The sequence below is a fragment of the Lathyrus oleraceus genome, chromosome 5, assembly GCF_024323335.1.
Source record: "Lathyrus oleraceus cultivar Zhongwan6 chromosome 5, CAAS_Psat_ZW6_1.0, whole genome shotgun sequence".
Taxonomy (NCBI): domain Eukaryota; kingdom Viridiplantae; phylum Streptophyta; class Magnoliopsida; order Fabales; family Fabaceae; genus Lathyrus; species Lathyrus oleraceus.
The window spans coordinates 279,284,297-279,356,385 of record NC_066583.1 but is presented as its reverse complement, the minus strand read 5'-3'; positions in this window follow the sequence as shown (position 1 = coordinate 279,356,385).

The window sequence follows — 72,089 nt, the reverse complement described above, 5'->3', positions numbered from 1 at the left end:
GACTCGGTATTCTATGCTTAAGAAGACTTGTTGCGCATTGGCTTGGGCTGATAAGCATCTGCGTCAGTATATGTTGAATCATACCACTTGGTTGATATCCAAAATTGATCCAATCAAGTATATATTTGAGAAGCCTGCTTTAACTGGGAGGATTGCCCATTGGCAGATGTTATTATCAGAGTATGATATCGAATACCGATCTCAGAAAGCAATCAAAGGTAGTATCTTGGCTGACCATTTGGCTCACCAACCAATTGAAGATTACCAGTTAGTGCAATACGATTTTCCCGATGAAGAGATTTTGTACTTGAAAATGAAAGATTGTGATGAACCTTTGCTTGAAGAAGGGTCAGACCCTGGTTCCCGTTGAGGCATGGTATTTGATGGAGCTGTTAATTAATATGGAAAAGGCATTGGGGCAGTGATCATTACTCCTCAAGGCATGCATCTACCATTTACAACTAGATTGACTTTCATGTGTACAAACAACATGGCGTTATATGAAGCTTGCATTATGGGGCTTGAAGAGGCCATGAATCTCAGAATCAAGTATTTGGATGTCTTTGGAGATTCAACTTTGATTGTGAATCAGATCAAAGGTGAAGGGGAGACGAATCAACCCGGTTTAATACCATAAAGAGATTATGCGAGGAGGATTTCAACTTTCTTTACAAAGGTTAAGTTTCATCATATCCCTCGAGATGAAAACCGGATGGCAGATGCTCTTGCAACATTGGCGTTAATGATTGTAGTGAATTATTGGAATGAAGTTCCCAATTTGTCTATGATGCGTCTTGAAAGGCCAGCTCATGTGTTTGATGTTGAAGAAGTTAAAGACGAGAAGCCTTGGTATTATGACATCAAATGTTTCCTTCAAAGCCAGATTTACCCGCGTGGGGCATCTTTGAAAGATAAGAAGACTTTGAGAAGATTAGCCGATAATATCTACTTGAATGGTGATATACTGTACAAGAGAAACTTCGACATGGTTTTGCTCAGATGCGTGGATAGACATGAAGCAGACTTGTTGATGACTGAAGTGCATGAAGATTCCTTTGGTACTCATTCCAATGGACATGCGATGGCAAAGAAGATGTTACAAGCAGGTTACTATTGGCTGACAATGGAATCTGACTGTTGCAAATTTGTGAATAAATGCCACAAGTGTCAAATTTATGCTGATAAGAGTCATGTTCCTCCGTCACTATTGAATGTTATCTCTTCCCCGTGGCCCTTCTCTATGTGGGGAATTGATATGATTGAGTCGAAAGCTTCGAATGGACATCGTTTCATTTTGGTGGAAATTGACTACTTCACAAAATGGGTTGAAGTGGCATCGTATGCAAATGTAACCAAGAAAGTTGTTATGAGGTTTATCAAGAATCAGATCATATGTCGGTATGGTGTGCCAAGTAAGATCATTACTAATAATGGATCGAACTTGAATAACAATATGGGGGAAGCTCTTTATAAAGACTTCAAGATTGCACATCATAATTCTTCTCCCTACAGACCTAAGATGAATGGGGTTGTTGAAGTTACGAACAAGAACATTAAGAAGATTATTCAGAAGATGGTCGTCACATATAAGGATTGGCATGAGATGCTCCTGTTTTCTTTGCATGGGTATCGTACATCCGTCCATACTTCAATAGGGGTAACCCCTTTCTCTCTTGTATATGGTATGGAAGCAGTGCTCCCCGTAGAGGTTGAGATTCCTTCATTACGCGTGCTCATGGAAGCCAAGTTGACTGAGGCTAAATGGTGCCAGACTAGGTTTGACCAGTTAAATTTGATCAAAGAGAAGAGATTGACTGTCATGTGTCATGGTTAGTTATATCAGTAGAGAATGAAGAAAGCTTTTGATAAGAAGGTCAGACCTCGTGTGTTCAGAGAAGGTGACCTTGTGCTCAAAAAGATCCTGTCGTTCAAACCAGATTCTATGATAAAATGGACTCCTAATTATGAAGGCCCATATGTTGTTAAGAGAGCCTTTTCAGGTGGTGCTTTGATTCTTACAACTATGGACGGTGAAGAGTTCACTCGTCATGTGAATGCAGATGCAGTCAAGAAATACTTCGCCTAAAAAAGAGAACAACTCGCTAAGTTGAAAACTCGAAAGGGAGGCTTAGGCAAAAATGAGCGTCTCGGTGGATTGAAAACCCGAAAGGGCGATCCAGGCAAAAATTAGAGGCATAAAAACAGAAAAGAATTTCCCGATAAGTTGAGTACCCCACCTTGGGGCACTTTATGCAAAAATTTGGGATTATGCCAAGTAACTGCATTTTGTTGATCTTCAAATTTTGGAGAACTTTGAGCACAAGGGTTGATGTCAATTCATCATCCCAGAAGCACTCAAGAGCACAGTGGATATCAAGAGTTGGTAGAACGATTAAGGATCATTTATATTCAATGTAACCCTTTTCCATGTAAATTACCATTTTCAACTTTGTAAAAATCTATGGAGTCTAGTCATTTACAGACTACCATCCCATTAAATAAAGTTTAACTTTTTATCCAATTGTTTCTGCTCTTATTTACTTCAGCCAATAGTTTAAATTTTATTATGATCATTTTCGAAAAATTTAAAACTTTTAATCAAAATCTCTTTTTTTTAAAACATATAAAAACAAGATTTTTTCAAAGAAAAAGATAAGGAAGTATCAGCAGCACTTCAAGAGCAGCAAGTCCTTAAGTGCGAAACATCAGAGGTTCCCCAAGCAGTTAACCCTTTGGGTGTTCCTAGTTGTTTGTGTTGTTCCGGTTACCCTGCGAAGTGTTTATCCCCTAGCAGAACGCCGATTTCCTTTCCCCAACTGAGTTGGTTGATTCAGTACCTTGCGACATGTTATTTCTCCAGCAGTGTTTCTGTATTCCCCAACAGGGTGGATCTTCAGTAGAGTAAGATCTTTTCCCCAATAGATCACATTGGTTTCCCCACCAGTCGACATCCGCTCGCTCCCAGTCAGAGTTCCCTCCTGGTTTCTGAGCAGCTATTTGTGTTTATCTCCTCTATAGTTGTCTCCCATTGAATATGGTGTTGACCTAAAATTCCTTGCAGACTCGATAACTTCTCCTCTCCTAAGCAGATCTTCTTTCCCCAGCTAGGGTTGAGCTTTCGGTTTGTGATTTCGCTGTTCTCCAACAGTTGTCTCTCTCTCTTTTTATGGATTGACCAGGGATTGTACCGATGATTCGAATTCTTTGCGACACCTTTGTATCCTTTGTGATCGTTTTGTCAGCATAATCATCATATATGTATATATACATATACATTCATATAACTTCATAATTGCATATTGGCATCATCATATTTGTTTGATATGTCAATTTGAGATTAACATTCTTTTTATGGAAGTACTTTATCCCCATACAAATTTCGGTGTCTGTCCTCCCTCAATTGTAGAGCGTCAGCCCCTTAGGCAGAAAGAATTTAACCTTTCTCCTTTTCCCCACTAAGTTGTTTCCTCGTGGATGATTATTACTTCAGTTTCCTCCCCAGTTGTTTATCTGGATGGAATCACTCCCCTTGAGTTATATCCTCAATGGGTTGAGTCTTGATTGATTGTTTGTTTCTAGATCATGCCTAGAAAGATGCCTTGAATCTCCTAAGAGTTTATTGCCCAGTAACTGGTAATATTCTTCTTAGTTTGTAGTTTGTTACTTCTTGCCCAATACCTGGCAAAAGTATCCCAGTTTTCCCAGCAGTAGAGTCCTTAGTGGATCTATCCCCCGGAAAGTGTATCCTTGATATGATCACCCTAACCAGTGATGTATATCTTTCTCTCCCCTGCCTAAGTCTATCCTTGGATGGATTCGGGTTTTCACCATATCAACACCCAAGATCCGTTGAGTTTGATGAGACCTATGATCAAATCAACCAAGGTCCAAGGCCAACAGAAGTCAACAAAGGTCAAATAAGTATAAAATGCAAGAAAATAAAATAAAATGCATTAAATATTTTTTTAAAATGAATTTTAAAAGGGAAATAAAAGAGAAAATCCATAAAGCCCTTTAAAACACCAAGTAATTGGCCAAGAAAATTATGGAAGGTTGGAAATACAATAAGAAGCATAAAATAAAATTTTCAGAATTTTCAAATGCATAAAAGTATTTTTAAGCCACTTAGAATAGAGAAAAGATAAAATCCATAAAATATAGAAAATCAATAAAATAAAATATGGAAAAATAAAAATCATATGAACAAAAATAAAAGAGAATTTTAGAAATTTTTTTTGTACTTTTTGGATGTAAAATGAATTTCCTATGAATTTTAAAAGAAAATGCAATTTAAAATGAAAAAAGAAAAAGAAATAAAATCAGAAGGCTAGGGCGCACGATGGAAATTAGCAAAAACGAAACACGGGATTATATTTAAAATGGACCAATCAGAACATTTCAAATTGCCAACGTGTGCAGCCAAACTCAGATGACCTGAAACATTTCAGTCATCTTCCCCGATGATCCTTCACCGGATTTTCATTGTTTGGTAAATTCAGAACACGAGACCTCCACCAATGTAATCGCCTCCTCATCTCAAATTCGGTCTCGTGCTCCAAATTCATTTATATAAACTTGTAAGATCCCAATTTTGACCCTAAGATCCCTCACGTAATTCCATCATAAGCATTAGTATTGGGATCATGTCTTGGCATCCTCCTTATCCCTATTTCATTGGGTTTGTTTTGGGAGAGATCACCAAGCACTTTATGATTATATCATACTTGTATTTTATCATTTCACTAACCAAAATACCAAAAATATATCTTTGCATTTGTCTAACTCTTTTGTAGGTAAGGCATTGATCTCATTTGATTCATCAAGTTCACATCTAGGGTTTGAGACCCTCATGAACAAAGAGCACAACCAATAATTGGTTCAAGAATGGTTATAAGCATCATATATGAGTCCCAATGTTCTCTACATGATATATTGATCAAGTTTTCTTCAAGAGTTTGAGGGTGATTTGCCTTGGAAACCCTAGTTTTACTGGGTATCTTGAGTAACTTCTCCAACAAGCTATCTCACCAATTGATCAAATTTCTCAAGGGACACTTCAAATTCATCATATTATGCATATATGATCTACCATCAACCAATAAAGTCAAAAGAATTGGAAATTAGCAAGTTGGTTGATGGTGGTTGGCCAAATGGATTCATCTGATCAAAACTGGGTCTCCCTAGACCCTATCTCCGAGAATTTGCACCATATGAAAATGATTCCAAGGGAATACTTACTATAAATGACATTCCAAACAACTTTCATGTTCAGTCCTAGAGCTAGTTTTGCTTGTAAAATCATTTTCTATGTTGAAACATTATAGGTAATTTTGTCTAAACCCTAATTTGAAAGTCAACTTCCCAAGGCCATAACTTGTTCAATTTTAATGAGATGAAAGATTTCCAAGTTGAAAAATCAAATTCAATGTGTTTACTTCAACTTTTATGTTTGGAGTTGGAGCTAATTCAACTTTTTTGAGCATGTGATATGAGGCTACGTTATAGGTCACTTTTGACCTATACCATTGATCACGTGATTTTTCCAAACTTCAAAAATGCATAACACTATCATTTAAAATCCAAATCACATAAAATTTGTGACTATTTTGAAGGTATTTGAGATAGGTACAACTTTGATAAAGACACGTTTCTCATTTAAAGCTCATATAAAAAGTTAAGCAAGGTGGAATATTGAGACATATGGCTTGACACTTAGAAAATTTTTGATATGTCAAATATTTCCAAACTTCCACCTCAAATTCATCCAAGTTTCAAGCTCCAAATGAAAAAGTTTTAAACATGAACATTGTTCCGCTTGAGCTTACCTTTCCAAAGAGCTCAAATTCATTCATTTTGGATAAGAAATGCATAGGATGCGCATGGCTTAAACAGGGTGATATCACTTGGCAAGGATCAAACTTCAAACATCAATGTGCATTTGCCTTGCAATCCAAGCTTACTTCAGAGCATCTGATGTTCATTTTTGGACCTCTAGCAATCATTTCATGGGCCTATGCACTCTCATGCACCATTACATCACCATTTGCCAAAATTGGAAAGTGAATTAGAGTGTGCAATTATCAACCATTTCAGCTATAAATAGAGCTTCAATTGCTTTGAAATTGACAATGGCGCCAACTTTGATCCCCCATTTCAAACCCTCACTTCTCAAAGGATAAGCCTGAAAAATTCTCTTGAATTTGAGCTTGAATCTCCACTGTTTTGGAATTCAATTCTCCCGGAATCCGTAGCTTCTAAACCATTCAATCCTTCTCCTGCAAGCAAGTGGAGTGAGACTAAGCACAAGCAAGATCAAGATCCATCAAATCCATACCTACATTGAAGGTATTTTTCAGAAATTTTGAACTCTTCGATTCTCTCAAATTCTTGCTCAATCCTATTGATTATTTGGTTGTCTTAAGTCCTACCAATGTAGGCAAGAAGATTGAGTTGCTTTGAGGTTAAATCGAAGCAACTCAGTTCATGTACCTCAAATTTTAACTCCACATATCTCTCAATATATTTGGAGTTGGAGTGAATGGAGGTCAGATTCGAGCTCAGTGCCATTTTTTCTTCAAGATCATGTCCTTATTTTTCATTATGGTGATGGTTCATGGTAGACTAGTCCGGTGAGGTCCACCGGAGAAGATGACCGGAGCTCTGGCTCCGGCGATGAGTTGGCTAGCATCTGAACCACAGGATCCATGTATTTTGTTTTAATCTCGTGCGACCCTTTTGATTACCCAAGTTGCAACGCGCTGACTAAGTTCCATGGTGGATAGCGCGCTAGGGACCATCTGATCTGTCACCTCAATTAATGAAGGAGATCTGATGGTCCACGTATTTTTGATTTTCTGAATTTTTATTTTAATTGCATTATTTTCAATAATTCATGGGACTTTCACAAAAAATTTCCAACTATTTTTCTCTTTCATATTCTGAATTAAAATTATTTTTTGGATCATTATTAATATTTTTCATGAAATAATTGATTTTGAATTTGTTTTTAATTGTTTCAAAATATTTTTAAATGTCCAAAAATTATGAAATTTTTTCTCCAAGGTCCTTTGACCTTGTTTGACCTATGATAAATCTCATGGCCATTTCTTTGGTGCTTTGATGAGATTTTAGGGATTGGACAAACCATATTTGATTTAAATTCTTTATTTTATTATTCTTAATTTAATAAATTCCAATTAAATTTTGTTGACCATTTGTATTGACTTGTATGAGTTTGCTTATTGTTGTTGGGCCTTGGTCAAGGTTGATTTGACTTTGTCAAATTAATATCATTGGATTTAGGGGATTGATGGAATGTACATTCTATCTCCCAAAATGAATGAATGATATTAATTTGGTAAAAGTCCTCCTTTGACCAATTTGTGATCTTATTCATCCCCTTCCCACTTCATCTCATTCCTCTTCTTAATTCATTCATTCCATTTGGCCTATGACATCTCAAAGTCCTAATGCTAGTTGATTAAAAAATTGACATGAGTATGGATGAGATTAGGCCACACCTTTTGCATATTCTTTTTCGTGTGTGGTATGTTTTATGAGCATAATTCATTATACTATGTCTCTAACATGCATTAACACCAAATTTATTGCCCGACCTCAAATAGTTGTGACTTCTACATAAGTCCAATTACGATTGCTTAACATAGCGCTAAATTTGTGACATAAAAGGCATAAGCATTCTAGTTAGTGAGATTGTAAGTCTCCCCTCTTTCATGGTATTGTGTGGAAACTTGGCCTTCTTTCCTTCCTTTGGAAGATGTTTTGGTTCAAGGATTCATGCTTGTGATAAGTGGGTTGAGTGTTCTCCAAAGAATGTCTTGAAATGAAAGGCAAAACAAAACTAACTTCTAACCTACTAACTACTAACTTTTAATTTCAAGCTTTTTACTTTAATGCAATTTACTTTTAGTACTTTATTTCATTTGCCATTGTATATATCATTCTAATTGTTTATGTTAATGTAATTTTCACTTTGTCCATTTGGACCATATTGTGTGATATATTTTATTTGTGTATACCGTGCTTGTTTGTGTGATCTTTGACCATTAATGTACATAATAATAACAAAAACCCTAAAAAACATTTGTCTGGATTGTTGGCTTGATCTTGGACAAATGGACTTAGAATCTAGGCAACCTCCCTAAGCTAAAGGACTTGGCAAATGCCAACTTGTTGAAGAACTAAGTGCTTGCAATTTTAAATTCATCTGATACATCTTTGAAAATCTCTCTAAGATTCATCTACAACATGATCATGGTGTAGCTGTTATTTTGAACATTTGACTTGTGGAATTCATCTGTTGCATGGCCTATTTTGAAGAAGATCATGGAATGGATAAGGTTGGATGAGGCCATCTTTATTTGATGCCTTTGCTCTTCAAGATAATATAATTGTGCATTTGTGTGTTGTTTGATTCTAAAAGTCGAAGCGAATTCTAGGTTTCTATTGACATAGTTGTCTATTAGATTGCTACCCATTTGGTCAGATCTTTTCAACTCTATACTTTTAAATTTTATGCATAGGGAAGTCTCTTCATCTTCTCCCCATTTCTTTAATTTCAAAATCTCTCCCTCCATTTTCAAAATCTTCTTTGTGTGAACTATTTTTGTTCTAAACTTTGACCACTTTTGCAAAAAGATAGGAACTTTGGCCTTATGCCATTACATTTTCAAATTTATTTTCTTAAACTAAACTTGTAAATAAATTTAACTATACTTGACTTAAACATTCAAAAAGCCAAAAAAGAACTAACTCATTCAAATCATTTTAGGCCTTTGTGCCTTTCAAACTTAAATTTTGTTAAAATCAATGCATCCACTTTGAAATTTGTATCACGAACTACGAGGTTTGAATCCCTCATTTTTATGTTGGTACGTAGGCACAAGGCCGGAGGTCTTGTCAAACACAAAAATATAATTAATAAATTCTTTTCTCATCCCCCCATTCTATTTGTTTGTAAACATCACTTTGTACAAAATACAGATGCACACAAAAAGGGATCCCTAGGACTACCTAGTGAAATTCTGGTATTAGATATGAGATGTCGAATGTAATGTCACGACACTAATATCTGAGTAACACAAACAGAAGAAAGATATAGAATGGTAATTTGAAAGACACAAGCAATTGTTAACCCAGTTCGGTGCAACTCACCTACGTCTGGGGGTTACCAAGCCAGGAAGGAAATTCACTAAAATAGAATCAGTTCATAGACTCTTCGTACACTTCAACAAATTACAGTCTTTCTCACCTAATCTCTACCCGTGAAATTTCTACCTAAGCACTCTTAGATATGAGAACCCACTCACTTCCCTACAATCACACCTGTGATTTTAAACAACAATCCCTTGAGAAAAGAAAACACTTTTTAATAACACACACTTGATTTTACTTCACAGTTTCAATCAAGTAGACACACTCTTGATCTTGCTTAACAGCTTTTGATCAAGAAGACACACACTTGATCTTGCTTCACAACTTTGATCAAGTAGGCACACCCTTTTGCTTAACATCTTTAGAGTGACAAATTACAACCACAAATCAGACCAATTCAATCATCAATGGATGACTTGAATGACTTACAAGTCTCACGACTAAACAAGACACAAACCCTAGCTCTCTCTCTATATTTCGCTCAGTCTTTGTTGTCTGTTCAAACAGGTTTTCCAAGTCCCTTTTTATAGAAGCTTTGAGTTGGGCTTGGACATCTTGAAAACCCTAAATTTATTTTCCAATCAAATCTTCTCATGACAGCTGGTTAGATCTACTTGGAAAATAAGTAAATCAGGTTGTAATCCATGATTGAATGCGCCTGAAAATCAGATCTTCAATCATACATAGATTTCCATTAATTGCGCAATCACAAAACACCAAACATTCACACTGAATGTTCTGTGTATAGGATGTCATGACATCGTGTCTGACATCCTGGAACAATCCGACATAATTCCATAAATCCTTTTATAATTTCCAGCAGGTACAAACATATCAAATGTCATGACATCGTGTATGACATTTTGAAACAATCCTGCATGATCATGTTTTCCATTTGAACTCCAGCAGGTACACATCATCAGATGCCATGTCATTATGACATTCTGAAACAATCCTGCATGATCATGTTCTTGAACTCCAGTAGGTACATAGGATCTCTTATGTTAAAACATCACACATAACATCTTGTGAACACTCTTTGTTTTATTAAAATTGTTGCCAACACTTAGAACCAACAAACTCCCTTTTGGCAAATTTTGGCTAAAACATATATCTGTCCTTTTTGTTCACAAGAGAAACTATCAGCAGTTAAACATTAGTTTAAACAGTAGCAGAAGCAACCACAATTACTAGCTATAGCTACTGGTAATACACACATGCACAAGGGTACTTCTCCTCCCCCTAAATCTGTACAACACAAACAAAATTACTAGTTATAGATGCAACTAGTAAGACACACAAATGCACAAGGGTACTCCTTCTCCCCCTAAATCTGTGCACCACATACAACTGCTTTGATAATAACACAACCTGTAACCATAACACCTGTAACAGTCAGAACAACATTCTAACATCAGCTTCAACATTAAAACCTATGCACCACCACATCAGACATCCCATTTGACATCTGTAAACAGAACAGTATTCTGTTTTACAACAAGCACATCTCCTTCAATAATAGATGTCCATTTATTCAGCTACATACATCTCCTCACAGCTCCACATCTTTAACTGCCTCCACATCAACACTTCTCCCCCTTTTTAGTCAAAATTGACCAAAGGTGACCAATTAGACAAAATAAATGTCAATTAGCCTAGCAGAGAATGTCACCACAGATGTCATAACATATAACATGTTAAAACATAATTGTTCAGGAGATACATACCAATATTATACACAGTTGTGATAGCTGAGATAATGAACAAATCCTTGGATCTCATTAAGAGCCCAAAATATTACAAAAAGGCATCAATAAGGACTGCCACAAATTACACATATTTTAAAAACACAATAAAAACTTCAGCATCCAAACAGCAGGGGGGGAACAACTTCCAAAACAACAACACTAGTACAGTCTTTAAACACAACACACCTCACACACTCTTCAACTTCAGTCTTCAACACAAAGGGGGGAAACCATAAATCAGAAGAAGAAGTATCATCTTCACCTTCAGATCCTTCAGAGTTGCCACTAGATTGAGCACTTAAGGTATTGGCATCTGAATCTTTGGTATCACCAGCCTTCTCAATTTCTTCCTTTTCTAGGCTACTAATAAGAACCTCCAAAGCCTATTTTCTTGCCTTGGCCACCCTTATACCATTATCCAGTTCCTTGCAGGTATCTTTTAATTGATCAATTAAACTCCCTTGAGATGCAGACTCCTTTCTGGCAGATGTCATGACAACATCATTGACATGACTTCCCTCAAACAGTTTGTAAAGAATGGATAGTGGGGGCTTTCTTCTGCTTGAATGTCACTTGTATTAAGAATGCCTGGTTGTGGAGGCATGTCTGACAATTTGATCAAACATAAACCTTCCAAAGTCATAGTTTATCCTGGTTCCAATTGCATGAATGATTCTTCCAAGACCAATGGAGATGGTAGAGATATGATTAGTAGGCACCCAGTTGGCTGAACCAATCTTGTGCAAGATGGCATATTTGACAGTTAGCTTGCCAGCTGATAGGTGATTCCTACTAGGACATTCCTTAACTTGGCCAGTTGTAATAGTCCTACAGACCTCGTTGTCTGTAGTCTCCAAATCCACTCCTCCATCAGTTGCTCTTCCTAGGAACTTGTTGATAATGGTTGGTGAGAATCTCACACATTTACCCCTTACAAAAACCTTGCAGAACTCCCTGCTGCTCTTTTCATAAATATCCTCAGGGATATTCACAATAAACTCTTTTACTAACCCCTCATAACATTGGGGTAGACCAACCACAATCTTCATCAGTCCAACATTTTTGATCAAATCCATCACTTCCTTTATCTCAATAGCCTCTTTTCCAAGCTCTCTTTCAACAACTACCCTCCTCTGAATGACAAACTTCCATTTTGCAGCACCATCTTCTAAATGAAAGGAGATATTGTCTAATGCGCAGCTGCAACTTTGCCTGGAAACTTCTTAACAACCTGCCTTTTTGCCGGGGAGATTTCTGGGACATCGTCTTTGACATCCTCTTCAGAGTGAGAACTCTCTTTTTATTTCCTCTTCCCAACCTCAGCTTTACTCCAAGATTTGGAGGGTCCTACACCAGCAACCTTTTTCTCTCTCTTCTTGCTGTCCTCATTTCAGCCACAGTCTTCCTTTTTCTAGTCCTCATATTCTTAGCTACACTTGGTTTTACAAGATGGACCAAAGTTTCATCCTCTTCTTCATAACTTTCTTCCTCCAGGTCAATAATATTCTCAGCAGTTTCATGAGACATGTTTGCTGGTTTCTTGCTAGGTAGGGTTTTACCTAGAGAACATAATCCCTCAGCAGCCGCTTCCTTTTCTGATCTAGATGAGTCATCATCTTTCTCAGCTTGGGGTTCCTCCTCAGGTGAGGGGTCCCTTTTGGACAGAGGGGTAGAAACCCCCTCGACTGCATGCCCTTCACTTAGAATCCTAGTAACTAGGTTCTTAATGGCACGATCAACATAATGCATGTCATTTGGATGAGGAGATTTATCAGGGATATTACCTTGCTTACTTCCAGCCATGGAAGAGGGGCCTGGGGCGTCACCTAGTATCACATAAAGAGGGGTAACGTCCATCACGTCTTCATATAGAAACTCCATGGAGGGAGTCTTTGCATGATGAGAGGGTTTAGACCCAGATGATGAAGGATGTTGAGACATGTTGTTGAACTTTTGAAATAAATTTATTTGCCCTAGCAGAGGTTTTTTGAATAGTTTGATGAAGATGGAAAGAGTTGTGTTCAGGTAGCGTGTGCAAATGGCATAGATACTATTTCCAATGCTAGGGAATGATTCATCATTAATGTGGCTCTTTCTTTTAATTGGGCAGACAATATTTTTGTTACCTTTTCCACTCTATATTAATTGCCATAATTTCTCAAGAATCCAAATCCCTAATTTCCCTCTTACATATTCAAATTGATTATCACTCAAATCCCTTGCAAACATGTCAGTTGATTGCATTTCATGCTTTAGAGCTATGAATTTGTCTTTCACAAATTTTCTAATGGAGTGATGACAACAAATAATGTGCTTGGTCCAACTATGCTAAATAGAATTTTTGGACATAGTTGTAGCATTCAGGTTGTCATAATACAATGTCATGACATCGTGTGTGACATTGTATGCAATCATCAGTAGTTTCAACCAACCTTGTTGAGAACAGCTGCTACCATCTGCTATATCTTCAGCATAAACACCATTTTCATTTCTCAAATGTGTAGGAGCAAGTGTCCTTTCACTCTCCATCTCAATCTTCTCAACATTGCTCTTGGCACTTTTGCTTTGAGATAGATACATAGGCCCTTCTATTTGCTTGACTTGTAGCCTAAGTCCAACAAAGCTCTTTCCAACTTCAGACTGCATATAACTAGTAACATGTTCACCCATCTAATCCAACCTCCTATCTATTTGAGCCATCATGACCTTTTCTCCTTTGAAGGTGAGGTTAAGTCTGAGCTTCTAGTGTGACATCCTTATCTGACATTTCCCATAGACTTGTCTTTCATCACTCTTGAGAGTTCCTCTAGCAGTTATACTCATCTTCATACCTTTTTCTTTGACATAGGTACACTTTGAGGAATAATTAATTTGAGAGCTCCACATGTAACAGTTGTCTTTGGTCCTGATTCCTTTCATAATCACTTCAGTGTCTTTGTTAGTAATCAGATATTCAGTTTTGGTGAAGTTAACATTCAGACCTTGATCACATAGTTGACTGATGCTTATTAGATTTGCAGTCAAGCCCTTAACCAGTAGGACCTTGTCAAGTTCAGGAACCCCAAGACAATCAAGCTTACCTGTTCCCTTGATTTCACCCTTTGCTCCATCACCAAAGGTTACATAGCTTATGGCATGATGATAAAGGCCAGTTAGCAGGTCTTTGTTTCAAGTCATGTGTCTGGAACATCCACTATCAAATTACCACTCTTCTTTGGCTGAGACTCTGAGGGGAATGTGAGCTATTAGACTTGTAACATTAGTCTTAGGAACCCATTGCTTCTTGTTGATAGGCTTGTGCTGTTTGGGTCTGGGTTGATAGTGAGTCTGATGATGAACAGGGCTAGGATAACCATACAGCTTATAGCAGAAGGGCTTCAGGTGACCAAATTTCCCACAGTAATGGCATCTCCACCTTCTGTGTTTCCCTTTCTGCTGTCTTCTCCTCTAATGTTGTGACATATGATATGACATTACAGGTTTACTTTTTCTATGGCTGCACTTAGGTTTGGCTTGAGGTTTGCAACCAGTGTAACTGCTCTCAGGCTTAGAATCATTATACCCAATGCGAGATTTGTCTCCTGTTATTTGTCCAGTTTGGAGAATCTTGTCTAAGGAGTCAGATCCATTGCTTAACATCCTTACATACTTGGTTATCTCTTCTAGTTTAGAATTTAAGAACATAGCTTCAGTTTTTAACTTGGAGATGGTTTCCACATGGTCCACCTTCTCATTCTCCAACTGTACTATCTTCTGGCTTTCAGCTTGTTGACTTTCATCTAGCTTGGCATTCAGAACCACTGCTTCTGTTTTTAATTTGGACATGGTATCCAAGTGTTCTACCTTCTCATTCTCAAGTTGAATTATTTCCTTCTTCTGGCTTTCAACCTGTTTACATAACTCTACACTTTTGTGACACAGTTTTCTGTAGGTAGAGGCCAACTCTTCAAAGGTTACTTCATCATCACTTGAGTCTTCATCAGAACCCCATCTTCCTGTCAATGCAGTCACAAGATTTGCAGCTTCCTCTGTTTCACTCTCATCAGACCAAGTGGCAGCAAGACTTATCTTCTGCTTCTTGATATAGATTCCACATTCAGTTCTAATGTGTCCATACCCATCATATTCATAGCATTGTACTTCTTTTCCTTCTTTGGGGTTGTCATCTGACCTTGCTCTTCTTCCAGCATTGTTGGATTTACTGATGTCAGATGAGATGTTCTTGACATTTGCCTTAGATCTTACATCCATCTTTTTCAATGGTCTGTTGAATTGTCTTCCCAGCATTTCCACTTCATTGGCCAAATCTTCATCACCATCCTGACTATTCTCCTCTTTTGTGTTTGACATGAAGGGCATGCTTTTGGTTTTCTTTTCAGAACCATCGTTCAACCCCATCTCAAATGTTTGGAGGGAACCAATTAGCTCATCAACTCTCATGTTGGAGATGTCTTGAGACTCTTCTATGGCAGTCACCTTCATAGCAAATCTCTTAGGGAGTGACCTGAGTATTTTTCTTACCAGTTTTTCATCTGACATCTTTTCTCCCAGGGCTCCTGAAGCATTAGCTATTTTAAGGATACTCATATGAAATTCATGAATATTTTCATCTTCTTCCATCATTAAATTTTCAAACTTGGAGGTGAGCAGCTGTAGTCTAGACATTTTTACTCTAGAGGTGCCTTCATGAGTGGTCTTGAGAATGTCCCAAGCATCTTTGGCCACTTCACAGTTTTTTACCAACCTGAAAATATTCTTGTCTACCCCATTCAATATTGCATTTAATGCTTTAGAATTTCCAAGGGCTAGATCATCCTCCTCCTTGGAGCATTGTTCTTCAGGTTTCTTATCAGTTGTGGCTTCTCCTTCTTTAGTAATTACAGGATGTACCCAGCCTGTTAACACAGCCTTCCAAGCCTTGTTATCAAGAGATTTTAGGAAAGCTACCATTCGAGGTTTCCAATAGTCATAGTTAGAACCATCCAAAATTGGTGGCCTGTGAACAGATCCTCCATCTCTCTCCATTGTACCAGAAAGTATAGTCCCTAGATCTCACCCAGAACCAGAGCAGGATGCCTACTTTGATACCAATTGAAATTCTGGTATCAGATATGAGATGTCGAATGTAATGTCACGACACTAATATCTGAGTAACACAAACAAAAGAAAGATATTGAATGGTAATGCAAAAGACACAAGCAATTGTTAACCCAGTTCGGTGCAACTCACCTACGTCTGGGGGCTACCAAGCCAAGAAGGAAATTCACTAAAATAGAATCAGTTCAAAGACTCTCCGTACACTTCAACAAGTTACAGTCTTTCTCACCTAATCTCTACCCGTGCAATTTCTACCTAAGCACTCTTAGATATGAGAATCCACTCACTTCCCTACAATCACACCTGTGATTTTAAACAACAATCCCTTGAGAAAAGAAAACACTTTTCAATAACACACACTTGATTTTACTTCACAGTTTCAATCAAGTAGACACACTCTTGATCTTGCTTAACAGCTTTTGATCAAGCAGACACACACTTGGTCTTGCTTCACAGCTTTGATCAAGTAGACACACACTCTTGCTTAACAGCTTTAGAGTGACAAATTACAACCATAAATTAGACCAATTCAATCATCAATGGATGACTTGAATGGCTTACAAGTCTCACGACTAAATAAGACACAAACCCTAGCTCTCTGTCTATATTTCGCTCAGTCTTGGTTGTGTGTTCAAACAGGTTTTCCAAGTCCCTTTTTATAAAAGCTTCCAGCTGGGCTTGGACATCTTGAAAACCCTAAATCTATTTTCCAATCAAATCTTCTCATGATAGCTGGTTAGATCTCCTTGGAAAATAAGTAAATCAGGTTGTAATCCATGATTGAATGCGCCTATAAATCAGATCTTCAATCATACATAGATTGACCAAATGGATATTAGAAGTTGATGAAGCTCGATCTGGTCAGAGCACTTCAGATGGTCCTAGAGCTTGGGAATTATTGCAAATCTTCAGAGAAGACCGAAGATGCTAATGGAATTAAGAAATTGGATTGAAACAAACTAGAGTTCAAAACATGAGAGCTCAATTTTCTTGAAAAATTTCAGAGTGAAGCCAGGGTTTCTTGGCTCTCCAAATATTGGGAATGAAGCAACCATGTTGCTCTATTTATAGGGAAGAGATTAGTGATCTCAAACGTGCCAAATGATGCTCAATTCGTGCAAAACGAATTTGATCAGATCGTGTGGAAAATCTGACTTGCAATCCATCAAAACTTAGTGAAATCATGCGTTTCAAGAGTTAATTAACTTGTGGAGACTTTATTAAACATGTTTATGTCCAAAATGCATCCTAATTTGGCTTGGAATTGAGATTAGTAAAGTTTAAAATTCTGATCATGGTGATTTCTTGAGCTTCAAGTCACTATCTTCAACTCAATGGGTCATATTGCTTAGGAGGATTTTTGATCCCATTCTTCTTGCAATTGGATGAAATCATATCAAAGATAACAATATGCCAAGAAAGGATTTTTGATCCCATTCTTCTTGCAATTGGATGAAATCATATCAAAGATAACAATATGCCAAGAAAGGATTTTTGATCCCATTCTTCTTGCAATTGGATTATCATATGAACTCAAAATAAGGTATCCTTGAATGTCTTATGATTGAAGTGCTCAAAATTTGAGGTAACTTGTTGAAGAAGGCATGGAAATAAACACATGAACCTTTGGCTTCTCTTAAGCAGTAAGCAACAAAACTTTGAGATACTCTTGACAAAAATGAGATTGAAAGATGCTTGAGGACCTTAGAGATCATGCTTTGAGAAATAGCCCCTTGAGAATCAATTGTTGAACACACTTTTACTTGAGGAGTCAACACAAACCCTAGCTGAGGAACCATGCTTGATGCTCTTGATTAAAATCCCTACCTTATACAATGAACTCAAAGAAAACAAGACATATTTTTCCAATTTTAATTAGTGGTTAGATAATCAATGAACATTTAATCATAAAGGTAAAACACCAACAAAGAGGTGCTTGATGATCCCTGCAAGAGGCAAACCCAAAAATGAGAGAGAGAGGACCAATATGTGACATTTTTTGTATGTAAGGATGCAAATGATATATGGGATCCTAGGGTTAAAAATTAGGTTATGAAAGATGCCCCTATTTAAGTTTATTCAGTTCAGAGATATGAAGCTTGAGATCTTTGTCTCGACGAGATTGAAGAGACTTAAATACAGAATACCTAATTTTTTGGCTCTAAGATACTGTAAAAATGCTTATGATATGAATGCAGACAAGGATCTCTGTGGGGAATATAGCGCCACGATAGACACAAAACTGTTGGAGAAACAAGGAGACTAAAATTATGTAGGGGAATAACATATTTCAAAGGGGGCCCAAGTGGGGACAAATAAAATTCCACAGGGGAAACGACCCAACTCAGGAATAACTATTGTATTGGAAAGAAACCAATGCACAGTTAGAAAAAAACAAGCCAAAGGCCCAAAGGGTAAGACTTATCAAGGCAAGACTCCGTCGGGGAAAAGATCAATCAAAGGGGATGCCCAGATCCACTAGGGGAGGAATATTACCTAACTATCAACCAAGTGATAGATTAACAAGGGTAATAAGATATTGGAAAGATTACCAACTACCAGCCACGTGATAGCTTAACAAAGGTAACCAACCAAAGGAAAGAAGAAATATTACCTAACTATCATCCAAGTGATAACTTAACAAAGGTAATAAGCCCAAAAGGAAATATTACAAACTACCAGCCAAGTGATAGCTTAACAAAGGTAATAAGCTCGAAAGGAAAGATTACCAACAACCAGCCAAGTGATAGCTTAACAAAGGTAAGCAACCAAAGGTAAGAGGAGATATTACTTAACTATCAACCAATTGATAGCTTAACAAAGGTAATACGCTCGGAAGGAAAGATTACTAACTACTAGTCAAGTGATAACTTAACAAAGGTAACCAACCAAAGGTAAGAAGAGATATTAAAAAAGGTAAACAACCAAAGGTAATAAGAGACATTACCTAATAAAAAATAGAGACTCCTCAAGAGTTAATAAAGCAAGGTCTTAAATGATTACATAACAACCGAGAGATGCTCTGAGAGTTGACAAAGAACAACACTCCATGATTCTCGTGATACAATTGAAACTCTCCAAGAATGGATCAATACTTCAAACTATTCAATTGATACTCTCTAGGATTTGACAGAAAAGACATTCAACATAATGCATTTGAGACTCTGAGAATTGATGGAGCAACATATCAAATAAATAATTGAGAGTCCCTGAGAATCAGTAGAGCAAAATCTCACGTAATATAATTGAAACTCTCTAAGAATGGAAAAACATTTATAATTATACAACTAAGACTCTATGAGGATTGAAAGAGCAGGATCTCACATGTTCATCCATTGACAGAGCAGGATTTCATATTACTGGGCAAAGCATTACAAGGGGAAAAGCTCATATGAGACTTTTTAGGGTAAACACTTCTTACGGGGTAAAATAGTGAGCACACTAGGGAAATATCATCATCAACACATAGTTGAAGAATGACTTGTTGGAGGGAAAATCCCAACAGCACGCGGGGTAGGAACTCACTCAGAGAAATAACACTGATTGGTTTGAGGACTGACTTGGACTCCCATGATTAATCCTGAATCATAACTTATGTTGAATTTTTAATGGCGTAATTCTCTACCTCGGTGAAAATTCTATGAAAGATGCATAAAGTGTCATGTTTAATGCATGTATGAATACAAACAAATGGTTGGTTTTTTGGGGCTTGATTTTCTTGGTTGTCAAGATAATTGGACTTTGATTTTGGAGATGCCAATAAATATTGGACTTTAAAGGTGAACTGCCATACGGGAATTGGATTTGAAGGATAGAATACCAGACAAAAGTTGGTGAAAAAGACTAAGCTGCTATTAGGGAACTGGATTTAGAGGATAGGTTACCATACGGGAACTAGTATGTTGTTTTTTAAATATGGGAACTGACTTTAAAATAGACTACCAGACAGGAACTGGTGTTTTTTTCTTTCCCAGACATGAACTGACTTTAAAAAACTAACTACCAGACGAGAACTGGATTTGAAAGATTGACTACCAGACATGAACTGGGTTTTTTCTTTGTTCAATGTACGCGAACTAACTTTACAATAGTCTACCATACGAGAACTGGTTTTTTTATTTAACATCATATGGGAACTGACTTGAGAATTAGTATAACAAATGAGAACTAGTTTTTGTTTTAACGTCTGACGAGATTTGACTTTCAAATATGCTACCATGCAAGAACTTGTGAAAGAGATTAGGTTACTGTAAGACCCCAATTTTGACCCTAAAATCCCTCATGCTATCTCATCATATGCATTAGCATTGAGATCACACCTTGGCATCCTCCTTACCCCTCATTCATTGGGTTTGCATTGGGAGAGGTAACCAAGCACTTTTGATTGTATCATACTTTGTTTTTCATTTATTTACTAACCAAAATACCAAAAATATGTCAATGTATAGTTTATTACTCTTGTAGGTAGTGTGTATGCTCACCTATGCTATATCAAGCTCACATCTAGGGTTTGAGACCCTCAATGCAAGAAGTTCAATCAAAAATGGTTCAAATTGGCTCTAGGAATCAGATATGGATCCCCGTCATCTTCACATATCATTTTTAAGGGTGAAAGATTTTAGGTCATTTTGTCTGAACCCTAGTTAGGAGGTCAACTTCCCAAGACGATAACTTGCTCAATTTGTATGATATGAAAGCCATTCAAATTACATGATCAACTTCAAGATATCTATTTAAACTTTAATGTTTGGAGGAATTTCAAACTCAACATGCAAATGCATGTGCCAAGAGGAAACATTATAGGTCATTTTGGGCCAATACCATTGAACAAGTGATTTTCGTCAACTTCTAAAATGCATAACTACTTCATGCCAAATCCAAGTGAGGTTAAATTTGCTACCAAATTGAATAGGTTTTAAAGGGATACAACTTTTATGAAGGAAATGTTTCCATTTGAAGTCCATATCAAAAGTTATTCAAGGTGGAAGAAGTGAACATTTGACTTGGTACTTAGAAAATTTTCAAATATGTTTGCCTACCCAAACTTCGACCTCAAAATTCATCATCATCCAATCTTCAAATGAAAACATGTTCAACGTCAAAGTTGTTCCCTTTGATCTCGCCTTTCTAAAAAGTCCAAGATCATCTCATTTGACCAAAGAATGGAGAACTTTCGCATGGGTGTAATGTGAGGTACCATTTGGAAGAATTTCATGATCCAATTCAATTAAACAATGCATGGCTTAATGCAACACTTCCAGCATGGCCTATGCATGATTTTGGACCTTTGCAAATGATTGTTTGGGCTTTGCCCATGCCCTTGCTAGCTCCAGAAGAAACTTGCTATTTTTGAACTTTTGAATGGAATTGTGTGAACAGCACATGCATTTCCTATAAATAGAGAAGCAATGTGATCAGAACTTCATCAATACCTTACCCAAGCTCTGCCAGGCCAATCCATACCCTCCATTGCATAGAATTTCTGAAGATTTCTTTTGAAATCAAGCTTGAACTTCATCTTCTGTTTTTAAGTTCAAACTTCAGAAATTCACTTCCCTTTTGATCTCAATTGGCTTCTGTAAGCAAGAGGAAGAGAAAGCAAGCAAATCTAGATCAAGATCAAGTGAATTTGAATCAACTCGAAGGTGATTTTTTCAGAAACTTCATCTCTTCAATTCTCTCTCAAATCTTCACCATTCTTTGTGATTTTTAGTTGGCTGAAATCCTACCAATGTAGGCAACAAGATTGAGTTGCTTTAAGGTTAAATCAAAGTAACTCAGTTCATGATCCTCAAAATTCAAATCCATGTGTCTTTTTATATACTTGGAATTGGAGAAAATTGAGGATAGATTCGTACTCCTGGGCATTTTTCCTTCAAATTAGTGTATTCAATTTTCATTTTTCATAAAGTTGAGCTTGAACCAGACCGATGGTGATCACCGGAGAAGATGACTAGAGATAGGGCTCTAGTGGTGCGTTGGCATAGCCCAAGCCATCTGATCTGATTCAAATGTTTTAATCTTAATAGTTCATTGTGATTACCACGCGTACAACACATTGACGAAGGGTCATGGTGGAACGTGCGTGTGTGGCCATCAGATATGCCACCTCAATTAATGAGGGAAATTTCTTGGCCATTTCTAATTTTATGTTTAATCCATTTTTTTTATTAATTCATATTAATTTCATTTTTAATCCAAAAAATATGGGACTTTCACCAAAACTCTTTAAATATTTTCCTCTTTCATTTTCTGAATTAAAATTATTTTTTGAATTAATTTTTATATTTTTCATGAATTAATTCTTTATGTGCATTTTTAATTGTTTAAAAATACTTCTGACTTTTCAAAAATCATGACATTTTTTGTCTAAGGTTCTTTGACCTTGTTTTACCAAGGATAAATCTCTTGGCATATTATTTGGTGTTTTGAAGAGGTTTTAGGTTTTGACCAAACTAAATTTAATTTCAATGCATTTTTAATTTGATTTTTAATTGATTAATTGTATAGAAATAATGTTGAGCCATTTTTATTGACTTGTGAAGTTTGACTATGTGTTTGGGCCTTGGTCAAGGTTGATTTGACTTTTTTTGGATTAAAATCAATGGATTTAGAGGATTGATGAAATATACATTTCATCTCCCAAAATGAATGAATGATTTTAATTTGATAAAATTCCTCCCATGCCCAATTTGTGTTTCTCTCATCTTCCCTCCTTATTCATATTCAATCCCATTCTTTCCCATCCCTTTCATTGACCAATGAAATCTCAACATCCTAAGGCTAATTAGTTCATCAATAACCTTGTGTTAGATGAACCAATACAAGTATGGATGAGATAGGTTAATCCTTTGATCTTTTTCTTTTAGTGTGTGGTATGTTTTAGGAGTTTGGTTCATTATACCAAATCTTTAACATGCATTAACACCTCAATTTCTATTGCCCGACCTTAGATAGTTGTGACTTCTACATAAGTCCAATTACGATTGCTTAACATAGAGATAAATTTGACCCTAGTAAGTGAGATTGTAAGTCTCCCATCTTTCATGGTATTATATGGAAACTTGGCCTTTTTTCCTTACTTTGGAAGATGTCTTTGTTCAAGGATCCATGCTTGTGAATAAATGGTCGAGTGTTCTCCAAAGAATGATTTATCAATTAAAAATTAAAACATCACTAACATCTAATCCACTAACATTTGATTAACTTGTATTAATATTACTTAACTTTCAAGTCATTTACTTTATGAAATTTAATTTCAAGTCATTTACCATTCATTGTCATTTACATAGCATTTAATTTGTGTATCCTTATGTCATTTTCACTTTGCTCATTTGAGCCATATATTGTGGCTGTATATATTTATTTGTGTATTTTGTTTGTTTTTATGGTCTTAGGACCTTAAAATACTTAATAAATAACAAAAAACCTAAAAAATGCTTGTGTGGACTGTTGGGTTTGATCTGAACTTTTGGACATAGGATAAGGCAACATTCCACATGCAAAAGGACTTGGCCAACATTTCTGAGACCGAATTATTGTGATTTGAGTTTTCATCTGATACAAGTATTGAGATCCACTTGAATTGATCTGCTACATGGTCTTGATGCAACTGTTATTTTGATCTTGTGCCTAATGTCTTATTCTTGGCAAAAATCAAGAAGTATTTCATCTAATACATGAGGAGACAAAAAATATTGTTAGATATGAATTTGTTTGCTTGGATGTGGCCATATGTATTTGATGTCTTTCTCTTCATATTGCTAATTGCTTGCTGATTATTGCTTGATTCAGAGTCCAAGGGGAAAGTTGGCTTTCTATATGACATTCTTGTCTGTCAGATTTCATCCCATTGGTCAGATCTTTTCAACTCTTAACTTTTACTTTTCTTCTTAGGATTAGTCTCTTCATCTCCTCCCACTTCTTAAATTTAAAAATATCTCCCACTTTTCAAAAACTTTCTTTGCTTGTGATTTCAAAACTTAGACTTTATTGCAAATTAGAAACTTTGGCCTTATGCCATTGCATTTTAAAACTCTTAATAAAACTTGTAAATGAACTTAACCATATTGACTTAAAATTTAAAAAGAAAAAAAGACGTAACACTCATTCAAACTTTTGGGCCCTTTTGTGCCTCTTTTAAATTTAAATTTTGATTAAAAGCAGTCCATTAATTTTGAAATTGATACCACAAACAATGAGGTTTTGATCCCTCATTTTTATGTTGGTACGTAGGCATAAGTCTGAAGGTCTTATCAAACACAAAAATATAATCAATGAATTCTTTTCTCATTCCCACACTCTATTTTTCTCAAACATCTTTTATACAAAAACACATACACACATAAAAAAGGGCTCCCTAGGAGTACCTACGACACTTTGGGTGCTAACACCTTCCCTTTGTGTAACCAACCCCCTTACCTGTAATCTCTGGCATTTTATTAGTTTTGATTTGAAAACTTCTTATCTTTGGGTTTCGTTAGTACTTTTCCCTTTTCCTTTGGAAACAATAAAAGCGCAGTGGCGACTCTTGTTTTATTTACGTTAAGTTTATCCATAGCTTAATGGTCATGAATATACCACTATAGAAATTAAGTGGCGACTTTGCTAGGGAGTAGTCCTCAGCGGGTTTAGCCTAATTTTTTATGTGCACATATTTGTATTTTGATGTTTATATATTTGTTTGTATGATATAATATGCTTTTTATGCTTGGTGATCTCTGAAAGGTGAGATAAGTTCTAACCTGAACTTGAGTGCAATTAAGATAGGAGGATGGTATAGTCATGTTCATCTTGTGTGGAGTAGTCCTTAACAAGTTGGCTTGAAACCCATCTACTTAGTGGATACCTTTTTGGAGATATTGATGTCACACAAGTTATTTGTGGTTAGGCATCACTTTCTCTTATTTGGGGTCTGAGAAGCTGAGGACCGTAGAACATTTAACCCAACTTAGCCTATTTAGGACGTAGTGCAGAGACTGTTCTAGTGTAAACCTGATAACGGTTGTTATGCGATACTACACTCAGACGAGTTTCTCTTGAGAATATTGTGGGTTGATGAGTCATTCATCTTAATCGGTCACCATTTTCACTATGTTTTCGTTGCTTATCCGACAAGAAACCAAGGATTTTGAGACACTGTTTATGCATTATGGTACCTTTAAAGTTAATTTTCATTCCTGTAAGTTATTTAAGCAATTTTATTCATTGCCATGTTTTACTTTATATTTCCTTGATTTTGCGCAAGGGATGTTTGTGTTTTTGTCCAACAAGTCCAGGTGGAAGAACTCAGAAACTCGGAACGAGACAATGCGGAATTCCGGCAAGCAAAGGAATGGAAAAACCCGGGTACAGTAGGCCTGACACGGCCACCCGTGTCATCTGACAGGGGCCGTTTCAGGTAGAATGAGAATGAAAGAAAAAAACAGTAGCCTGACATGGCCCGTGTGTCGCTCCCCGGATTTCCCGAATCCAAGTACAAACGCGAAAAGAGGTGGCGCAGAAGAAGAGTAGAGTCGCCAGCTATGTACTTTTATCCCAAGAGGGAACGGATAAAACAAAGTCTCGAACCAAAGAAAACTAAGTAAGGGGGCCGGTTATGTGAAGGGAAGGTTATCGCACCCCTTCACGTCTGTGGTAGTCCACAGGATCCACGCTTGCTATTTATGTATAAAGTGTGTGTATAAAAATTCCTATATGCGATGCGAAAGAGAGAAAAAAAAATGTAGGGAAAAGAAAGAGTTATTGCTCGCATAGGCCCTTGTTTTGTGTTTTTTAGATGAATGACGTTACTACACAATCTACCGGATGCTCGACCTTTGGAGACTTACTCACCTGTAGTAGAGGGAGTTAACGTGTTCTTAAGAAAAGAAAATCAAAGAGTTTGTTTGTGTTTTAGGAATGCTCATGCAAAAAGGAAGTCCTAGACGAAGGAACCGTGCTACCTAAATTGACATGCAAACGAGAGACTATACGAAGCCTAGCAGTCATATGGGGAGACGATCACACCATACAAAAACATATAGCATAAAATAAACGCACCAACAAGGAGGCTCAAACATACATGGGTAGGGCTTTAGTCAAGAGGGGTCATATCAACCTCGACAAACAAGCCATGGAAAGGTAATCAAATGGGCTCTTAACCATTGACATTGAACGTCAGGATGAGCAGATCAAAAGGGTAATGAGGATAAGACCTCATAGCTCTTAACCCTGGACAGGGTGAGCTCATGACAAAAAGTGGGGATTCAGGAATATGGAACCCTCTCCACTGACGACCGGACAAAAGATCTTGGGCTTTTGTTCTGAAGCATCGACACGTAGTGTGAACATAGAGAACGACACACTGAATAACGGGGGATTGACTACTAATCCCTTTTATCCGTCAATTTCCCCTTCATGGAGGTCTTTAGCACTGGTGCCTGTTTTTGGAGGTCATTGGGCACAAAAGTAAACATACAAAAACATTGCCTCCTATCGAGGTCTTCCAGCTAAGAAAGTGGTAAAATGCGGGAAAGATGTAAAAGGGATCAAAAGATCTACCAGACGGATAAAGATCCGAAGTAACTGCAACTAAGGAAACAAGAAACCCAGAGATCTCTCAGGCTGGCACCATCAAAGAAAACAGGTGAGCAAAGCAATCAGAATAAATCTCCCATATGGTATCCCACAAATAAAGTGGAAAACCAATAAAGCCATCTTTTCCGGAGTCATGTGAGCCCTCACAAAAACTCAACAAACAAGTTAGAATAACAAGATGGGGTGCAATCAAGAGTTGCACCAAACAAAAGTATCATAGCAACCACATGAATCATGCTATTAAAGTTCACAAAAAGCTCACAAAAAACAACCAAGGATAGGAGGCCTAAACCTCTTGTCAAACAAATGCATCAAAAGGGTATCAAAACTCAAAGTCAGGGGGCAAGGATCCACACATCAAGACATGACATACATACTAAAACATGTGCCCGGATGCAATAGAGAACATGTCATAACAAACACCAAATAGATTAGAGAGCAAATAGAAAAAAAAAACAGCTACTGTCATCATCGCTACTGCTTCGCTTAGCGAGATGCTAGCGAAGCTTCGCTACATGTTCGCTTAGCGAGGTGCTAGCGAATGCCTGCGGGTTCTAGGTTCTTCCTTGATAACAGTCCGATTTCAGGAACGCCAAACCCTATGGTATCCATCTCAGAAGCGAAGTGATTAAACATTCAAGGCATTGTTTTACACATTCATACACATCTAAACCTACATGCAAAACCTAACTATACCCACTCTCCCGGATACAACCATAATACCTCATGCTTCAGGAATTTCAGATTGAAAGCGTAAAGTAATGGGAATAAGGCAAACCTGATTGGAGAGATCGAATGAAATTGTATTGCACGGTTGGGTTTGCAGAACAATCTTAGGGTTTATATGAGATGGAATTGGTTCTTTGCAAATGAGTTCCCTTCAGTCTCTGGAGGCTGCTCTGAATTAGTTAGAATAGGGTTTTGTTCCAATGAAATTAGAATTTATACTCTGATTTTTGTGGCTTTGTGGGCTCAAAATGAGGGCAACTCAAGCCCATAACTTTCTGTTATATATATATATTTTTTCTTAAAACGCGTGGGCTTCGCCTAGCGAAGAATTTGCTCGCCTAGCGAGCATGACAGTTCAGACTCTGGTGGCTCGCTAGGCGAACCCTTCTGCTTGCCTAGCGAGCATGACAGTTCAAGTCATCTTTCCAAATTTGTAACCTGTGTGCTGGACCTTTGTTCCTTCAAGAGTAATATGTCGAATGATGAATAGGCCTTATTTGAACATGTTGGAAGTAACTCAAGTTATTCCCTAGCCATTTGACCTTCAGTAGACCAAAGTTGACCAGAGGTAATTCAGATGAACTTTGCAGAAATGCAATATGAAATGTTAAATGACCTAAAATGAATGCATGAATGAGGGGGGCAAATTTGTGGTGCTACAGCTGCCCCTATTCAATCAACTGTGAACTTGAAGGGATGAAAGCAGCGGCTATCCCAAAATAACCGGAGAATTTGCACTTTGTAAGTGACGATATCAAGGAAAGCGGGGCCACTTACCGATGGCGGCTTCAAAACAGATTTGATATTTATCGATATCAAAGAAAGCGAGGCCATTTACCGATGGCGGCTTCAAAATAGATTTGATATTTACCGATATCATGGAAAGCGAGGCCATTTACTGATGGCGGCTTCAAAACAAACTTGATATTTACCGATATCAAATAAAGCGAGGCCATTTACCGATGGCGGCTTCAAAACAGATTTGATATTTACTGATATCGAAGAAAGCGAGGCCATTTACTGATGGCAGCTTCAATGGGGAGAAAAATGATGTTTACAAGTGAAACAAGACCAGACATTTACCGATGACTGGGAAGGAACTCGATGTTTACCGACATCGACCATGATGTTTACAAGTGAAACAAGACCAGACATTTACCGATGACTGGGAAGGAACTCGATGTTTACCGACATCGAACAATGATGTTTACCGACACCAAAGAAAGAATACACTTATGAAACGAAACCATTTATCGATGGCGAAAATGAAACACTCGATATTTACAGATAGCGAATATACTGGGGAATCTTAAACGACAAAACCATTTATCGATAGTTAACAAGCAGCTTATGTTTACCAACATCGAACAAATATGTTTACAGGCACCAAAAAAGGAAAGGATACACACGGGTGTTGACATAACGGTTTTTGTAGACACCATGAGAGACATGCCATTTACTGATGGCCAATGATTGGAATTCGACGCTTACCAACATCGAACAATGATGTTCGCCGACATCAAAGAAAAGCACAGACAGTTACGGGGATTGACACGACACTTACTGGTATCGCAAGGATGACATTTACATATGTCAAAATAAGGCAGACATTTACTGGTGACTAACTCGTAAGGGAATCAAGGTTTCCTTTCACGGACTGGTGAGAAAATAAATCTCATTGGGATTATCGATTCTGAATGTTTCCAAGAGCAACTGCTGCAAATATGCTATACTGATGTGAAAAAATGATCTGTCTCTGTTGGGGATACGAGCCAATCTGGTTTAACACATGTATGCATATGTTTGAATTTTCCATGGCGTAATGCTCCATACTGAATGGAAATGCTACGCGATTTGAGACTGCGGATGCAAATGATGATTACTACATGCAAGATGCAAAGGGAGGAAAACTCCTGCTGAGAAAGCAGATGATCACTTTACTGAGCACACAATTTCTGATTCGATATTCCAACTCGGTGGGGACGTACAACACTTCTGCTGAGGATACTTACTGGTCTGACATTCTCGGAACGGTAGAGAAACAACTCAACTGGGGAGTCACTTGGTGGGAAAACACCAACCTCTCGACCATGCTAGGGAAACAAATTCTGAATTCGACTTAGACGACCCAATTTCGTACACGACTGGACAGTGTTGAAACAACAGGATCTTCCTTCGAACAAACTTTGGCTCATCTGCTTTAGCCATCAATCAAAGATAGTAACCTGCAAAACGGCAAGACATACATGCCCCAAGGGATTGTATGGACAAAATATACTCAAGTGTACTCAACATTCAAAATGATTTTCAGATGTTTTATCTTTTCGCACGTCATTGTCTAGCCTTCATGTTTTTTAGATGCAATGTTTATCAAAAATTCGGACGTTTTTTCTTTTGCAAACAAAACAGTAAAATAAAAAATAAGAGAGCAATTTGACTGAATAACGACTTTTATTGATTGAAAATGGTCTATAAAGGCAAATACATCAGGAAGCAATTCCTAGGAAGAGGTAATTGCGCCAAAAGAGAAAGTAAACTATCCTATTGGCAATATGAACACGACATTCCACTATTTTCCAATTCTGTTAAGACTCATAGATCTTCACTTTCCCCCAAATTCTTTGCTTTCTGAGAAGAGTGATTGGACCGATCATATCTATCAAGATGGTAGACGCTGAAACGCGATGAAGTACAGATAACTCAGACTGTAGTCTTCGCTTTAATCCCTCTTTTTCCTGGACCGCCTTTTCAGGTTTTCAATCCTCCGGGATACCCATATTTTCCTAAGCCGCCTTTGCAGGTTTTCGACTTACCGGGTGTACATATTATTTTTTATTCTTTATCCTTAATTTTTGCCCGAAGTATTTTTTGACTACATCTGAATTCAAAGGAGACGGAGAATCTTCACCATCCATAGTTGTAAGCATCAAGGCTCCACTAGAAAAGACCTTTTTAACAACATATGGACCTTCATAATTCGGAGTCCACTTCCCCCTGTTATCCGTACCGGGAGGAAGGTTCCTCTTCAAAACTAAGTCGCCTATCTAATAGCTTCGAGGACGCACTTTCTGATCAAAGGCCTTCTTCATCCTTCTCCGATATAGTTGTCCATGGCACACAGCTGCTAATCTCTTTTCCTCAATTAAATTTAACTCATCAAACCTGGCTTGAACCCACTCAGCCTCGTCAAGTTTTACATCCATCATCACCCTCAAAGAAGGGATTTCAACTTCTACTTGCAAGACGGCCTCCATGCCATACACAAGTGAAAACGGAGTTTCCCCGGTTGACGTACACACTGAGGTACGATACCCATGCAAAGCGAAAGGCAACATCTCATGCCAATCCTTGTGCGTCACAACCATCTTTTGCACAATCTTCTTAATGTTCTTGTTTGCCGCCTCTACAACACTATTCATCTTTGGTCTGTAAGGAGAAGAATTGTGGTGTTCGATCTTAAAGTCTTTGCAAAGCTCTTTCATGATCTTGTTATTGAGATTCGAACCATTAGCAGTGATGATTCTCTCAGGAACCCCATAACGACAGATAATTTCTTTCTTAATGAATCGAGCAACCACTTGTCTGGTGACATTGGCATAAGAAGCTGCTTCCACCCACTTGGTAAAGTAATCAATCGCGACTAGGATGAAGCGATGTCCATTAGAAGCAGTAGGTTCAATCTTTCCAATCATATCGATGCCCCACATCGCGAATGGCCAAGGAGAATTCATAATATTCAGAGGGTTTGGTGGTACATGCACTTTATCTGCATAGATCTGACATTTGTGGCACTTCCGAGCGTATTTGAAACAATCATATTTCATGGTTATCCAGTAATAACCAGCTCTTAACAACTTCTTGGCCATTGCATGACCACCAGCACGGGTACCGAAAGATCCCTCGTGTACTTCCTGCATTAACATGTCTGCTTCGTGTCTAACCACGCATCTGAGCAGAACCATGTCAAAGTTCCTCTTGTACAACACATCATCCTTGTTCAAGTAAAAGCTTCCAGCTAGCCTTCTCAGTGTATTCTTGTCATTCTTTGACGCTCCTTCAGGATACTCTTGGCTTTTGAGGAAATTCTTAATATCATAAAACCACAGCTTCTCATCAATAACAGACTCGGCTACAAACACATACGCAGGACTCTCAAGTCGATTCACAGCAACGTGTGGCACATGATTCTGCCAATGAACTTTAATCATGGAAGACAATGTGGCTAGGGCATCAACCATTTGATTTTCATCTCGGGGTACATGATACAACTTTACTGTCTTGAAGAAAGTCAGGATCCTTCTAGTGTAATCTCTATAAGGAATTAAATGCGGCTGATGAGTATTCCAGTCTCCATTGACTTGGTTAATCACTAGAGCAGAATCTCCATAAATGTCCATAGTTTTAATCCTTAGATCGATGGCTTCCTCAATCCCCATGATACAGGCCTCGTACTCAACTTCGTTGTTGGTTACTTCAAAAGTCAATCTGGCGGAAAAAGGTATGTGTGCACCTTTAGGATTAATGAGTATTGCCCCAACACCACTTCCATTCACATTTACCGCCCCATCAAACATCAGTGTCCACTTTTCATCGGGATCCGGTCCTTCCTCGACAAGAGGCTCTTCACAATCTTTCATCTTTAAGTACATGATATCTTCATCGGGGAATTCAAACATCATCGACTGATAATCATCAATTGGTTGCTCGGCAAGGTAATCAGACAAAATACTACCCTTGATGGCCTTTTGCGACGTGTACTGGATATCATACTCTGTCAAAATCATCTGCCAACGAGCCATTCGTCCGGTAAGAGCCGGCTTTCCAAAGATATACTTTACTGGGTCCATCTTAGAAATCAACAAGGTAGTATGGTTCAACATATACTGTCTTAGTCGGCGAGCAGCCCATGCCAAAGCGTAACAAGTTTTCTCGAGCAGTGAATATCTTGTTTCACAGTCTGTAAACGTTTTGCTAAGGTAGTATATTGCATGCTCTTTTTGACCAGACTCGTCATGCTGTCCCAATACACACCCCATCGAATTCTCTGTTACTGAAAGGTACATTATCAGAGGCCTCCCAGGAACTGGAGGTATAAGAATTGGAGGTTTCTATAAATATTCTTTTATCTTGTCAAAAGCTTTTTGACAATCATTGCTCCACCTGACTGCTTGATCTTTTCTTAGCAATTTAAATATCGGTTCGCACGTAGCTGTTAGGTGAGATATGAACCGTGCAATGTAGTTCAGCCTCCCTAAAAACCCACGAACCTGCTTTTCCGTTCTTGGTTCAGGCATTTCTTGAATAACTTTTACTTTCGCTGGATCAACCTCAATCCCTTTCTTACTGACAATGAAACCTAATAGCTTTCCCGATCTCACTCCAAATGTACACTTGTTTGGATTCAGCCTCAGTTTGAACTTTCTCAATCTTTCAAACAACTTATGCAAGTTTACCAAGTGCTCTTCTTCTGTCTCAGACTTCGCAATCATATCATCCACGTACACTTCAATTTCTTTGTGCATCATGTCATGAAAGAGAGTCGTCATAGCTCTTTGGTAAGTAGCACCGGCGTTCTTCAACCCAAACGGCATCACCTTATAACAGAACGTGCCCCATGGTGTAATGAGTGTCGTCTTCTCCATGTCTTCTGGCGCCATCTTGATCTGATTATAGCCAGAAAATCCATCCATGAAAGAGAAAACCGAGGACTAAGCAGTGTTATCGACCAATACATCAATGTGAGGTAATGGGAAGTCATCTTTCAGACTGGCTCTGTTTAAATCTCTGTAATCGACACACATCCTGACTTTACCATCCTTCTTCGGCACGGGTACGATGTTGGCCACCCAAGGGGGATAACTGGTAACTGCTAGAAAACCTGCATCCAACTGTTTCTGAACCTCCTCTTTGATCTTGATAGCCATATCAGGACTAGTTCTGCGAAGCTTCTGCTTACCAAAGGACAATCTTCTCTGAGAGGTAGCCTGTGCACCACAATATCTGTATCCAAACCAGGCATATCTTGATACGACCATGCGCATACATCCACATATTCTTGCAGCATTTCAATCAGCCCTCTCTTGACCTTTTCCTCTAAAGCAGCCCCTATCTTGATCTCCTTTTTGGCGTCCTCAGTACCAAGGTTAATGACTTCCAACTCTTCCTGATGAGGTTGAATGACCCTTTCCTCCTGTTTCAATAGTCTGGCCAATTCTTTGGGGAGTTCACAATCTTCTTCACTCTCCTCTTCGGCTTGGTAAATGGGATTATCAAAATCATACTGAGCCATAACATAATTGTTTTTAATGGAATCCGCAAGATCAATTCTGCACGAACGATGTTTCATGCTTTATTTTAGAAAAGAGTTTAAGGAAGTCACAAAAACAGAAAAAACATTGCCATTTATTGTTTTGAAAATGAAAGTAATAAAAACAGAAAGACTGTGAGCACAAATTTGATTGCAAAACGTTCTTTATTGATGATAATCATTGAAAATTCAAAACATGATGTGGCCCTACAATGAACCACTACGCCTTGGGCAAAGCGTAGGGCTTTCATGCAAAATGAAAAAAACAGAAGAAAATTACTCTGTCTGAAGAGTAACTTGGACTATTTCTTCAGCAGTCCAGTTGTTGATCTTCTCCTCTGGAGCACACGGGCGCACCCAATTATCCATATCACAATCATTTTCACCATCTTCATTCTCTGTTGCGAAGACATCCCCGTGATTCATCAATCCAACACTAGTGAAAGTACACGGCCCTTTCTGATTCTAGACACCCTGCTCTGATGATTGAAAAGGCTGATAACCAATGCCAAACATGTCTTCTTTTGCGGGCACATCAATGACCTTTCCCCAACCTTCCACGTTACCTGAATGAATAACTTCCAGAGCTTATTTATAGGACGCTATCGAGGTACCCGGTTTCTTCTGTTCAACAAAAGCCACCTTCTCAATACTGACGGTCTCAAAAGCTTGACATAGAGTTTCATGAATTTCGCCATCCATCTCCACATATTTGAAGGAGGATAAATGGCTCACAAAGATGTCCTCTTCGCCACACACGATCACAACTTGACCATCCCACACATATTTTATCTTTTGGTGGAGAGTCGAAGAAACTGCTCCGGCTCCATGTATCCAGGGACGCCCCAACAGACAACTATATGCTGGTTGAATATCCATCACATAGAAGACAATATTAAACACTTTCGGGCCGATCTTCACAGGCAACGTGACTTCACCACAAACTGATCGTTTGGATCCATCAAAAGCACGGACAACAAGATCGCTTGGTGTGAGAACAACCCCCTCGACATCAAGCTTACTCAGAGCCTTTTTGGGCAGCACATTCAAAGAAGAACCGGTATCAACCAAAACATGCGACAAAATGACGCCTTTGCATTCCATCATGATATGCAGAGCTCTATTGTGATTGCGACCCTCAGGTGTCAAGGAGGAGAAATCCTCTTCAAGAACACCTGTAATGATGCAAGAATCATATGTGTATGATGCGTATGCTATGTTTTATCATGGATAAACCTGAAAAATGATATGCATATGCGGGTTAACTTTTTTTCTTTTTTTTTTATGCATTATTTTTTTTGAAAATAAACATGCTATGATGCAAAATGATGAAACAATGGCTGGTTGGTTGTGTATCACAAGGCGCATGATCAGAACTTCAGCATGAATTCGGAACCGGGAACCATAGAACACAGTCATCAACTTAGAACCCATACTTCAGGACCAACGGTCACCAACAAGAACCAAACAAAAGTCACCAACAGAACACGGTCGCCAACAGAACAAGTCACCATCAGTACCTGTAAATGATTCATTCCCGCCCCACTCACGGGTGTAATCTAGGCCAGGGTAAGGTCAAGAGAAATGCAGGATAAACAATCCTTTCAATAATATCATCATATGCACACCAGGTGTATGCAACGATAATACCCCATCAAAATCTGAATTGCTCGTGATACCATGTTCCGCTAAGTGGCGCCACACCACCCGCTTCCCATGAATCACTCTATTCCTAGGTGTCCTAGAGTTCACTCATAGCCTGTGTATTGGGCCTTTTACCTCTTGTGACTCCCACCCAACAGCGAAACAGATACACAACCAGCACAATATGCATGAAACAGTAAAGCGCACATAGGATGCAATGCAAGCAGATAAGTATGCAAAGCAATAAATAAATAACATACGATAGACAATAAACAAACAGACGCTAGGAAAGGCCCGCTAGGGAAAATAAATCCCCAGCAGAGTCGCCAACTGTCGCTCCCCGGATTTCCCGAATCCAAGTACAAACGCGAAAAGAGGTGGCGCGGAAGAAGAGTAGAGTCGCCAGCTATGTACTTTTATCCCAAGAAAAGGGAAAGGTAGTACTGCATAACCAAGAGGGAACGGATAAAACAAAGTCTCGAACCAAAGAAAACTGAGTAAGGGGGCCGGTTACGTGAAGGGAAGGTTATCGCACCCTTTCACGTCTGTGGTACTCCACAGGATCCACGCTTGCTATTTATGTCTAAAGTGTGTGTATAAAAAGTCCTATATGCGATGTGAAAGAGAGAAAATCAAAGTAGGGAAAACAAAGAGTTATTGCTCGCACAGGCCCTACCCTGCTGCATACGTATCTCAAGAAGGATTGAGAATCAGAGCACCGTAGCTCGGCTAACCTATTTTTGTTTGTTTTGTGTTTTTTAGATGAATGACGTTACTACGCAATCTACCGGATGCTCGACCTTTGGAGACTTACTCACCTGTAGTAGAGGGAGTTAACGTGTTCTTAAGAAAAGAAAATCAAAGAGTTTGTTTGTGTTTTAGGAATGCTCATGCAAAAAGGAAGTCCTAGACGAAGGAACCGTGCTACCTTAATTGACATGCAAACGAGAGACTATACGAAGCCTAGCAGTTCTATGGGGAGACGATCACACCACACAAAAACATATAGCATAAAATAAACTCACCAACAAGGAGCCTCAAACATACATGGTTAGGGCTTTAGTCAAGAGGGGTCATATCAACCACGACAAACAAGCCATGCAAAGGTAATCAAATGGGCTCTTAACCACTAACATTGAACGTCAGGATGAGCAAATCAAAAGGGTAATGAGGATAAGACCTCATAGCTCTTAACCCTGGACAGGGTGAGCTCATGACAAAAAGTGGGGATTCAGGAAGATGGAACCCTCTCCACTGACGACCGGACAAAAGATCTTGGGCGTTTGTTCTGAAGCATCGACACGTAGTGTGAGCATAGAGAATGACACACTGAATAACGGGGGATTGACTACTAATCCCTTTTACCCGTCAATTTCCCCTTCATGGAGGTCTTTAGCACTGGTGCCTCTTTTTGGAGGTCTTTGGGCACAAAAGTAAACATACAAAAACATTGACTCCTATCCAGGTCTTCCAGCTAAGAAAGCGGTAAAATGCGGGAAAGATGTAAAATGGATCAAAGGATCTACCACACGGATAAAGATCCGAAGTAACAACAACTAAGGAAACAAGAAACCCAGAGATCTCTCAGGCTGGCACCATCAAAGAAAACAGGTCAGCAAAGCAATCAGAATAAATCTCCCAAATGGTATCCCACAAATAAAGTGGAATACCAAGCAAGCTTAATTTTCGGAGTCATGTGAGCCCTCACAAAAACTCAACAAACAAGTTAGAATAGCAAGATGGGGTGCAATCAAGAGTTGCACCAAACAAAAGAATCATAGCAACCACATGAATCATGCTATTAAAGTTCACAAAAAGATCACAAAAAACAACCAAGGATAGGAGGCCTAACCTCTTGTCCGACAAATGCATCAAAAGGGTATCAAAACTCAAAGTCAGGGGGCAAGGATCCACACATCAAGACATGACATACATACTAAAACATGTGCCCGGATGCAATAGAGAACATGTCATAACAAACACTAAACAGATTAGAGAGCAAATAGAAGAAAAAAAAAACAGTTACTGTCATCATCGCTATTGCTTCGCTTAGCGAGATGCTAGCGAAGCTTCGCTACATGTTCGCTTAGCGAGGTGCTAGCGAATGCCTGCGGGTTCTAGGTTCTTCCTTGATAACAGTCCGATTTCAGGAACCCCAAACCCTATGGTATCCATCTCAGAAGTGAAGTGAATAAACATTTAAGGCGTTGTTTTACACATTCATACACATCTAAACCCACATGCAAAACCTAACTATACCCACTCTCCCGGATACAACCATAATACCTCATGCTTCAGGAATTTCAGATTGAAAGCGTAAAGTAATGGGAATAAGGCAAACCTGATTGGAGAGATCGAATGAAATTGTATTGCACGGTTGGGTTTGCAGAATAATCTTAGGGTTTATATGAGATGGAATTGGTTCTTTGCAGATGAGTTCCCTTCAGTCTCTGGAGGCTGCTCTAAATTAGTTAGAATTGGGTTTTGTTCCAATGAAATTAGAATTTATACTCTGAATTTTGTGGCCTTGTGGGCTCAAAATGAGGGCAACTCAAGCCCATGACTTTCTGTTATATATATTTATTTTTTTTAAAACGCGTGGGCTTCTCCTAGCGAAGAATTTGCTCGCCTAGCGAGCATGACAGTTCAGACTCTGGTGGCTCGCTAAGCGAACCATTCTGCTCGCCTAACAAGCATGATAGTTCAAGTCATCTTTCCAAATTTGTAACCTGTGCGCTGGACCTTTGTTCCTTCAAGAGTAATATATCAAATGATGAATAGGCCTCACTTGAACATGTTGGAAGTACCTCAAGTTATTCCCTAGCCATTTGACCTTCAGTAGACCAAAGTTGACCAGAGGTAATTCAGATGAACTTTGCAGAAATGCAATATGAAATGTTAAATGACCTAAAATGAATGCATGAATGAGGGGGGCAAATTTGAGGTGCTACACCGTGTCAGGCCTTATCCTCAACCGTGTTAAGCCCCATGGTCATGTCAAGTGAAGGAGTAAGCTGACACTGCCACCCTAGTCAGCTGACAGGGGCCGTGCTAGCCCAAGCCCAAAATTTTCCTTTTTCATCGGGCTTTTGATTTTCGGGCTTGCGGAGATATTTTTGGACATGTCCACCTGTTGCTTGTATTTTAACTATATAAGAGAACCTTCTACCTAAGAAAAGATCATCGTGGAACGAGGCGAACACAATATTGTCAAACAAGCAAGGATTACAGAGATCAAGGAATTCAGAGAGTAGAAGGTTTTCATGAGCAGAAGCAATTGAAGATCCACGTCATCCAATTACTTGTAATGTGTATTTTTTTATCTTGAATTTGTTTTGAACAATATGAGTAGCTAAACCCCCCAATGCTAGGGGGTGTCCCTGATTTAGAATTGTAATGACTATGAGTTTACGATTGCATTTATAATATTATTTTTACGATAACCTTTTGATGTGTTTAATGCTTTCTCTTTCGGACCAATCGAGATTGTTTTTTGGTTATCAATTAGGTTGGACCGTCATTGGTAAGGTTTTCATAAGGTTACTCTACTGTAGATATCAACTAGGACTAGGGATACCCTGTATGAATTAGAGCCTTCTTGATATAATAAAGCTTAACCTAACCCTAATTGCCTTTGGACATATAAAATAGGGTAGATTGATTAAAGGTTTTAACACCAAGAAATTGGGAGAAAATACCCTTGAGAACTGGTAGTAATTGATATTCATTGATGCAGTAGTGACTCAGAGTTGTTACAGGGATAAATCATATGTCTTCCCTGACATTGTTCCTCATACCTTGCAAGCCCTTATTTTTTATTATTATTTTCATTTGCCTTTATTTTTATAATTTTGAATTTAAAAAACTCCAATTATAATTTTTTTTAATTGAACGATGAATTGAACTCAATATTAACTTGCAGTCGTTGAGATCGATATTCGGGAAATTTCCCCTTTATTACTATAACAGGCAAAATAGTACACTTGCTATTTTTCCGATCAAGTTTTTGGCGCCGTTGCCGGGGACTTCCAAAATATAAAGTTTAATTTTTAGTTCAATTAAAATTTTTTTGCTTTGCAATAAAATAATTTTTCTATCATTTATATAATTTAATTCACTAATCTGTGTATGCGAGGAGAGCCCTCAGCAGAATTTTTTTTTTGACGCAGAAATCGAGAGAACCCTTCATCGGAAACGCAAAAATGCTAGATTGGATTCCAAAAAAGAAGTTCCCACTGATCACTCAGATTCAGAAAAAGAAACTATGGCTTAAATTCCTCTAGTTCCACCGCTTCCACCTCCGGAAAGACTCCTACGTGACTATGGAGGTGCAAATGCGTCGGGTGGTAGATTGACCATTGTCAACCAACCGGTGAATGTGACGAACTTTCAACTGCATCCTAGCACAATCAATCAACTTAAGAGAAAATCTTTCACCGAAAAGGTTAATGAAGATGCCAACAAGCACCTGCAGAGATTCCTGACCATTAGTACTACTTTGAAAATTGATGGTCATACTGATGAAGCAAAGAAGTTAAGAATGTTTCTGTTAACTTTATCTGAAGAGACGGAAAAGTGGTTCTACTCTCTTCCAGCTGGCAGTATTACATCATGGGAATAGATGGAAACCACTTTCTTAAATGAGTATTTACTCGCATCAGTATTTATGAGAAAAAGGTATGAAATCTTGAACTTCAAGCAGAAAGATTGTGAGTCTTTGGGAGATACCTACAAAATATTCAAAAGGGCTAAAACTCATAATATGGATCACACTGAAAAAATGCAGATGTTTTTGAATGGGCTAAAAATAAAGACAAAACAATTAATTGATACAACAGCAAATGGCTCAACAAATTTCTCAACAGCCATCGGTATTAAAAGGGTCATTGAAGCTATAGCCGCAAATGAGCATATGGAATTGTATGATAGGTGTACAAGAAAACTTGAAGGAGTCATTGACTTGAAAGTAGAAGAAAATAAAATTCGTTTGGAAGATACAGTCGCTGCTGTAGTGGAGAAGAATTTAAAAGCGATGAATATAGGTACTCAACAGGTGGCTCAAATTCAACCTGCTCAGAGTATCACTTGTGAAATCTATAATGGACCTCACCACACTGTGTATTTCTTTGCAACTCCTCAACAAATTGAAGAGATAAAATTCTTAAAGCAGAATAACCCCTACTCTAACACTTACAATCCAGGTTGTAAGAATCATCCAAACTTCTCTTGGAAAGATCAGAAAGGGAATGTTCCACAACAGGGTCAAGGTCAATATCAGGCTCAATATCAACAACAACAAGCTCCAAGGAAAGCAGGCTGGGAGATTTCATTGAAAACATGGCAGCTCAAAATAGGCAATTTGAAGAAGAGACCAGAAACAATCAGAAAAACACAACCGCCTATCTAAAGGATCTTGAAGTTCAACTGGGGCAAATAGCACAACAACTACCAAGTTCTTGAACACCAGGTTCCTTACCAAGTGAAACAGTTCAAAATTTGAGGAGTCAAGAGAATATTAGTATTGCCACGATGAAAAAGAAAAAGGCTGCTAAAAAGAAAAAAATTATATCACTGGGCGAGCCTAATGAAGAGGAAAGTACAAAGGAGACTAAATTGATGATTAAGTTGCCCTGCCCTCAGAGAGTGACAAAGAAGGAACCAAGCGAGTAAGACTTGGAGAAATTCATGACAATGTTTAAAATGGTTAAGGGTCATATGTCATTGTTTGAAGCACTCTAAAGAATGCCCATGTACAAGAAATTCATGGAAGAGGTAGTGACTGAAAAGAAACCAGCAGCAGAAGAACAGGTAGCCTAGAAGGAAAAGTATAGTGCAAACTCACTGGGGCATAAAATTCCTAACAAACAAAAGGATCCAGGAATGGTAACCGTACCATGCACAATTAAAGAAAGAACCTTCAAAAAGGTACTAATAGATTTTGGATCTAGTGTGAGTATGGTGCCATTATTAATCTATCACAGGTTGGTATTAAAAACTTAAGTGATACAAAGACCAATCTGAAGTTTGCGGATCACTCAAGAAAGGATGCATATGATATAGCAGAAGACGTACTGGTGACAATAGAGGACTTGATTTTTCCTGTTGATTTTGTAATCCTAGACATACCTGAAGATGATGAGGCACCCATCATTCTGAGCCGACCTTTCATATAGACAATTCGATACAATCTCGACATGGATCAGGGAGTGTTAACCTTGAAAGTTCATGACAAGGAGATAAAATTGAATGCTATTGAAGACCAGGAGCTAGAGGAAGATACATAATCTCACTATCAAGTAGGCTTAATCAGGACAAAGGCGAGAAGGCAAAGTAACATACCAACATCAGAGAAAGATACAAGAAGTCCCTCTCGACTCTCACCACTGCCATTAGCCACCCTAAATGGAAAGGCTCCCATCTCTATTCCCAAAACTAAGAAAAAGAAAAGAAAATTAAAACAAGGTAAGGAGATAAAGGTTAAAAAGGACTTGTGGCACAAAGGAATCCATACTGATGAAAGAGACAACTTCCTAATTTTGGACAAGAGATGCAACAAGGTTTGGAGGCTGAAGTACCCCCCATAACAAGGGGAATGAACCATCGAGCCAGGCGATGTTAAATGAAGCGCTTCGTGGGAGACAAGCCGCGCGTTACTATTTCTAATTATTGTTTTGGTTTGTTTGTTATTTTAGGTTTGTACAGTGCCTTGCATAAAAGGGAAAAGGTACTCACATGGAAAAAGTTGAAAAAATGAGCAAAACAGCAGCCAAACATGGCTCGTGTCAGGCCTGTAGATTTCAAATTTGTTTGGAAAATTTGAATTTCGTGTGGGCATGTTTCACTTTCCGCCCTAGCCCCCTCAGTGGGGCACTGTGAGTCACCCTCCTTCTATCCTATTCTAAAACATTAAGGTCAATATTTCGTTCAAGTGTGGGGGAGGTTTTCCTATGCTTTTTGCCTTTATTTTTGTTTTTTTTTTATGTTTTATTTGATTAGTTCCCAATTTTTACCGTTCACATTTGGTTTATTTTTACTATCGGGTATCATGTGTTGCATGTATTTCAGGTTCTTGGTATTATAGTTGGATGAGGTAATGATAAATAGCGGTAGTCGATAAAATGATCACTCCACTTACTATTGCTTGTTGCGAAGGATATTCCCAGAAAGTCGATACTGCTGAAGAAAAGATCGGACGCAATTTCTAAAGCTCAACTAACGTAGGTTCCCTATGCATTCCAAGTTGAGTAAGAAGCCGCACCTAACATGGTGAGTGCATAAAAAGCAAAACACATTTTTCATCATGAGTGATATTCAAGTATGTCTTATCACTCTGACTTTGCGTAGGTTCTCTGGGAGTTTCACTTCATGTATATACACACTAAGGCACGTTGTTTGATTATAGCCCTGACCCTTTCTAGCCATCTCGTTAATGTTATCCTTTGTTAACCCCATTTGAGCCTGTACCCTTTATTTGTCTAACCACATAAATGTAACCCGTGACCCAAAACACTTCCTTACCCTGTTCAGAGTCAATGTGATGTCATTAAGCTGTGTTAAATTCTAAGTTTGGGGTAAACCCCATAAGTATCAAAAACCAAGGTGAGTACGAAAAAAAATAATAAGAAGAAAAACGACCATAAAAAATTTGAGAAAACAAAATATAGTCGATGGTTCGAAAGAAGCACTCACGGAAGGAAAAGCACTCAGTCGAAAAAAAAGAGAGAATATCAAAGATAATTTGAGCAATTGAAAAACAAAAGAATAAAACACAGTGAAAAGAATATGAACATTGGCTTTGAACCCAAAACCACTTGTTTTCCTTTTTGTTTGTATTTAACACACCATAACCCAAGCCCCGTTACAACCCAAAAGACCTCAAAAAGTGTGTGTTATGTGTAGTTGATATGAAAGGAGAGACTATTCAAACTTATAAGTTGATATTGCATATTCTGAATTAGGAGTGAAAACACTTTAACCCCGAGAGACATGGTGAGAGTGTGATGTAAGCTGACAGATGAAGTGGTACCTCGATGAGTAAGTGCAGCAGAAAACTCATTAGGAAAAGTAGGAACTATAAAAGGGAGTGTGAAGGCGTTGGCGAAAGATCTCAGCAGTATCATGGTAAGAATACAAATTTTGGGAAGTGACACTTTATAGTATAGGATATTACTTGAGGACAAGCAATGAGCTAAGTTTGGGGTTGTGATTGGTCACCATTTTCACTAAGTTTTTGTTACTTATCCGACAAGAAACCAAGGATTTTGAGACACTGTGTACGCATTATGGTACCTTTAAAGTTAATTTTCATTCCCGTAAGTTATTTAAGCAATTTTATTCATTGTCATGTTTTACTTTATATTTTCGTGATTTTACGCATGGGATGTCTGTGTTTTTGTCCGATAGGTCCAGGTGGAAGAACCGAGGAACTCGGAGCGAGACATTGTGGAATTCCAGAAAGAAAAGGAATGGAAAAACCCCGGTATAGGAGGCCTGACACGACCACCCGTGTCACCTGACACGGGCCGTGTCAGGAAGAAGGAAAATGAAAGCAAAAAAACAGTAGCCTGACACGGCCCGTGTCAGCTTACACAGCCCGTGTCAGGCCTTATCCTCAACCGTGTTAAGCCCCATGGGCCTGTCAAGTGAAGTAGTGAGCTGACACGACCATCCGTGTTAGCTGACACGGGTCGTGTCAGCCCAAGCCCAAAATTTTCCTTTTTCATCGGGATTTTGATTTTCGGGTTTGTGAAGATATATTTGGACATGTCCACCTGCTGCTTGGAATTTTCAGTATATAAGAGAACCTTCTACCAAATAAAATATCATCTTGGAACGAGGCGAACACAGTATTGTCAAATAAGCAAGGATTACAGAGTTCAAGGAATTCGGAGAGCGGAAGGTTTTCATGAGTGAAAGCGATTGAAGATCCACGCCATCCAATCACTTGGAATGTGTATTTTTTATCTTGAGTTTATTTTGAACAATATGAGTAGCTAAGCACCCCAATGCTAGGGGGTGTCCCTGATTTAGAATTGTAATGACTATGAGTTTACGATTGCATTTATAGTATTATTCTTACAGTAACCTTTTGATGTGTTTAATGCTTTCTCTTTCAGACCAATCGAGATTGTTTTGTAGTTATCAATTAGGCTGGACTGTCATTGGTAAGGTTTTCATAAGGTTATTCTACAATAGACATCACCTAGGACTAGGGATACCCTGTATGAATTAGAGCATTCTTGATATAATAAAGCTTAACTTCACCCTAATTTCCTATGGACATAGAAATTAGGGTAGATTGATTAAAGGTTTTCTCACCAAGGACTTAGGAGAAAATACCCTTGGGAACTGGTAGTAATTGATATTCGTTGATGCATTAGTGACTCAGAGTTGTTACAGGGATAAATCATACACCTTCCCTGGCATTTTTCCTCATACCTTGCAAACGCTTATTTTTTATTATTATTTTAATTTTCCTTGATTTTTATAATTTTGAATTTAAAAAACACCAACTATAATTTTTGTTTAATTGAACAATGAATTGAACTCAATATTAACTTGCAGTCCTTGAGATCGATATTCGGGAAATTTCCCCTTTATTACTATAACAGGCATAATAATACACTTTCTATTTTTCCGATCACATCCTAACTTGTAATAGTAAGTGTACTATTTTTCCTTAAGACTCTAGGAACTTTTTAGAACATGATCTACAGGTTTTATCCATAGTACACTCCTTTGGGTTGGTTCTTAACCCGACTCCATGCTCATGACTCACAACAAACCCTTTGATTCTTGGGTGATCCAATCAAGTCTTGTCAATATCAATGGAACTTAGGTGTTGATAAGGTGAAAAATGTTATCCACCAAAATGGATGATTGATCTTGACAATGACTTGATTCATTCCTTGACCTTTGCTCGTGTTTGCCTTGTGTGTGATCCATTTCTTGTGATTGTTGCATTCATGCATTCATGCATTCATGAGCATCATGACATTCATCATTCAAAAATAACTTCAAGGAACTAAGGTCTTATTTGCAAATATTTTCAGACCATGGATTATGGATGAAGGAACACTAAGAAGTATAGTTTTAGATGTCCTGGTTTGAAAGAGCTAAGGAAGTTGTCATCCTTTGTATTAGATCCCTTGGACTTCAAGCAACATAATGGGAAGCTTCTATCTGTGTTATCTACTGATATGGTTGAAGGACTCTTGAGCGTGTTGATTCAGTTTTATGACCCTCTTTATTGTTGCATCACTTTTCCTTATTATCAGCTTATGCCTATGATAGAGGAGTATGCCCATCTATTGGGAATACCTGTTTCTGACAAGGTACCTTTTAGTGGATTAGAGGAGATTCCCAGATCTCATATCATAGTTGATGCTCTTCATCTTAAGAAGTCTAAGATTGAGGCTCATTGGGTAAAGAAATTAGGAATGTTTGGGTTGACTTCTGAGTTTCTCATAGGGAAAGCTAATGTCTTTGCTCAACCCGGTTGTGTGGATGCTTTTGAAGCCATCTTTGTGTTGCTCATTTATGGTTTGCCTTTGTTCCCTAACATTGACGGTTTTATTAATGTCAATGCCATTAGAATCTTCTTAATTGGGAATCTTGTGCCTACTCTGTTAGGTGATGTGTACTTCTCTCTGCACTTGAGGAATTATAAAGGTGGTGGGACTATTGTGTGTTATGTTTCTCTTTTGTACAAGTGGTTTATTTCTCACTTGCCTCACACGCCTGCTTTTATGGAGAACAAACAATGTCTACGGTGGTCTCAGAGACTTATGTCTCTCACTAATGATAATATTGTTTAGTATGATTCTACATTGAGTAGCTTGGATATTATTGATAGTTTCTGGTGAATTCTCTAATGTTCCCCTCATTTGTACACAAGAAGGAATCAACTACAACCTTGCTTTGGCTCATCGTCAACTTGGGTTCCCCTTTAGAGACAAACCTAATAACACTCAGTTAGAAGGTCTTCTCTATCAAAAGGGTAAAGATTCCCAAGGTTTGAAGCAGAAGATAGTACATGCTTGGCATAATATGCATAGGAAAGGAAGATCTGAGCTTGGTCTGTGCAACTGTGTAGGTTTGGAAGCTTATACTATTTGGGTGAAGAAGAGAGCTTTGGAATTGAAGCTGTCGTACACTTGTGAAAGACTTATGTATTTGGATGTGGCTGAGCCATTAACTCTCCCTAACCAAGATGTAGAGGAGTAGGAAGATGCACTCGCCAAGATGAAGAAAGAAAGATATATGTGGGAAGAGCGGTTCCATTCTTTGAGCCGAAAGCATGAGGAGTTGCAGCTTGAGTCAAAGGACAAAGACACGTTTATTGAAATTCTTGAAGACCGAGCAATGAAGAGACAAAGAGAGACAGAGGGTCCATCTTCCTCTAGTATGCCTCAGCCTTCCGGTGTCTGGATGAAGATTGTTGACCAGCTTGTCCTTGAGAAAGCTCAAATGAAAACATCTTCTAAGACCGAGAACCGATGCATTCGAAGGAAGTACGCTCCCGCAGCCAAATGATCTGATACTGTTGCTAGGGAATCCTTAGGATGATTAGTTTCCTTTTCTCTTGTATTTGTATTTTGGCTTCTGAAATTGTACTCAGTGTAATCCTTCCAAATTTTATGAATAAAAGAGATATTATGATGAAATTGTTATTATTATATGTTTGAAAATGAAACAACATGTTCCTTGAAATTAAAACAAACAAAAACATTGCATTTCATGCATCATATGCATAGAAGGTTTGCTTCCACCAAATTGTCTTATCGGTTATTCTTCTATGCTTCATCCAAGCCTACTCACCGATACAATACTCGTGCCAATCAACCCAGAATTATGGAACATTGGGAACAAGAGAACAAAGAGCTGAAGGATGAGATTTCTCGGTTGAATGTCATGATGGAGTTTGTTATTGCTACGAAGAATAAGTCTTCACCAACTCCGGAAACTCCTCCCTAGAGGATTGTCATCTCCGAGTTTGCTACCTCGACCATTCCTGTTGCTGCTACTCAATCCGGTTTGTCTATGCCTGCTGGATTCCCGTGGGGGATGCCACCAAATCTCATGTCTGAAGGGTTTGCACCTACCTTTGCTTTTATGTCGGCATCTAGCCCGGTCATGTCAGTGCCACCTCGAGTTGTTCATACCTTGCCTCATGTTGAGGACACCATCTACCATTCTAAGCCATCTGAGGGCCCAAATGTTTATGAGAAGATGGATGAAATGAAATATCAGTTCCTTGAGTTGCGCAAGAAGTTGAAAACGTTGAGAGGAAAGGACATGTTTGGTAAGAGTGTTGCTGAACTCTACTTAGTACCCAATGTAAAGATCCTAATGAAGTTCAAAGTCCCTGACTTTGAAAAGTATAAGTTAAATACCTGTCCACTTAGCCATCTTGTTATGTACGCCAGAAAAATGTCAACTAAAATTGATAATGATCAGTTACTGATTCACTACTTTCAAGACAGTTTGACTGGTGCTGCTCTGAGATGGTATATGGGGCTAGATAGTTCAAGTGTTCGTACTTTCAACGATTTGGGTGAAGCTTTTGTTAAGCAGTACAAGTATAATGTGGATATGGCGCCTGATAGAGACCAACTGAGGTTTGTGTCTCAGAAGGATAAGGAGACATTTAAAGAGTATGATCAAAGGTGGAGGGAACTTGCTGCCCAGATTAATCCTCCATTGGAAGAGAAAGAGATGAGGAAGATTTTATTGAAGACCCTGAGTTCGTTTTATTATGAAGGAATGATTTCCAGTTCCCCCAGTGACTTTACCAAGATGGTAAACATGTAGATGAGGTTAGAAGAGGGAGTCCGTGAAGGACGTCTATCTAAGGAAGGAGTGTCGTCCAGTAAGAAATATGGAAGTGGTTTTGCCAAAAGGAAGGAAGGGGAGACCAATTCAGTATCTGTAGGGAGGCGGAGAAGGCCTCATGTCAGAAGGAATCCTTAACCGCGTCAGCATGAACATCAAGTTTCATCAGTAATCCCAGTGTTTCCCAACAATTCCAACAATCAATCTACTCCAATTCAGTAACAACAATGTCAACAACAACCTCTACAAAGAACCACCAACAACAACAAAAATAATAAACAACCAAACTTCAAGAGGAAGAAGGTCTCTTTTGACCCTATTCCTATGTCATATGCAAAACTGTATCCATCTTTGGTTCTCAAGAACCTACTCCAACCAAGAAATCCACCTCAAATTCCTGAGCCATTTCCATGGTGGTTCAAGCAGGAACTCCGTTGCGACTTTCACCAGGGAGCCCCTATCCATGAAATTGATAAATGATACCCATTGAAATATGAGGTACAAAAGCTCGTGAAAAGTGGAATGGTGTCCTTTGAGGATCGTGCGCCGAATGTGAAAGTCAATTTGTTGCCCGCTCATGGTAATGCTTCAGCCAACATGGTAAATGGTTGCCATGGAGAGTATAAGGTTTATAATGTTCTCCATATCATACAGTCTCTGGTTGCAATTCATAGAGATATTTTCTTCGTTAGTGATTGTGAACATGACCATGATGGTTGTGTGATATGCAACGTGAACCCTCGCGGATGTGTCATTGTCAAAAGGGATGTTCATAGATTGATGGATGAAGGGCTTATCCCAATTTGTCAGTCAAGGGATATAGATGATATAAATGTAATTATTCCTGTGTTCAAGAACCCGGAGCGGGTAGTAATTCAGTTGAACAGCAACATCAACAACGACGTCAATAGATCGGTATTGCCGTTGGTAATACAGTTAGCGGGCTCTACCCCGTATGCATCGAATAAAGTTGGGCCTTATTAGTATAATGCCACAATGGTGGAGAATGGTCAAGAGTTCCATTTCCTATGGCAAATTCTGTGGTGAATATAGTTGATATCGCAAAGGTGACCCGTAGCAGTCATGTCTTTAGTCCGATCTTTCCGAAGGCGGTAAAGGATGTTTCAATCAGTAAGAAAATGGATGCGCCCGTGGTAAACCCAGTTAGTGCTCCAGTGTGCCAGTATGGTGATTCCAGCAAACTGAAGCCTAACGATGATGATGAAGTTTTAAGATTAATCAATAAGAGTGAGTTTAATGTGGTGGAGCAGCTGCTCCAAACTCCGTCAAAGATTTCAGTGATGTCTCTGTTAATGAATTCTAAAGCACACAGAGAAGCATCGCAGAAGGTGCTAGAGCAAGCTTATGTTGAATATGATGTTAAGGTAGATCAGTTTGACCACATTGTGGCTAACATCACTTCTTGCAATAATCTGAGTTTTTGTGATGAAGAGCTTCCCGAGGAAGGTAGAAATCACAATCTAGCACTACATATTTCTATGAACTGAAAGGAGGATGTGTTGTCTAGTGTGTTGGTTGACACCGATTTTTCTTTGAATGTACTCCCAAAATCAACTCTGCCCAGACTCTCTTATCAAGGCGCCCCAATGAGGTATAATGGCATGATTGTCAAAGCGTTTGACGTTTCTCGTAAAATCGTCATTGGTGAAATGGACCTTCCAGTCAAGATAGGTCCGAGTGATTTCCAAATTACTTTTCAAGGGATGTATATCCACTTGGCCTATAGCTATTTATTTGGAAGGCCATGGATTAATGAAGCAGGAGCTGTGACATCTACTCTGCACCAAAAGCTTAAATTTGTGAAGAACGAGAAGCTTCTCATTGTTGGTGGAGAGAAGGCGCTTTTAGTGACCATCTGTCATCCTTTTCTTATGTTGAAGCTGAGGAGGATGTTGGAAGTCCGTTCCAAGGCTTGTCTATTGTTGAAGTAAAGAAAGTTGGGGCACCCATGTCTTCTTTCAAGGATGCTCAGAAAGTTATTGAGGCTGGTTGCACCAATCAGTGGGGCTGCATGGTAGAGGTTACCGAGAACAAGAATAAGGCCGGATTGGGATTTCAAAAAGGGATGTTCAACGTCAAAACTGAAAAAGTACAACCGAGTTTCCGCAGTGGAGGGTTCATTCATGGTAATGAGCAACACTCATCTGTTGTGATCGAGAATGATTGAAACGAAGATTGCACCAACTTTGTTAAGCATGGCGATACTTGCAACAATTGGGTTGTTGTTGATATTCCCGTTATTGTTCACTGCTTTAAGTAATTTGTTTTAATTTTTTTAAAGAAAAATCATTCTCTTATGCCTAAGGGAGAAGTGAACATTGTTAGGCATTTTGATTATCATTAATAAAATGCAATTCTGTTCATCCACATCTATGATGTTTTCTTTTTACTTTTGACTTTTCTTAAAATGGTAATCATAAAAAACATAAATAAATAATAATTTTCCATCTGCTAAATATTTGGTCACAATTAAATTCTCTAAAATCAAAATATCAAATCGTTATGCAGGTTGGTTCCCAAACCCATTGAATACAATGATCATACTCTCTCTCCAAACTTTGATTTCCCTGTGTTTGAGGCTGAGGAAGTGACTGGTCATGAAGAAGTATCTGATGAATTATCTTGTCTACTTGAGCATGAGCAAAAACCCATTCAGTAATTTGAGGAACAGATTGAGCTAGTCGACTTGGGTTCCGAAGATGATGTGAAGGAAGTCAAGATCGGGTCTCAACTATGTCCAGAGGCTAAGAAGGGGTTGATTGATCTTCTTCGAGAGTATTCAGATGTGTTTGCTTGGTCCTATCAAGACATGATCGGGTTAGATTCTAAAATTGTGGAGTATAGATTGTCGTTGAAGCCAGAAAGCCCTCCAGTCAAGCAGAAGTTGATGAGGACTCATCCTGATATGGCAGTGAAGATCAAAGAAGAGGTGTAGAAACAAATCGATGTTGGTTTTCTTGTTACCTCTGAATATCCGTAGTGGGTGGCCAACATTGTGCCGGTTCCTAAGAAAGATGGAAAAGTCCGCATCTGTGTTGATTATAGAGATTTAAACAAAGCTAGTCTAAAAGATGATTTCCCTCTACCACACATTGATATGTTGGTAGACAATACAACTAAGTTCAAAGTCTTTTCGTTTATGGACGGATTTTCCGGTTATAATAAAATAAGGATGGAACACGAAGATATGGAGAAGACCATATTCATTACGCCCTGGGGAACATTCTGTTATACAGTGATGCCTTTCGGTTTAAAGAATGCTGGTGCAACATACCAGAGAGCTATGACCACTTTTTTCATGATATGATGCATAAAGAGATTGAAGTCTATGTTGATGATATGATTGCCAAATCAAGTGATGAAGGAGAACATGTTGAGCATTTGTTGAAGTTATTCCAGCGTTTGAGGAAGTACAAACTCCGCTTGAATCCCAATAAATGTATGTTTGGTGTTCGTTCTTGTAAGTTATTGGGATTTATTGTCTGTGAGAAGGGTATTGTAGTTGATCCTGCCAAGGTCAAAGCAATACAAGAAATGTATGCGCCCAAAATTTAAAAGCAGGTCAGAGGTTTTCTCTGCCGCTAGAACTATATCTCAAGATTTATATCGCATATGACTACCACGTGTGCGCCTATATTCAAGCTTCTTCAGAAAGATTATTCTTGTTATTGGACCGAAGATTGCCAGAATGATTTTGATAGTATCAAAGAGTATCTGCTTGAGCCTCTGATTCTGTCTCCACCTGTTGAAGGAAGACCATTGAGCATGTATTTGACTGTACTTGATGATAGTATGGGTCAAAAAGATGAATCTGGAAAGAAATAGTATGCAATTTACTACCTCAGTAAGAAATTCACCAACTGTGAGACTTGGTATTCTGTGCTAGAAAATACCTATTGCGCATTGGCTTGGGCTGCTAAGCGTGTGCGCAGTATATGTTGAATCATACCACTCGATTGATATCCAAAATGGATCCAGTCAAGTACATTTTTGAAAACCCCGCTTTAACTGGAAGGATTTCCTGTTGGTAGATGTTATTATCAGAGTATGATATTGAATACCAATATCAAAAAGTGATTAAAGGTAGTGTCATGGATTACCACTTGGCTCACCAACCGATTGAAGATTATCAGTCAGTGTAGTATGATTTTCCTGATGAAGAGATCTTGTACTTGAAAATGAAAGATTATGATGAACCATTACTTGAAGAATGGCCAGAACCTGGTTCCCGTTGGGGCATGGTATTTAATGGAGTTTTTAATCAGTATGGTAATGGCATTGGGGAAGTGATTATTAATCCTCAAGGCACTCATTTTCCATTTATAGCTAGATTAACTTTCAAGTGTACAAACAACATGATTGAGTATGAAGCTTGCATTATGGGGATTGAAGAGGCCATTGATCTCATTATCAAGTATCTTGACATCTATGGAGATTCAACTTTTGTTGTAAATCAGATCGAAGGTGAATGGGACGAGAATCAACCCGGTTTCATACCATATAGAGATTATGCGAGCAGGATATCAACTTTCTTTACAAACGTTGAGTTTCATCATATCCCTCAAGATGAAAACCGGATGGCAGATGCTCTTACAATGTTGGCCTCAATGATCGTGGTGAAATTTTGGAATGAAGTTCCCAATTTGATTGTAATGCATCTTGATAGGCCAGCTCATGTGTTTATTGTTGAAGAGGTCAAAGATGAAAAGCCATGGTATTTTGATATCAAGTGTTTCCTCCAAAGTCAGATTTACCCGCCTAGGGCATCTTTGAAAGATAAGAAGACTTTGAGGAGATTAGTAGGAAACTTCTACCTGAACGGTGATGTGCTTTACAAGAGAAACTTCAATATGGTTTTGCTCAGATGTATGGATAGACACGAAGAAGACTTATTGATGACTGAAGTTCATGAAGGTTCCTTTGGTACTCATTCCAATGGACATGCAATGTCTAAGAAGATGTTAATAGCATGTTACTATTGGCTGACAATAGAATCTGATTGTTGCAAGTTTATGAAGAAATGTCACAAATGTCAAATCTATGCAGATAAAATTCATGTCCCTCTGACACTGTTAAATCTCATTTCCACTCCATGACCCTTATCCATGTGGGGAATTGATATGATTGGCATGATTGAGCCTAAAGCTTCGACGGACATCGTTTCATTCTGGTGGCTATTGACTATTTCACAAAGTAGGTTGAAGCGGCATCGAATGCGAATGTAACCAAGCAAGTTATTGTGAGTTTTATCAAGAATTGGATTATATGTCGTTATGGTGTGCCGAGTAGATCATTACTGATAATGGGTCTAATTTGAACAATAATATGGTGGAAGGTTTTTGCAAAGACTTCAAGATTGCACATCATGATTCTTCTCCCTATAGATCTAAGATGAATGGGGCTTTTGAAGCTGCGAATAAGAACATTAAGAAGATCATTCAGAAAATGGTTGTAACATATAAAGATTGCCATGAGATGCTCTCATTTGCTTTCAACGAGTATCGTACATCCATCCGCACTTCAACAAGGGCAACCCCTTTCTCACTTGTTTATGGTATGGAAGTTGTGCTTCCAGTAGAGGTTGAGATCCCATTATTGCGCGTTTTAATGGAAGCCAAGTTGACTGAGACTGAATGGTGTCATACCAGATATGATCAGCTGAACTTGATTGAAGAAAAGAGGTTGACTTCCATGTGCCATGGTCAGTTATATCAGCAAATAATGAAGAAGGTTAAACCTCGTGTATTCAGAGAAGGTGACCTTGTGCTCAAGAAGATTTTATATTTCAAACCAGATGCTAGGGGCAAATGGACTCCTAATTATGAAGGCCCATATGTTGTTAAGAGAGCCTTTTCAGGTGGTGCTTTGATTCTTACAACTATGGATGGTGAAGAGTTCACTCGCCCTGTGAATGTCGATGTAGTAAGAAATACTTCTCCTAAAAAAAGAAAAGAACAGCTTGCAAAATTGAAAACCCGAAAGGGCGACTTAGGTAAAAATGAGCGTCTCAGTGGATTGAAAACCCGAAAGAGCGATCCAAGCAAATATTAGAGACATAAAACAGAAACTTTATCCCGGTAGATTGAGTACCCCGCCTTGTGGAAATCTATGCAAACATTAGGGATTATGGCAAGTAACTGCATTCGGTCAATCTCCGGTCTTGAGAACAGTTTTGAGCAAGTCAGTCAACTCTGATTCATCATCCTCAACCGAAGCCCAGAGCACAACGGATATTGAAGTTGGTAGAAAGATAATGATCATTGTATTCAATGTAGCCCTTTTCCTTGTAAATTACCATTTTCAACTTTTATAAGGATCTGTGGAGTCTTATCATTTACAGACTACCATTCTATTAAATAAAGTTGAGCTTTTTATCCAAATGTTTCTACTCTTATTTATTTTTCACCTACTTAGAATTGAATTTTTATAATGAGAAGTTTTAAAAACGAATTAATAAAAATAAAATCATTTTTCTTAAAATAATGAAAGCAGTTACTTTAAAAGGCAATCGATTTCAGTAAGGAGTATCAACAGTAGTCTGAGAACAGGTAAGTCTTAAAGTGCAAAGCATGGGTGGTCTTCTCCAAGCAGTGGGGTTGATCAGTTTTCCCAACTGAGACGGTAATCACCTCCCTAGTTGAGTTGTAGGCACCCATTCTCAATAGTTTGCACAGATCCAGCATAGAGTTTTATTCCCCGCATGTCCCCAGTGAAGTTCACTCCTAATCCCCGCCAGCGCTGATTCTCGAGCAATAATTTTGGTCCTCTACAAGGTTGTCTCCCATTTGGCATGGTGTTGACCTAAAATTCCCCACAGAGTTAATAATTCAGGTCCTCAATAGATCTTTTCTCCTTCCTCAGTAGGGTTTGAGATATTCAGAGAGGGATGATTTATACTCATCCCTAGCATTTTTCTCCAGTTGGTGCTTGCATCCTATCGAGATTAGCCGAGTGTGTTGTCATTTCTATGATGGACTCAATTAGAATATGATCAAGCTAAGTTTAATTGATTTTCCATGTTGATTGAGAGATCACCCTATCCATTGAGTGAAAATAGTAAGGTGAGAGACAAGTTAAGTACTTGTCAATGTTGAGGATGTTTTCCGAATTTGATGGATAAAAGTTGGTAGCTAGAACCATGGTTAGGTAAAAGAAATATTTAATTTAGTGATGATTGATTGTTATTATGCAACTTATTGTCTTTTCAAATGTGCATTTGCAGGTAAATTACTTGAGGAGCAGCAATGATTCAAATTTTGGATTATGATGACAGTTCGTCATTGGATATATTTAGTCAAAGAATCGGAGCAAAAGAAGTGAAAGTTGAGTAAACTTGAGGAAGAATGACCAAAGAATGAGGGGAAAATAGCCAAGTATGCAAATTGTGGACTTAGTGTAAATTTGAGTGAAAAAGGAGCAACAAAGAGTGAAGCTTTGGAAATAGTCACATCCACAACCACACACACGATATGGCATTAAAAGTTACTTCGCACACAATGCAGGGTACCGTGTGTGCAATGGTCACTTTTCTGGGTCTTTTTCTGGCGCATTGTGGTCCATTTTGACGCCTTTAAAAGATGTTTTTCAGTACTTTCAGTTACGATTTTGGGAGATAGAAGCATGAATTAGAGAGCACAAGTGGTGATTTTTGGAGCATTTGAAGCCATTGGAGGCCATTTCTTACGTTATCATCGTTTATCATTTGTGGTATTTTTAATTACACTATGAGTAGCTAAATTCCAATAGGTTAGGTTGTGTTATGATGAATGTGTTTCTCAATTGTTAGATTCTATGTTGATTTGACCACTATATCAACCTATTGATTTACAATCTTATTCAATTGCTTATTGTTTGTAATGCTTTCTATGTGAGATACTATTTAAATCTGATTTTGGGCACAAATGGAATACTGACCATTAGTTTATGTGTTGGACCTATGGAAATTATTATGCTTACGCTGGTTGAATAGACATAGGAGAACTCGAGTAGTGGCATAGAGAACTAACATTCTATACATCGCCTAACTCTGCTTACGTTAGCGAACTAGGAATAGAAACTCCTTGTAGTGGTTAGTGAGTTATTTCGTGAGGGATCAGCTATAACGATTTTTTTATTTCGTCGTGGGGTTATAGTGATTAGATAATTCATACAGGGCATCAAACATCAGCAAGATAGGAATATGGGATTCTATAACACAACCAGACTGCTTTAGTAACATTCTTTACTCGTCTATTTACTTTTCACACTGAAACCTGACCCCCTTTTTTACTAGTTTTTTCCAAATTGCACACACTTTGTCTTGCTTGGAGGCAGTCCTTCTGGATTATATCTTTTATTACTTTGACAATATTGGTAGCTGACAAGTCATCAATGGCACATAAATATTCAAAGATGGTTTTGGAAGTTGATTTGTCAATGATCTTTATTTACTCTAACTGAGGTAGAGATTCCACCAAAATACTCATCACTCTATCATGCTTTCTATAAATCTTTTTCTGAGAAGGTGTGATATTTTTTCTATCAGTCACCATACCTACTCCATCAACTTCAAAGTTGATTCCATCTTCAAGAATAACCCTTAACTCATCATTAAGCCCTATGATATGGGTGTACATTTTGCTTTTGCACCAATCAAACTCAGTAGACTTACTACTCAATGTTCATGGTCTATAAATATAAGATGTAATTTGATCATGGTTACTATTACTACAAGGACTACCCTCACCAGGACTACCAAGACTAGTTATTTCAGGACCATCAGGCATGATGGGTTATGTATTTTTCTCAAGATCTTTTCTGATACCTACTGAAGGTGAGAAAAATGCAAAAGAAGAGGGGGTTGAATTGTGTATATTAATTATTTTTCACTTCTGAAAAACTAACTTCAGAATCTGAGCTTAGAGTTATTAGCAACTGAATTTCATAAGAAAAAAGTAAAGCAACTCATAGAGTTATCATGATTCCTCTCCTAAAATGAGACTAGTCCAGTCCTCTTATTCAACAAGATATTTTGACTATAATCAAACTTATTATACTTAGCTCAAGCAAACTAGAAAGAGACTTCAACTACTCAATAACACTAGAAAGAGACTTTCGCTAAAGAAATCTAGCAAGAGACTTTTTTTGAACCACATAGGCAAAAGGCTCCCACTATTTAAGAAAACTAGGAAGAGACTTCCACTGCTTAAGCAACCTAACAAGAAGCTTACTATACTCTAAAAAAAATTACGATAATAGATTACAACTACAGTTGATGTTCAATCAAAAGTATATTCATGATACAATAACCACAAACATTCTAAACACTTACGATTTCTAAGATATACAAAGTTAAGAAATCTTAAGAGCTTGTGCTATAAACAGATAAATACTTTAACTCAAAGTTATTTTTCTTAAATTATTCGTGAGTTGTTAACCTTCCTTCAAATCTTCAACACGTTTTTATAGAGTCATAAAAATATTCATTGGAAAGCAACTTGCACAAGTGAACTTTATAAAGCAGTTGTTCCAAGAGAGAGACGTTGGAAGGTGAATCTAATTAAGATCTCCATCCTTTATGTAATAACTTTTTCCTATGCGTATTTCTCATACTAGGTATCAACCAAGATGTTGGGGCAAACTTAAGAGGTCACATTAACTTTCCTTGAGCCTTACACTAAGAAGCTCTGGTTAACTTTTTCCATAAGTCTAGCATTGGCAAGATTGGTCTGCTATGTAAATAGAGTACAAATCAGAAGCTAAGCACATTTAGTTGAGGTATCTAGAGTCTGAATTGTCACGAGAAGCAGAGATACCATATTCAGATTTTGATCCTTCAGATGCTGAGTTACCACATTTAAAGTCATCAGATTCTAATCCTTCTTGAGTCAATTAGATTTTCCACATATGCCTTCATCAGGGTCAATTATGAGTTGAATTTTAAGCTTATGATCCTGCAAACTTGAACATATGTTAGTATACCCTATTGTTCCTTCAGTAATTTTTTATCATCAAAACCCAAGGGATGTGAAAATATTTGTTCCAACAAACAGAACCTCTATGTGATATGCCCCTGGTTGGTAGGGTCTTGAGATGGTCCGCCCTTGATCAACCGATTCTTGAAACGATTTTCCCATTAATAAATTGATGTTAGGAGACTTTGTTTGATCAACTCTTCGAGTGATCTTTCTCTGATCGGTAGGGTCTCTAAGTAACTTTCCCCTGGTCCATAAGGTTATGAGGTGGTGTTGATTCTGATCATCATTAACGAATTATCAACTTCCTCTCTGACTGCTCATTGTTGGAATTTCCTTAATGCTAAGTAGTTACTCGTAGTTAAAAAATTTCATTCAACAATGGTAATTTTAATGTGATGATCATGCAAGTTTTGAAAAAATCATTATTAAAATGAAGTGGTGTATAACAAATGGACAATGAATCCAAACACAGTGTTGGTTTAGCTATTCACAGTGCGAAAGATACAACAAGAATATGTTACCAATATAGAAGATTAGTAAATCTCTAGGAGTCAGTTTATGCAACCTTGATGTAGTATGCTTTCAGAATAAACAATGCTTCAATTAGATCTTTTGAGGGTTGCAACATGGCTTGGTTCATGGTTTTCGAAACAAAAGGATATAAGGCTCAAAATTTTATTTTAACCTACCCTTTCTTCATGATGATCACCAATCCTATGTTTAGTTAATTCAAAACACATGTTCAAATTCCAAAAGAGTTTGATGATGTAAAAGTGAATATGATGATTCAATATCTAACGAGATATTCTTTAAATGGAATTCACCTTATTTCGCTTTTGTCATGGATGTTAGTGACCCCTTGATTCCTAATATGATGGTCACCTAATTTTTTTTTTCTTTGTTTTTTTTGTTGGGGATTTGAATGACCTCTCTTTTGATTGATTTTTTTCCTTTTTCCTCTTTTTTTAATCCCTAATTTTTTTCTTGGACCGCTTCTTTGAGGCTTTCGGTCCATCAGGATTGCCCTAATTGTTCGATTTAGCGGGATTTATTTTCTTCTTTTTTTAATTTTTTTAACAATTCCCGGGGAGCTTGTTCTTTTTGGTTTGGAAGGCTTGTGACTGTCATGTTATTCGTTATTAAGGAACAACTAGCATAACCTTTAGATTTCTGATTATTCCTTCGATACTTCGTGACGTGTAAGAAGAATGGCATATGCTTGATTCTCATATGGGGTGTGTTTTTTCTCTTGCAATTCGAATGTGTAGTTAGATTAATTGAACACTACCATACCCTGGGTTAAGCATACGGTTTTTAATTCCGAAAGAAACACCAAATTCTAGGCACAAAATGAATGGCTAGGGACTAACTCTTGTTCTCTCTAGTATGTGAGGATTTGAAATAATGCCTTACATCAACAACAACATTCTATTTGAAATCATATCATAGCAGTTTGGGTATTTTGTTTTTCGTCATCCTCCCTTTGATCTTTGCTTAAACAACAGTTTGATAAAAAAACTGCATGGGATAAATATGATATTTTTTGTTCTAGATATAAGAAAGATGAGTGAATATGAAATGATTGATTTAGAAAATTCATAATCACTTCAATAGTATTACCATTAAAAAACAACAATGTTTAAAAACAAGTAGCATTTAACAAACAACAAAATATTAAATGCAAATGATAAAAATAACCCAATAATTACCAACATTGAGAATGAATTCCTATATGATCTGCTGGCATTAGGAGTAGCTCCCTGGTGAATTCAAACTCATTCGAGCGAGAGGTTGACGGTCACCATCAGGTTTCCTTCTAGAAAGGCTATGTACTTATTGTCGATCAACTATTGTACTTTAGCTTTGAAAGCTTTGCAGTCCTCAGTCGAGTGCCCTATTGATCCGACATGATATTCACATTGCACATCGGGACCAGACCCAAGTGGGAATGGTTTGGAAATGGTTTGAGATATTTGGTATGCACTAACAAGCTTCGAATCATAGGTTATAGGAGTCAACTATATGTCATAGGAATGGGATTGAGGGGAGCATTCCTTCTTTCTAGATTGTTTCGAGGCCTAGGATGATTTTGGTTTTGATTCTGATATCCTCGACCATGGGGTTTCTAATTTGAATAAGGAGTGGTCCAAGGTTGTTGGTATGGAACTCTGGGCATTGCAGGTTGCCCATAAGGATAGAGTGGCACTGGAAATTGTGACTGCTGAAAAGATGGGGGATCATAACGTCTTACTAGTGCACCATGAGAATACCCGACACCTGCCATGACTGGATTGGTTTCATCCTTCTCTTTCTCTTGAGAACATATGAGGGATTCAGTCTTGCTAGCCTGGATACTCTATACATCTTGGATTTTTCCACTTTTCATGTTTCTCTCGATGCGTTTTTCCCACTAAATCAGGTCAGAGAAGCTTGATGATGCACTACCTACCATTATTTCAAGATAAGAGTCTTGCATCATACCAAAGTAGGAAAGGTAAAATATCAATAAAACCCTTAAAATAAATAGAAAATGGTTTTCGCAACCAAATTCAGGTTTAGGAGTCAAATATGCGAGGGGAAGTTATTAGCACCCCTCACGTTCATTGTACTCAATAAGAACCATTTAGTTAAATTTACGATTGAATGTTATCTTATGTCAATTGTGTTTCTCCGAGTGATTAAAAGTGTAAAAGAAAAAGAAATGCGTCTCAAAAATGTTTTTATTAGGGTACTTCACAAGATTGTGGGTTGTGCTCCTATGTATCCTCAGGTCCGATGAGGATTTCAAAGTTATGTAGTTATGTGCAAGACAAAAAATATTTTTAGGTTTTATTATAGTGCTTGACGAGATGATAAATCTTTCTTCTACGTATCCACGGGTGCAACGGGTAACTCAAAGCTACATAGTTCTTGGTAAAAAATGAGTGTTGGTTGATTAATTTTAGAGAATGAGTGTTTAGGTCACATTCCATTGGTTATATGTTACTTGTATGCTCGCGCATGAGAGACTTAAGTGTTTATTTGTATCACGGTAAAAGGATCCTACCTTATCGGATTTTAGAGATTAAACATTGCTTGTATTCTCACGCATGGGAGACTTAAGCGTTGGTTTGTATCACGGTAGAACGGATAAAGCATTGTTCATTTGTGAAAATATTTTTGGTCACACGGGGGCGAAAAAAGATATGTTTGATTGGTTGAATTTTTTTTTAAGGATGATGATTGCTCGAATGGTCGAGTTAGGAAACTCTTATCCAAACAATTGGGGAAAAGAATAGTAGGCACTAGACCATTTCCTTTCTCATCCTTTAAATCGTAATAGGATTAGATATTGTTATGTTATTTTAAATAGACAACAAATACTCTAATGGTTGAGTTAGGAAACTCGTATTCAACAATTCTGGGAAAAGAATAGTAGGCACTAGACCATTCCTTTTTCGTCCAAGTTATTATGAGAATAAGGTCGCTTGGGATTTAATTATGAAAGAGATTTGAGGTCAATCGGATTGATGGTTTTTGATGGATGAAGATTGTTTGAATAGTCGAATTAGGAAACTAGTACCCAAACAATCGGGGAAAATAATAGTAGGCACTATACCATTTCCTTTTTACAACTTTTGTGAAAAATATGTTAAAAATGACTAGGTACTTTGAATAGACGACGAATACTTGAATGGTCGAGTTAAGCAACTCGTATTCAAGTATTCGAGGAAAAAAATAGTAGGAACTATATCATTTCCTTTTTGGTCCTTTGTTATGAAAAAGGTTTGAATCGATAGAGGAATAGTTGATATAGATATGAGACGTGAATCGTAGCGCAAGGTTGCGAGTTCAATCACAAGAGAGGGAACTATAACGCGAAGGTGTGAATTAATGCCACTAACTCTATGAAATGTGATATCATACACACGCGTGACAAAATGATAAGAAAGCAATGTGCGTATAACAATCATAGTTAGTATGCATTCAATCATAGACGAATCGAAAAGTAAGTATGCATAGGAAATTAAATGGAACGTGATGGCGCAAATTGATTTCACATAATGTGAGGACATCCAATACAAAGCTGCCAACGCATAATTCAAAACCGACTTAAATGAAATGAAATCAAAACGTCGCATGCTATCATGAATCAAACGAGTTGCTAACGTAAAGCGCGATCATCGCAAATCAATCGAAATGCAAACAGATCATAACGCAAAAAATGAGATCATAATGAAATGAAACTTTAACGTACACAAAGATATAACGTAATGAAAATCACAACGTAAGATAAGTAATGTGATGAAGTTTAACGCGCGCGCAAATTATAACGTAATGCAATTAATCATGATGAATGAAACGTTGAACGCCACCAAAACCATAGCATATGCATCGACATGTTACCAATATATCAAAGAAAAACTCAACGGCATAATGGCATATAAGTGATGTCGAATCCGCAGATAATATCCGATTTATGCAAGGAAGGAAAAAAATAAAACAACAACACACCAATTACAATATATATCGAAACAGATTATTACAATATTCAAAACAAAATGCGGTATAATTGAATTAAAAATTTTAATTAGTACATATATCAAAGCAGGAAATAGTACAAAATGAAGGAAAACTTTAAAATTGAAACATTTTCCCAATGAAATTTTGATGTCGCTGCTTCACCTTTGTTATTGCATTTCAGTAGCGGAATCCAACGACATCGAAGTTGTTGTAGGTGGCCTACGAAATCGTTACGGTTTGTTGAAAGGAACAAAATTGTGACTGAAATGAGCTTAATTGTTGTTATATGTCTGTTGGAGGATGAAAACAAAACAGAGGTACTTATGATGCGTGTTTGATGGGTGGTTCTCGATGTTTCTTACTGTTGCAGCTGGAAGAGACAATGAAGGTTTATGTTGGATGGTGTGCATGTATCGAATGGATGTGGTGATACGACGATGGTCAGAGTTGGTTTTGGCCGGAAATGGGAGGTGGTAATGATGCAAGGTGGTTTGTTGGAAGTGAAGATAGTGATGGTTGGTGAAACCGGCGTGAAAAATTACCGGGTTTGGGTGCAATGGTGGTTAGGATGAATAAGTACTGAAGATCAGTGAAAGCGGTGTGGAAGTTGTATGAAGCACGATTTTGAAGGTTGGTCGCAACAAGGTTGTTAGTTATGTGAAGTACAGTTTTGAAGAGGAGAGAGAGCTTATTGGTGGTATTGGCCATGTGGATGGTGTTTGATAAAGAGGATGATTCATATTGTGGTTTTGCGATGACTTTCTTGGAGCTAAACGATTTTGGTCATTAAAGTTGGTAGTGGACGTGCATTATTCATGGTGGTGGTGGTGTTATATGTGGTGGTTGAAGAAAGAATTAGATGTTGTGTTTTAATAGTGGTACGTTTGAATAGAAAATGAGGAGTTTGGAAGGTTGCAGTTGGTGTTCACATTTATGTTGGGAGGAGGTTGTTGATGAAGTATGAAGGAAGTGTGTACCATGTGATGTGGTGGATGAAGTATGAAGGAAGTATGTACCATGTGAGGGAGAGAGAGAGAGAGAGAGAGAGAGAGAGAGAGATCCATGTGAATTGATTAGAACAATTTTAACATGTTCATTAATTGAATCCAATGATCAAACTAACACTTAGTAGTCATTGTTATACAATAGGCTAAGATCTAAAGGGGGTGAATAGATCACAAGTTAAAACTTAAACCAAAATTGGTTTTGAAAAAGTTTATAGCGCGGAAGCAAGTTTCAAATTTTTCGTGGATCAAATAATCGTCTAATCGAACCTACTATCGAATAGATCGGATATGCGTAGAGGTGTCAATGCAGTGATAATAATCTATAAGTCAATCAGCAACAACTAATCACATCTAGTTGAATACAATATTATAGGAAAAGTCTATTTCCAATAAAATACACACAAAAAATAAGTCAAGCAATTTATCGAACACTAAGTGTGTGATCAACAATGTTTGAATTTTTATGTGGCTTTTTATGCGATCAACAATGTTAGACGATACAAAACACTACTATCTGCTTGATGAAAGTATAGGTTGTGTTTTGGGTCAGCAAGATGAAACTGGAAAGAAAGAATATGTTATTTACTACATCAGTAAGAAATTCACCGATTGTGAGACTCGATATTCTATGCTAGAAAAAAATGTTGTGCGTTGGCTTAGGCTACCAAGTGTTTGCGTCAGTATATGTCGAATCATACTACTTGGTTTATATCCAAAATGGATCCGATCAAGTATGTTTTTGATAAGCCTGCTTTAACTGGGAGGATTTCCCATTGGCAGATGTTGTTATCAAAATATGATATTGAATACCAATCTCAAAAATCTATCAAGGGTAGTGTCTTGGCTGACCATTTGGCTCACCAACAGATTGAAGATTACCAGTCAGTGCAGTATGATTTTCCTGAAGAACATATTTTGTACTTGAAGATGAAAGATTGTGATGAACCATTGCTTGAAGAAGGGCCAGAACCTGGTTCCCATTGGGGCATGGTATTTTATGGAGTTGTTAATCAGTATGACAATGGTATTGGGGCAGTGATTATTACTCCTCAAAGCCCTCATTTCCCATTTACAGTTAGATTAACTTTCAAGTGTACGAACAATATGGATGAGTATGAAACTTGCATTATGGGGCTTGAAGAGGCCATCGATCTCAGAATCAAGTATCTTGACGTCTATGGAGATTCATCTTTGGTTGTAAATCAGATCAAAGGTGAATGGGAGACAAATCAATCCGGTTTGATACCGTCTAGAGATTATGCGAGGAGGATTTCAACTTTCTTTATAAAGGTTGAGTTTCATCATATCCCTCGAGATGAAAATCTGATGGCAGATGCTCTTGCAACATTGGCTTCAATGATTATGGTGAAATTCTAGAATGAAGTTCCTAATCTGACTGTAATGCGTCTTGATAGGCCAAGTCATGTTTTTGCAGGTGAAGAAGTCAAAGATGAAAAGTCGTGGTATTTTGATATCAAGTGTTTTCTCCAATGTCAAACTTACCCGCCAGGGGCATCTTTGAAAGATAAGAAGACTTCAAGAAGATTAGCTGGCAACTTCTACCTAAATGGTGATGTGATTTACAAGAGAAACTTCGATATGGTCTTGCTCAGATGCGTGGATAGACACGAAGCAGACTTTTTGATGACTGAAGTCCATGAAGGTTCCTTTGGTACTCATTCCAATGGATATGTTATGCCTAAGAAGATGTTGAGAGCAGGTTACTATTGGCTGACAATGGAATCTGACTATTGCAAGTTTGTGAAGAAATGCCACAAGTGTCAAATATATGCAGATAAGATTCATGTTCCTCTGACACTGTTGAATGTCATTTCCTCTCCATGGCCCTTCTCCATGTGAGGAATTGATATGATTAGCATGATTGAGCCCAAAGCTTCAAATGGACATCATTTCATTCTAGTGGCTATTGACTACTTCACAAAGTGAGTTGATGTGGCATCATATGCAAATGTAACCAAGCAAGTTGTTGTGAGGTTTATCAAGAATCAAATTATATGTCGTTATGTTGTGCCAAGTAAGATCATTACTGATAATGGATCTAACTTAAACAACAATATGGTGGAAGCTCTTTGTAAGGACTTCAAGATTGCACATCATAATTCTTCTCCCTACAGACCTAAGATGAATGGGGTTATTGAAGCTGCGAATAAGAACATCAAGAAGATCATTCAGAAAATGGTTCTGACTTACAAGGATTGGTATGAGATGCTCCCACTTGCTTTGCATGGGTACCATACATCCATCCGCATTTCAACAGGTCAACCATTTTCTCGCTTGTTTATGGTATGGAAGTTGTGATCCCCGTAGAGTTTTAGATCCCATTACTGCGTGTCTTGATGGAAGCCAAGTTGACATAAGCTAAATGGTGTTAGACCAGATATGACTAGCTGAATTTGACTAAAGATAAGATATTAACTGCCATGTGTCATGGTCAGTTATATCAGGAAAGAATGAAGAAGGAATTTGATTAGAAGGCCATGCCTCGTGTGTTTAGAGAAGGTGACCTTGTGCTCAAAAATATTTTCTCTTTCCAACCAGATGCTAGAGGCAAATGGACTCCTAATTATGAAGGCCCATACGTTGTTAAGAGAACCTTTTTAGGCGGTGCTTTGATTCTTGCAACTATGGATGGTGAAGAGTTCACTCGTCCTGTGAATGCCGATGCAGTTAAGAAATACTTCACCTAAAAAGAAATAAATAGCTCGCTAAGTTGAAAACCCGAAAGGGAGGCTTAGGGAAAAATGAATGTCTTGGTGGATTGAAAACCCGCAAGGGCGATCCAGGCAAAAGTTAGAGTCATCAAAAACGGAGAATTTATCCCAATAGATTAAGTACCCTGGCTTGGGGTAATCTAGGAAAAAGTTAGGGATTATGGCAAGTAACTGCATTCGTTTTGTTCTGATCATGGAGGCAGTTTTGAGCAAGTCATTTGGTTATGATTCATCATTCTCAACCAAAGCCAAGAGCATAGCAGATAATGAAGTTGGTAGGAAGAGTAGTAATCATTGTATTCAATGTAGCCCTTTTCCATGTAAATTACCATTTTCAACTTTTGTAAAGATCTATGGAGTCTTGTCATTTACAGACTACCATTCTATTAAATAAAGTTGAGATTTTTATCCAATTATTTTTACTCTTATTTATTTTTCATCTAATTAGAATTGAATTTTTATAATGATAATTTTGAAATTTTTGAAATAATAAAAATCATTTTTTCTTAAAATAATAAAACCAATTACTTTTAAAAGAAATCGATTTCTGAAAGGAATATCAGCAGCAGCCTGAGAACAGGTGAGTCCCAAAGTGTGGAGCATTGTTGGTTTTCCCCAAGCAGTTGGTTTGGTCCTTTTTTCTCCCCAACGGTAAATCAGTTTCCCCAACCGAGTTGGTTAATTGCCTCCCTGAGTTGTAGACGCATGTTCTCAATGGTTTGCATTAGATTCAACACAAAGTTTTATTTCCTTCAAGTCCCTAGTGGAGGTCACGCCTAATCCCCGCCAGCGTTGATTCTTGAGCAGTATTTTTGGTCCTTTGCAAGGTTCTCTCCCATTTGGTACGGTGTTGACTTCTAATTCCCCATAGAGTTGATATTTCAAGTCCTCAGTAGATCTTTTCTCCTTCCTCATCCAGGTTTGAGATATTCATAGATGGATGATTTATATTCATCCCCAGTTTTTCTCTAGTCGATGCCTCCATCCTGTCGAGATTAGCCGAGTGTTGTAGCGATGATTCAGATCAGCAACATTTGTATCCTTTGTAATCATAATATGAAGGAGAATGGCGATCCAAAATGCAGCGGAAGTTAAAATTTTCTCCTTTAGTGATCCTTACGAATGGGCATGATCAGTGATAGAATATTTACCTCTTGTGACGATTGAAACCTTTTATGGAGATCTACGGAGCGATCACGAACGTTGACCGACGACAACGCCTTTACTCACTCCGCACGAACGGATTCCTTCAATCTCAGTGCTAGCTGCTATGAATGAAGGCCTTGAGAGAGAGAGAGAGAGAGAGAGAGAGAGAAAGAAAACGAAAATGCAACCGCAATGAATTCTTCTGCGCAAGGGTTCTATTTATAGAACCACTTGTGTGGTCTTCAAGCTAAAAAGCCCACTTAAGTGTATGTGGCCCATATCTTATAATATGCCCAAAATCACTTAAGCACATGGTACCTTACCATATTTTGTATTCTACATAAGTACACCGTACCTTACGATGTTCTACAATTCACTTAAGGGCACCGTACCTTACGGTGTTCCTTAGTTACTCTATCTCTCATCAATCCTTCCTTTGTGTGTGACCCTGTAGGTTTTCGCGGCATTGTCAATTATATTAAATCACGTATTTAACATAATAAACAGTGAGCGGTATCTAGCAACACATCACTGCTACCCATGACACGAAAAAGTCATGTGATCTGACAAATCCTTATATGATAATACTTATGTGTAGAATTACCCTTTTTCCCTTATGTCTATATTGAACACAAGGCATAGACCGTGTCATCCTTGTCCAGTTCAATATTGGGCCCATAGATATTTATCCTGTTATGCAGGATAGGAAAATTCCATCTAGGTCACTCGTGTCCCTCAGCATGCTTCGTGGAGTACCCATCAACTGTCTTTATGGTTATCCGGTTACGGACAATGTTTGATCAACAATAAAGCACTTGACTCTACATCTAGGGTCCATAGTGGTTTTCAGGTCGAAGGGTGGTATATACCATTATCACCATGAGAATAACTTATGACACTTTGTATAACATTCTATATAGTATTCTCATAGCGGGTCAATCCGGTATAAGTATTACTCTTAATATTCATACCTATGTTTAAGACTTGATAACTCATTATCCATGATCCATGAGATGTGATCATCAGTCTATATACATAATAGTCTTAATGCTTTAATGTTATCCCACTTCACAATAAAGCTCGACTACGGATACTTTAAGAATAGTGTCCTTATGTTTAATGTGATCTCATGATCAAGTCACACTTGATACATTAAACGGACTAGCTATTCTAGGGGCTTTATTAAACAAACATAATAAAGAAAAAGCCTTTTATTAATAAATAGTTCAATACAAGTACCAAAAGTATTGGCCTCTAGGGCTTACACCAGTAATCTCCCACTAGCACTAGAGCCAATCAGGCATACCCCTAATGCCCATAGATCTAGTATGGCCATCATGCTTCTGCTGCGCAAGAGGCTTTGTCAGTGGGTCAGCAATATTGTCAAGTGTAGGTACTCAACATATTTTCACATCTCCTCTATCTATTATCTCTCGAATGAGGTGATAATGCCTAAGTATGTGTTTGGATCGTTAGTGAGATCTAGGCTCCTTAGCTTGTGCGATAGCACCATTGTTGTCACAATAGAGATGAATGGGATCCATAATGCTAGGAACTATGCCAAGTTCATTAATGAAATTTTTGATCCAAACAACTTCCTTTGTTGCACTTGAGGCAGCAATATAAATGGCCTCAGTTGTAGAATCAGCAACTATATCTTGCTTTGAACTTTTTCAGCTCACAGCGCCACCATTTAAGCAAAACACATAACCAGATTTCAATCTAAAGTCATCCTTATCTGTCTGGAAGCTATCATCGGTGTATCCAATTTCAGCCAGCTCTTCCTGACCTCCATATATCAAGAATGAGTCCTTAGTCCTTCTCAAATACTTAAGGATATTCTTGACAGCTACCCAATGAGCATCACCAGAATCAGATTGGTACCTACTCGTTGCACTCAAAGCATACGAAACATCTGGTCGAGTACATAACATGGTATACATGATAGATCCTATTGCAGATGCATATGGAATCTTATTCATGCGATCCCTTTTTTTGATAAACACATGTCGTGTTGCATAGGTATGAATCCTTTCTTAGAATCATGTATATTAAAGCATCTCAGCACTTTGTCTATGTATGTACTCTGACTTAGGCCAAGCAGTTTTTATGATCTATCTCTATAGATTCCAATTCCTAATATATAGGTTGCTTCACCTAGGTCCTTCATAGAAAAGCATTTCCCCAACCAAGACTTTACTTGTTGCAGGGTAGGGATATCGTTTCCAATGAGTAATATGTCATCTACAAATAATACCAGGAAAACGATCATGCTCCCACTAACCTTCTTGTAGACACAAGGCTCATCTTCGTTCTTGATGAATCCATATTGTTTTACTGTTTCATCAAAACGATGATTCCAGCTTCTGGAAGCTTGCTTCAATCCATAGATTGATCTTTGTAACTTACATATCTTTTGGGCTTCTTCTGGTATGTCACATCCTTCAGGCTATGTCATGTACACATCCTCAAGAAGATTCCCATTAAGGAAAGTAGTTTTGACATCCATCTTCCATATTTCATAATCATGATATGCAGCGATAGCAAGTAAAATCCGAACAAATTTAAGCATTGCAACTAGTGAAAAGGTTTCATCATAGTCAACCCCATGAATTTATTTATATCCTTTTGCAACCAGTCTTGCCTTACAGGTATGTACCTTACTATCCATGTCAGTCTTCTTTTTGAAGACCCACTTGCATCCTATAGGGTTAACTCCTACAGGAGGCTCTACCAAGGTCCAAACCTGGTTTGTGTACATGGAATCCATTTCAGATTTCATGTCTTCTAGCCACTTCTCATACTCGAGACCAGTTATGGCCTCTTGGTAGGTCCCATGCTCATCTTGATCCATGAGTAATACATCATCTTGATCAGTTATGAGATATCCATATCTCTCAGGTAGGTGACATATCCTGCCTGACCTACGCTGGTCTTGTTCTACTTGAGCAGGTTGCTCTTCCACAACTACTTATGTTTCCTGCTCTAATTCCTCCATAGGTGTATCAATGCTTTGTGATTCTTGAATTTCTTCAAGCTCTACTTTCCTCCCACGAATTCCTTTGGAAATAAAATCCTTTTCTAGGAAAATTCCAGTTCGAGCGACAAATACTTAGCCCTCAGAAGGATTGTAGAAGTAGTACCCTCTTGTTTCTTTAGGATACCCCATAAATAAGCGTTTGTTAGATTTGGGCTCAAGCTTAGTTGAAATTTGTCGTTTCACATAAACTTCGCAACCCCAAATCTTCAGGTAAGACATATGTGGTTTCTTACCACTCCATATCTCATATGGTGTCTTCTCAACCTTTTTGGATGGAACACGGTTAAGTGTGTAAGCTGCTGTTAATAGTGCATGTCCCCAAAAGGAGTTTGGAAGATCGGCGTGACTCATCATGGATCGGAGCATGTCTAACAGGGTTCGATTTCTTCTCTCAAATACACCATTCCATTGGGGTGCTCCAGCAGGAGTAAGTTGGGATAGGATCCCACACTCTTTCAGATGGTCATCAAACTCTAGGCTTAAATACTCACCACCTCGATCTGAACGAAGAGTTTTAATATTCTTACCTAGTTGATTTTGTACTTCATTCTTGAATTCCTTGAACTTTTCAAAGGACTCCGATTTGTGTTTCATTAAATACACATAACCATATCTACTGAAATCATCAGTAAATGTGATGAAGTACTGAAAACCTCCTCTGGCTGGTATGTTCAGTGGTCCACATACATCAGTATGTATGAGGGCCAAAAGATCATTAGCTCTTTCACCTTTTCCTATGAATGGAGATTTTGTCATCTTCCAAGTACTTTGGGCAGTTTCTCTTAGAATGTCTTTGGGCAGTTTCTCTTAGAGTGTCCAATCTTACCGCAATGGAAGCAGGTGCCTGCCTTTGCTATGCCTCCACTAGGCTTCAAAGCAGCAACAATGGGTCTGGGTTTGGCAACTTCCTTGCCTTTCCCTTTATCACCCTGCTTGGTGGGCCTTTTGTTCTGTCTCTTTCCATTTCCGATCATCAGAAAGGAATTCCTTTTTGTCTTCAGATTCTGCTCAGCAATTCTTAACATGGCTAGCAGTTCAGGAAGAGATTTGTCCATATCATTCATATTGAAATTTAGGACAAATTGACTGAATCTATCTGGCAACGATTGCAAGATCAAATCAGTCGCAAGTTCCTTTCCAAGGGGAAAACCTGTGCTTTCAAGGTTTTCCATGTACCCAATCATCTTGAGCACATGGGGACCTACAGGGGCTCCCTCATCTAACTTGCATTGAAAAAGGGCTTTTGAAACTTCAAACCTTTCATGCCTTGCTTGCTCTTGATAGAGCATCTTCAGATGTTCGATCGTATCGAACGCTGAAATGTTCTCATGTTGCTTTTGCAACTCTGAGTTCATGGTAGCCAACATGAGACAAGCAGTTTCGTTGGCATCATCGACATGCTTCTTATAAGCATCTCTTCTGCCTTAGGTGCAGAAATAGGAGGTTCCTCTTCAGGAACAGGTTTCTCCAAGACATACAACTTTTTATCATGTTTGAGGACAATCCTCAAATTTCGGTGCCAATCCAGAAAATTTGTCCCAGAAAATTTTTCCTTGTCAAGGATTGATCGCAA